Here is a 72,089-nt window from a genome sequence, read left to right as displayed (position 1 = left end):
GGCGAAAGGCGGGGTACACCCTGGACAGGTCGCCAGTCTGTCGCAGGGCTAACACATAGGGACAGACAACCATTCACACTCACATTCACACCTAGTGACAATTTGGATTAATCAATTAACCTATCCCCACAAGCTGCATGTCTTTGGACGGTGGGAGGAAGCCGGAGTACCCGGAGAGAACCCACGCAAACACGGGGAGAACATGCAAACTCCACACAGAAAGACCCCGGCCTGATGTTGGAATTGAACTCAGGACCTTCTTGCTGTGCGGCAACAGTGCTAACCACCGTGCCACCGTGTATGCACTCACTCCAAGAACTGTATAATTATAAATATGAGCGTGGTGAAGTTGGGCAGCACGCTAACGTCTTTTGTCCACTCTGTGTGCTCGTAAGGATCTAACACTTTCACTGGTTTGATTTTTTTCCTCGTATCTTTTCTTTGACTTTTCATTAACTCTGTCTTTGTACGGACCAGCATTGTTCTCCTTCGTTTTGTACATACCTTTTTGGGGGGCAAAGAAAAAGCAAGAATTTATTGGAACCGAAGAATGAACGTTTTGCGGTGCTGCAAATGCTTGCATTTGATGCAGGTACTTGGATTGTTTTGCCACGAGTTACCGGCATGCAATGCGCGAAAGTCACGTGGTCTGTCAATCTCTATTGGCCAGCACCACCGGCCCTGGTGTAATGTGAATGTCCTAAGCCAGTAGCACAGGCCCTTGGGTATTGTGGATGTCATCAGACAGCAACACAAGCCCTGGTGAAATGTGGATGGTATCATCGAGTAGCACAGGCCCTGGTGTAATGTGGATGGCCTTATCCAGCACCACATGCCCTGGTGTAATGTGAATGGCATGAGCCAGCAACGCAGGCCCTGGTGAAATGTAGCCGGCATCACAAACCGTGATGTAATGTGGATGGCCTCAGCCAACAACAGTGGCCCTGGTGAAATGTGGTTGATATTGGCCAGCACCACTGGCCCTGGTGTAATGTGAATGTCCTAAGCCAGTAGCACAGGCCCTTGCATATTGTGGATGTCATCAGCCAGCAACACAAGCCCTGGTGAAATGTGGATGGTATCATCGAATAGCACAGGCCCTGGTGTAATGTGGATGGCCTTATCCAGCACCACAGGCCCTGGTGTGGTGGTGATGGCCTCTTAGGAAGAACTGTCCCTGGTGTAATTTGGATGGCCTCATCCAACAGTACGGGCCTTTGTGTGGTGAAGATGGCCTCATCCAGCACCACATGCCCTGGTGTGGTGATGATGGCCTCACAGGAAGCATTGTCAGTGGTGTAATGTGGATGGCCTCATCCAACAACACTGGCCCTGGTGAAATGTGGATGGTATTGGCCAGCACCACAGGCCCTGGTGTAATGTGCATGGCATCAACGAGTAGCACAGGCCCTGGTCAAATTTAATTGGTCTAAGCCGGCAACACAAGCCCTTGTGTAATGTAGATGGCCTCAGAGAGCAGTACAGGCCCTGGTGTGGTGAAGACAGCCTCACAGGGAGCACTGGCCCTGGTGAAACATGGATGGCCTCAGCCAGCACTACAGGCCCTGGTGTGGTGATGATGGCCTCACAGGAAGCACTGGCAGTGGTGTAATGTGGATGGCCTCAGCCAACACCACTGGCCCTGGTGTAATGTCGATGGCATCAGCCATGACCACAGGCCCTGGTGAAATGTAGTTGGCCTCAGCCATGACCACAGGCCCTGGTGAAATGTAAATGTCCTCGGCCAGTAGCACAGGCCCTGTTGTAATGTGGATGGCCTCATCTAACAACACTGTCCCTGGTGAAATATGGATAGTATTGGTCATCACCACACACCCTGGTGTAATGTGAATGGCCTCATCTAACAACACTGTCCTTAAATGTGCATGATATCGGTCAGCAGCAGAGGGCCAGGTGGGGTGAAGATGGCCTCACAGGAAGCACTGTCCCTGGTGTAATGTGGATGGTAGAAGTCGGAGTCACAGGCCGTGATGTAATGTGGATGGCCTCAGCCAAAAGCACAGGCCCTGGTGTGGTGAAGATGGCCTCAAAGGAAGCACTGTCCCTGGTGTAATGTGAATGTCCTCAGCCAACTCCACTGGCCCTGGTGTAATGTGGATGGCATCAGCCATGACCACAGGCCCTGGTGAAATGTAGTTGGCCTCAGCCATGACCACAGGCCCTGGTGTAATGTGGATGGTATGACCCAGCAACGTAGGCCCTGGTGTGGTGAAGGTGGCCTCACAGGAAGCACTGTCCCTGGTGTAATGTGTATGGCCTCAGCCAACAACACTGTCCCTGGTGAAATGTGGATGGTATTGGTAAGCACCACACACCCTGGTGTAATGTGAATGGCCTAAGCCAGCAACACACACCCTGGTGTGGTGATTATGGCCTCACAGGAAGCACTGGCAGTGGTGTAATCTGGATGGTCTCATCCAAGAACACTGGACCTGGTGAAATGTGGTGGCATCAACAGAGCCAACATGAAGAAGGTTCTCCCCAAATACTATCAGCACATCTCCTTCCCCACAAGATGTGATCAAACATTGGACCACAGCCGTAATAATCACTGCTGTAAATTCCCTCGGTAGCCAGAATGGGAATTTACAGCAGTGATTATTACGGTTGTTTACATTCCCCCACAAGCCAACACTGACCGAGCACTCAGGGAACTGTACAGCGCGATCAGCAGCGAGGAAACCGCACACCCAGAGGCAGCGTTTATCATGACCGGGGACTTTAATAAGGGAAACCTGAAGAAAGTCTCACCCAAACTCCACCAACACATCCATTTTAACACTCGTGGAGACCGGCTACTCGACCACTGCTACACCTCTTTCCGGGATGCGTACAAAGCCCTCCCCGCGCCCCATTCGGCCAATCAGATCACCGCTCCATCCTGCTCCTGCCCGCCTACAGGCAGAAGCTGAAACAGGAAGCTCCAACCCGGAGGGCGGTGCACTGTTGGACGGACCAATCGGAGTCTGCGCTGTGGGACTGTTTTGATCACGCGGACTGGGAAATGTTTCACGTGGCTGCTAGGGACATTGACGAGTACACAGACTCAGTCTGCGGATTTATCAGGAAATGCGTGGAAGATGTCGTCCCATCCAGAACAGTTAAATCCTTCCCAAATCAAAAACCCTGGATTAACGGAGATGTTCGCGCGGCACTGGCGGCACGGAGCACTGCCTTTGCCTCCGCGAACACATCGGACTACAAACACGCACATTACCAACTCCGGAAGACGATCAAAGCAGCCAAACGTGAGTACAGGGACAGGGTGGAGCAACAGTTCAACAACCCTCGGAGTATGTGGCAGGGACTAAACACGATCACAGACTTTAGAGGGAAAACCAGCACACCGCAGACCACGGCCTCTCTGTGTGAGGATGTAAACGTATTCTACGCTAGATTCGACACAGCGAACACCATGAGACCGGACAATGTGCGCACTGCGGATGACGTCAGTGTGCACACTGTGTCTGAGGAGGATGTGCGGAAGTGCTTCAGGAAGGTGAACGCACGCAAAGCTACTGGTCCGGACGGGATTCCCGGCCGCGTCCTCAAGTCATGCGCGGCTCAGCTGGCTGGAGTGTTTACACACATCTTCAACCTTTCCCTCTCTCTGTCTGTAGTCCCAGCCTGCTTCAAAATGGCCACCATCGTCCCTGTACCCAAATCCTCCACCATCTCCTCATTGAATGACTGGCGACCTGTAGCCCTGACCCCCATCGTAAGCAAATGCTTCGAGAAGCTGGTCAGGGACTTCATCTGCTCTGCACTACCCGACTCACTGGACCCTCTACAGTTCGCATACCGCCACAACAGGTCCACTGATGATGGCATAGCCCTGACACTACATACTGCCCTGTCACACCTGGAGAAGAGAGACACGTATGTGAGAATGCTGTTTGTAGATTACAGCTCAGCATTCAATACCATCGTTCTCTCGAAGCTGGACAGGAAACTGCAGGATCTAGGACTGAGTAGCTCCCTCTCTAGCTGGATCCTTAGCTTCCTGTCTGACAGACGCCAAGTGGTCAGACTGGGCAGCATTACCTCATCCCCCATCACACTGAACACTGGTGCTCCACAGGGGTGTGTACTGAGCCCTCTCCTATACTCACTCTACACCTACGACTGCACAGCCACTAACAGCTCCAACATCATTGTGAAGTTTGCGGACGACACTACAGTGGTGGGTCTTATCACCAACGGTGATGAGACGGCTTACAGGGAGGAGGTCAGCGCCCTGATCCACTGGTGTCAAGACAACCATCTCACCCTCAACGTCGCAAAGACAAAGGAGTTGATAGTGGACTTCCGGAGGTGCAGAGAAGTACACACCCCCATCACCATCAACGGCGCTGCTGTGGAGAGAGTGAGCAGCTTCCGGTTCCTTGGTGTACATCTGGCTGAGGATCTTACATGGTCAGTACACACAAACAAAACAGTGAAGAAGGCGCAGCAGCGCCTCTTCTTTCTCAGGAGACTGAAAAGATTCGGCATGAGCCCCCGCATCCTCAGGACCTTCTATCGCTGTGCCATTGAGAGCATCCTCACTGGATGCATCACCACCTGGTATGGCAACAGCACCGCCTACAACTGCAAAGCTCTCCAGCGAGTAGTGCGGTGCTCTGAACGGATAATTGGAGGTGAGCTTCCCTCCCTCCAAGACATCTACAGGAAGCGGTGCCTGAGGAAAGCGGGGAGGATCATCAAGGACTCCAGTCACCCCAGCCATAAACTGTTCAGACTACTTCCATCAGGAAGGAGGTTCTGCAGCATCCGGTCCCGTACCAGCAGACTGAGAGACAGCTTCTTCCACCAGGCCATCAGACTGCTGAACACGTCATAGACACCTCAGCTTCACTACTGGAACTTTAACATTATGCACTCCATACTGTACAGTATACTGTACATGTCTCAACTCTGTATATTTTTATATATTTTATTTATTGTTTATTCTATTTAATTTGTAAAATATGTACACACACACACACACACACACACACACACACGTAGAAAAATATTTAGTATACACATCCAGAAATGCATATACTATTATATATTGTACATATATTTATTAGTTTCAGATGTAGCCATTCTTGTATTTTGCTTGTTTACATTATTGTATTTTGCACAACTCTGTTGCTTGTGAAGCTCGCACACAAGAATTTCACTCACATGTTCTGTACCAATGTACCTACCTGCACATGTGATGTGACAATAAAAGTGATTTGATTTGATTTGTTACACTCCATTCAAAGAGTGCTACAAACCCCTCCCCCGCCCAGCTTTTGGTAAGGCAGACCATTGTTCCATACTGCTGCTGCCTGCATACAGACAAAGACTGAAACAGGAAAAACCAGCTTCCAGGGTTATTTACAAATGGGACAGTGAGGCTGAGGAGGTCCTGCAGGACTGCTTTGACACAACTGACTGGCAGATATTTGTGGATGCAGCTGATGGCAACATCAATGAACTCACAGACTCTGTCATTGGATATATTGGAAAGTGCATGGATGATACCATCACAAAAACCACTGTCCGCATATATCCAAATCAGAAACCCTGGGTAAATAAAGACGTTCGCGCCAAGCTAAAAGTGCGGACCTCTGCCTTTAACTCCGGGGATGCTGATGCATATAAAGCAGCCAGGTACGACCTCCGAAAGTCCATAAAAAAAGGCCAGAAAGGACTACAGGGACAAAATGGAGTCTAGCTACCACAGCTTTGACACCAGGCGACTGTGGAATGGACTGCACTGCATCACTGATTACAAGAAGGTCAACACAGTCAGTGTTCAGCCCACTGCATCTCTTGCAGACGAGCTTAACAACTTCTATGCTCGTTTTGACGCAGACAACAGAGAGCAGATCCTCTACCCTCAGGAGGACAGTGAGGCTGCAACTCTAACTCTGAAAACAGAAGCTGTGAGATGGACCTTTAAAAAGGTAAATCCTCACAAAGCTCCAGGACCAGACGGCATCCCAGGCCGGCTACTCAGAGTGTGCGCAGTCGAGCTGTCAGAGGTGTTCACCAACATCTTCAACCTCTCCCTGAGGCAGTCAGTGGTCCCCACGTCCCTCAAAGCATCCACCATCATTCCCGTTCCCAAAAAATCAGTGGTTTCCTGTCTGAATGACTACCTTCCTGTTGCACTGACATCCGTCATCATGAAGTGCCTGGAGCGGCTGGTCAAAGGTCATATCTGCTCCTCCCTCCCTGACACACTGGACCCTCTTCAGTTTGCCTATCGGACAAACAGAGCCACAGAGGATGCCATCGCCCTGGCAACGCACACCACCCTCACTCACCTGGAGAAAGGGAATACATATGCAAGGATGCCCTTCATCGACTACTGCTCGGCATTTAACACCATCATCCCCTCAAAACTTGCCACGAAGCTCGTCGACCTTGGGCTGGGAGCACCGATCTGCAGATGGATTCTAAACTTCCTCACAAACAGGCCCCAGGTGGTGAGAGTTGGTAAGCACACCTCCTCATCACTCATCCTAAACACAGGTACGCCACAGGGTTGTGTGCTTAGCCCCCTCCTATATTCCCTGTTCACACACGACTGTGTTGCTAAACAAGAGTCCAACATCATCATCAAGTTTGCAGATGACACAACTGCACCACTTTCCTCAGCTGGGTAGCAACTGTGGTAGCAATAACCTGCACAACATCCACCACCATCTTGGCACCAGGCATCTCCCTCAGTCGCTCGTTCAGTGGACTCAGCTGTGCACACAGAAGTGATGTTAGGAACGACAAATTTATACTACTTGGTCTACTTGAACTACACCATTATTTCTCAGGGCCTTTTATAAGGTTTTCCATTTTTAACAAACCCAAAAAGTCAAGCTATGATTTAGAAAGCACAGCACAGCATTGTAGGCCTCTGTGATGAGGCCTACGATGGGTAGGCCTCATCACAGACAACGATGAGATGGCCTATAGAGAGGAGGTGATGGCGCTGAACGAGTCGTTCCTGGAAAATAACCTGAATCTCAACATCAGCAAAACTAGAGAGATGATAGTGGACTACTGGAAACGACCAGTCAGAGAACACCAGCCCAACCACATCAACGGTGTCAAGGTCGAAAGGGTCAGCAGCTTCAAGTTCCTTGGAGTCAACATCACTGAGGACTTCTCCTGGACCCTTCACACAGACACTGCTATCAGGCTCGCCAGCGGTTTTACTTCCTGAGGAGGCTGAGGAAGTTTAGCATGAAGCTGTTGTAATGTGGATGGCCTCATCTAACAACACTGTCCCTGGTGAAATATGGATGGTATCGGTCAGCACCACACACCCTGGTGTAATGTGAATGGCCTTAGCCAACACCACTGGCCCAGGTGAAATGTGCATGATATCGGTCAGCACCACAGGCCCAGGTGTAATCTAGATGGGATCAATGAGCCGTGATGTAATGTGGATGGCCTCAGCCAAAAGCACAGACCCTGGTGTGGTGAAGATCGCCTCACAGGAAGCACTGTCCCTGGTGTAATGTGTATGGCCTCAGCCAACAACAGTGGCCCTGGTGAAATGTGGATGATATTGGCCAGCACAGACCCTGGTGTAATGTCAAGGTCCTCAGCCAGTAGCACAGGCCCTTGTGTATTGTGTAACGCATCAGCCAGCAACACAAGCCCTGGTGAAATGTGGATGGTAGAAGCCAGTAGCACAGGCCCTGGTGTAATGTGGTTGGCCTCATCCAACAGTACAGGCCCTGGTGATGTGAAGATGGCCTCATAGGAACCACTGTCCTTGGTGTAAATTGTATAGCCTAAGCCAAATTTCCTAATGTTGTAAACCCGCTAAACCCGCTCAACATTTGGCAATAAAACCCTTTCTGATTCTGATTCTGATTCTGAAAGTGGCCCTGGCGAAATGTGGATGGTATTGGCCAGCACCACAGGCCCAGGTGAAATGTGAATTTTCTCGGCCAACACCACTGGCCCTGGTGTAATGTGGTGGCATCAGCCAGCAACACACACCCTGGTGTGGTGATGATGGCCTCACAGGAAGCACAGGCCCTGGTGTAATGTGAATTGCACCATCCAGTATCATAGGCCCTTGTGTTTTGTGGATGTCATCAGCCAGAAACACAAGCCCTGGTGAAATGTGGATGGTATTGGCCAGCACCACAAGCCTTGGTGTAATGTGGATGGCCTCAGCCAAAAACAGTGGCCCTGGTCAAATGTGGATGGCCTCAGCCAGCACCACAGGCCCTGGTGTAATGTGAATGTCCTCATCAAGCACCACAGGCCCTGGTGTGGTGATGATGGCATCACAGGAAGCACTGGCAGTGGTGTAATGTGGATGGCCTCAGCCAACAACACTGGCCCTGGTGAAATGTGGATGTATTTGCCAGCACCACAAGCCTTGGTGTAATGTGGATGGCATCAACGAGTGTTACAGGCCCTGGTGTAATGTGGATGGCCTCATCCAACAACACTGGCCCTGGTGAAATGTTGATGGTATTGGCCAGCACCAAAGGCCCTGGTGTAATGTGAATGTCCTCAGCAAGCACCACAGGCCCTGGTGTGGTGATGATGGCATCACAGGAAGCACTGGCAGTGGTGTAATGTGGATGGCCTCAGCCAACAACACTGGCCCTGGTGAAATGTGGATGTATTTGCCAGCACCACAAGCCTTGGTGTAATGTGGATGGCATCAACGAGTGTTACAGGCCCTGGTGTAATGTGGAAGGCCTCATCCAACAACACTGGCCCTGGTGAAATGTTGATGGTATGGGCCAGCACCAAAGGCCCTGGTGTAATGTGAATGTCCTCAGCAAGCACCACAGGCCCTGGTGTGGTGATGATGGCATCACAGGAAGCACTGGCAGTGGTGTAATGTGGTTGGCCTCAGCCAACAACACTGGCCCTGGTGAAATGTGGATGTATTTGCCAGCACCACAAGCCTTGGTGTAATGTGGATGGCATCAACGAGTGGTACAGGCCCTGGTGTAATGTGGATGGCCTCATCCAACAACACTGGCCCTGGTGAAATGTTGATGGTATTGGCCAGCACCAAAGGCCCTGGTGTAATGTGAATGTCCTCAGCCAGTAGCACAGGCCCTTGTGTATTGTGGATCGCATCAGCCATCAACACAAGCCCTGGTGAAATGTGGATGTTATTGGCACAGCAAAGGCCCTGGTGTAATGTGGATGGCCTTAGCCAGCACCACATGCCCTGGTGTGGTGACGATTGCCTAACAGGGAGCACTGGCCCTGGTGCAATGTGGATTGCATCAGCAAATAGCACAGGCTCTGGTAAAAATGTGGATAGTAACGGCCAAAACCACAGGCCCTTGTGTAATGTGCATGGCATCAATGAGTAGCACCACTGGCCCTGGTGAAATATAGTTGGCCTAAACCTGAAACACAGGGCCTGGTAAAATGTGGATGGTCTCAGGTATAAGCACAGGCCCTGGTGTTGTGAAGACGGCCTCACAGGAAGCACTGGCAGTGGTGTAATGTGGATGGCCACAGCAAACACCACTGGCCCTGGTGAAATGTGGATGGTATTGGCACAGCAAAGGCCCTGGTGCAATGTGGATTGCATCAGCCAGTGGTACAGGCTCTGGTAAAAATGTAAATGGTAACGACCAAAACCACAGGCCCTTGTGTAATGTGCATGGCATCAATGAGTAGCACCACTGGCCCTGGTGAAATATAGTTGGCCTAAACCTGAAACACAGGGCCTGGTGAAATGTGGATGGTCTCAGGTATAAGCACAGGCCCTGGTGTTGTGAAGATGTCCTCACAGAGAGCACTGGCCCTGATGAAATATGGATGGCCACAGCCAACAACACTGGCCCTGGTGAAATGTGGATGGTATTGGCACAGCAAACGCCCTGGTGTAATGTGGATGGCCTCAGCCAGTAGCACAGGATGGCCTCATCTAACAATACTGGCCCTGGTAAAATGTGCATGATATCGGCGCATGTAAGAGGAAACAGAAGAAACGTACTGTCTTGACGAAAGACAGCATTTTTGTACAACTTCATATAAATAGGTGTAACTTTTGGTAGAAGACTCAGAAATACATATGTATGCATTTATCTTATAGAATTCGATATCCCCGTGCTGGGCAAACAGGTTTTGCAGCTGTTTGAGCTAAGAATTTCACGTTATTCACATAATGAAAACCTATACTTTGTTTCGTGCGAGAACGCCATTCAAATGCATGTAACAGTGAGAAACGCACTGTCTTGGCGAAAGAAAGCGTTTTTGTACAACTTCATATAAATCGGTGTAACTTTTGATAGAAGACTCAGAAATACATATTTATGGCTTCATCTTATAGAATTCAATATCCCCGTGCTAGGCAAACAGGTTTTGCAGCTGTTTGAGCTAAGATTTCCAAGTTATTCACATAATGAAAACCTATACTTTGTTTCGGGTGAGTTCCCCATTCAAATGCATGTAATCGTCAGAAACGCACTGTCTTGGCGAAAGAAAGCGTTTTTGTACAACTTCATATAAATCGGTGTAACTTTTGATAGAAGACTCAGAAATACATATTTATGGCTTCATCTTATAGAATTCAATATCCCCGTGCTAGGCAAACAGGTTTTGCAGCTGTTTGAGCTAAGATTTCCAAGTTATTCACATAATGAAAACCTATACTTTGTTTCGGGTGAGTTCCCCATTCAAATGCATGTAATCGTCAGAAACGCACTGTCTTGGCGAAATAAAGCGTTTTTAATGGTCTTCATAAAGACAGCTGTAACTTTTGATAGAAGATTCAGATATACGTATTCATGGCTTTATCTTCAAGAATTCAATATCCCCGTGCTGGGCAAACAAGTTTTGCAGCTGTTTGAGCTAAGATGTTAAAGTTATTCACATAATGAAAACCTATACTTTGTTTCGGGCAAGTTCCCCATTCAAATGCATGTAATAGCGAGAAACGCACTAACGTGGTGAAATAAAGCGTTTTTCATGGTCTTCATAAAGACAGCTGTAACTTTTGATAGAAGACTCGGAAATACATATTTATGGCTTTATCTTACAGAATTCAATATCCCCGTGCTGGGCAAACAAGTTTTGCAGCTGTTTGAGCTAAGATGTTAAAGTTATTCACATAATGAAAACCTATACTTTGTTTCGTGCGAGTTCCTCATTCAAATGTATGTAATCGTCAGAAACGCACTGTCTTGACAAAAGAAAGCGTTTTTAATGGTCTTCATAAAGACAGGTGTAACTTTTGATAGACGACTCAGAAATACATATTTATGGCTTTATCTTACAGAATTCAATATCCCCGTGCTGGGCAAACAGGTTTTGCAGCTGTTTGAGCTAAGATTTTCAAGTTATTCACATAATGAAAATCTATACTTTGTGTCGGGCGAGAACGCCATTCAAATGCATGTAATAGCGAGAAACGCATTGTCTTGACAAAAGAAAGCGTTTTTGTACAACTTCATATAAATAGGTGTAACTTTTGGTAGAAGACTCAGAAATACATATGTATGCATTTATCTTATAGAATTCAATATCCCCGTGCTGGGCAAACAGGTTTTGCAGCTGTTTGAGCTAAGATTTCCAAGTTATTCACATAATGAAAACCTATACTTTGTTTCGGGCGAGTTCCCCATTCAAATGCATGTAATCGTCAGAAACGCACTGTCTTGGCGAAATAAAGCGTTTTTAATGGTCTTCATAAAGACAGCTGTAACTTTTGATAGAAGATTCAGATATACGTATTCATGGCTTTATCTTCAAGAATTCAATATCCCCGTGCTGGGCAAACAAGTTTTGCAGCTGTTTGAGCTAAGATGTTAAAGTTATTCACATAATGAAAACCTATACTTTGTTTCGTGCGAGTTCCTCATTCAAATGTATGTAATCGTCAGAAACGCACTGTCTTGACAAAAGAAAGCGTTTTTAATGGTCTTCATAAAGACAGGTGTAACTTTTGATAGACGACTCAGAAATACATATTTATGGCTTTATCTTACAGAATTCAATATCCCCGTGCTGGGCAAACAGGTTTTGCAGCTGTTTGAGCTAAGATTTTCAAGTTATTCACATAATGAAAACCTATACTTTGTTTCGTGCGAGAACTCCATTCAAATGCATGCGAGACGCACTAACTGGTGAAATAAAGCGTTTCAAATCAAATCAAATCAAATCACTTTTTATTGTCACATCACATGTGCAGGCACACTGGCACAGCACATGCGAGTGAAATTCTTGTGTGCGAGCCCCACAAGCAACAGAGATGTGCAAACACAACAACACAAACGAGCAAAATACAAGAATGGCCAACCTGAAACTAATAAATATATGTACAATATATAATAGTGTATGCATTTCTGGATGTGTATACTCAATATTTTCCTACGTGTGTGTGTGTGTGTGTGTGTGTGTGTGTGTGTGTGTGTGTGTGTGTGTATACACATTTTTACAAATTAAATAGTAAAAAAATAAAATAAAATAATAATAATAATAATAATAAAATATATAAAATATACAGAGTTGAATATGTGCAAAACAAGTGGCATTTATATGCAGTGTGGAGTGCATAATGTTGAAGTTCCAGTAGTGAAGCTGAGGTGTCTATGACGTGTTCAGCAGTCTGATGGCCTGATGGAAGAAGCTGTCTCTCAGTCTGCTGGTACGGGACCGGATGCTGCAGAACCTCCTTCCTGATGGAAGCAGTCTGAACAGTTTATGGCTGGGGTGACTGGAGTCCTTGATGATCCTCCCCGCTTTCCTCAGGCACCGCTTCCTGTAGATGTCTTGGAGGGAGGGAAGCTCACCTCCAATTATCCGTTCAGAGCACCGCACTACTCGCTGGAGAGCTTTGCAGTTGTAGGCGGTGCTGTTGCCATACCAGGTGGTGATGCATCCAGTGAGGATGCTCTCAATGGCACAGCGATAGAAGGTCCTGAGGATGCGGGGGCTCATGCCGAATCTTTTCAGTCTCCTGAGAAAGAAGAGGCGCTGCTGCGCCTTCTTCACTGTTTTGTTTGTGTGTACTGACCACGTAAGATCCTCAGCCAGATGTACGCCAAGGAACCGGAAGCTGCTCACTCTCTCCACAGCAGCGCCGTTGATGGTGATGGGGGTGTGTACTTCTCTGCACCTCCGGAAGTCCACTATCAACTCCTTTGTCTTTGCGACGTTGAGGGTGAGATGGTTGTCTTGACACCAGTGGGTCAGGGCGCTGACCTCCTCCCTGTAAGCCGTCTCATCACCGTTGGTGATAAGACCCACCACTGTAGTGTCGTCCGCAAACTTCACAATGATGTTGGAGCTGTTAGTGGCTGTGCAGTCGTAGGTGTAGAGTGAGTACAGGAGAGGGCTCAGTACACACCCCTGTGGAGCACCAGTGTTCAGTGTGATGGGGGATGAGGTGATGCTGCCCAGTCTGACCACCTGGCGTCTGTCAGACAGGAAGCTAAGGATCCAGCTGCAGAGGGAGCTGCTCAGTCCTAGATCCTGCAGTTTCCTGTCCAGCTTCGAGGGAACGATGGTATTGAATGCTGAGCTGTAATCTACAAACAGCATCCTCACATACGTGTCTCTCTTCTCCAGGTGTGACAGGGCAGTGTGTAGTGTCAGGGCTATGGCATCATCAGTGGACCTGTTGTGGCGGTATGCAAACTGTAGAGGGTCCAGTGAGTCGGGTAGTGCAGAGCAGATGAAGTCCCTGACCAGCTTCTCGAAGCATTTGCTTACGATGGGGGTCAGGGCTACAGGTCGCCAGTCGTTCAATGAGGAGATGGTGGAGGATTTGGGTACAGGGACGATGGTGGCCATTTTGAAGCAGGCTGGGACTACAGACAGAGAGAGGGAAAGGTTGAAGATGTGCGTGAACACTCCAGCCAGCTGAGCCGCGCATGACCTGAGGACGCGGCCGGGAATCCCGTCCGGACCAGTAGCTTTGCGTGCGTTCACCTTCCTGAAGCACTTCCGCACATCCTCCTCAGACACAGTGTGCGCACTGACGTCATCCGCGGTGCGCACATTGTCCGGTCTCATGGTGTTCGCTGTGTCGAATCTAGCGTAGAATACGTTTACATCCTCACACAGAGAGGCCGTGGTCTGCGGTGTGCTGGTTTTCCCTCTAAAGTCTGTGATCGTGTTTAGTCCCTGCCACATACTCCGAGGGTTGTCAAACTGTTGTTCCACCCTGTCCCTGTACTCACGTTTGGCTGCTTTGATCGTCTTCCGGAGTTGGTAATGTGCGTGTTTGTAGTCCGATGTGTTCGCGGAGGCAAAGGCGGTGCTCCGTGCCGCCAGTGCCGCGCGAACATCTCCGTTAATCCAGGGTTTTTGATTTGGGAAGGATTTGACTGTTCTGGATGGGACGACATCTTCCACGCATTTCCTGATAAATCCACAGACTGAGTCTGTGTATTCATCAACGTCTCTGGCGGCCACGTGAAACATTTCCCAGTCCGCGTGATCAAAACAGTCCCGCAGCGCAGACTCCGATTGGTCCGTCCAACAGTGCACCGCCCTCCGGGTTGGAGCTTCCTGTTTCAGCTTCTGCCTGTAGGCGGGCAGGAGCAGGATGGAGCAGTGATCTGATTGGCCGAATGGGGCGCGGGGGAGGGCTTTGTACGCATCCCGGAAAGAGGTGTAACAGTGGTCGAGTTGCCGGTTTCCACGTGTGTTGAAAAGGATGTGTTGATGGAGTTTTGGTGAGACTTTCTTCAGGTTTCCCTTATTAAAGTCTCCGGCTGTGATAAACGCTGCCTCTGGGTGTGCGGTTTCCTCGCTGCTGATCGCGCTGTACAGTTCCCTGAGTGCACGGTCAGTGTCGGCTTGTGGGGGAATGTAAACAGCCGTAATAATCACTGCTGTAAATTCCCTCGGTAGCCAGAATGGCCGGCACTTAATCATCAGGTACTCCAGGTCGGGTGAGCAGAAGGATTTGACCGGGTGCACGTTCGCATAATCACACCAGCTGTTGTTGATCATGAAACACACACCACCGCCTCTGCTTTTCCCAGTAAGATCCTGTGACCTGTCCGCGCGGTGCACAGAGAACCCCGGCAGTTGTATTGCGGAGTCCGGTACTTTGTCCGATAGCCAGGTTTCTGTGAGGCAGATCACGCAGCAGTCCCGCATCTCTCGCTGGAATGAGATCCGTGCCCGAAGCTCGCACAGCTTGTTCTCCAGAGACTGCATATTAGCCAGTAATAAACTGGGTAACGGTGGTCTGTAAGTGCGCCGTCTCAGTCGAACCAGAACGCCAGATCTTCTCCCTCTGCGTCGGCGTTTGCGGCCTCCAGGGCCAGAGAACAAAGGCGTCTCAGGTGAGATGAATGGGGGGTCTGCAAACGGAGCGTCCGTGTTGCAAAACTTGAACTCCGGAAAGTTATAAGAAAGACCGTCTTTTATGTCCAGTAAGGTTTGTCGGTTGTACACAAGGAGACAAGTGCTGCTCGTGAAAAAATAAAGGAAAAGTAAAATTAAACACAGAAGAAAGCCGTTGCTTGGGGGAGCTCGCGACGAGGCTGCCATACTCGGCGCCATCTTGATCACTTGATCACGCGTTTTTAATGGTCTTCATAAAGACAGCTGTAACTTTTGATAGAAGACTCAGAAATACATATTTATGGCTTTATCTTATAGAATTCAATATCCCCGTGCTGGGCAAACAGGTTTTGCAGCTGTTTGAGCTAAGATTTTCAAGTTATTCACATAATGAAAACCTATACTTTGTTTCGTGCGAGTTCCTCATTCAAATGCATGTAATCGTCAGAAACGCACTGTCTTGACAAAAGAAAGCGTTTTTAATGGTCTTCATAAAGACAGGTGTAACTTTTGATAGACGAGTCAGAAATACATATTTATGGCTTTATCTTACAGAATTCAATATCCCCGTGCTGGGCAAACAGGTTTTGCAGCTGTTTGAGCTAAGATTTTCAAGTTATTCACATAATGAAAACCTATACTTTGTGTCGGGCGAGAACGCCATTCAAATGCATGTAATAGCGAGAAACGCACTAACGTGGTGAAATAAAGCGTTTTTCATGGTCTTCATAAAGACAGCTGTAACTTTTGGTAGAAGACTCAGAAATACATATTTATGGCTTTATCTTATAAAATTCGATATCCCCGTGCTGGGCAAACAGGTTTTGCAGCTGTTTGAGCTAAGATTTTCAAGTTATTCACATAATGAAAACCTATACTTTGTTTCGTGCGAGAACTCCATTCAAATGCATGTAATAGCGAGACGCACTAACTGGTGAAATAAAGCGTTTTTAATGGTCTTCATAAAGACAGCTGTAACTTTTGATAGAAGACTCAGAAATACATATTTATGGCTTTATCTTATAGAATTCAATATCCCCGTGCTGGGCAAACAGGTTTTGCAGCTGTTTGAGCTAAGATTTTCAAGTTATTCACATAATGAAAACCTATACTTTGTTTCGTGCGAGAACTCCATTCAAATGCATGTAATAGCGAGAAACGCATTAACTGGTGAAATAAAGCGTTTTAATGGTCTTCATAAAGACAGCTGTAACTTTTGATAGAAGACTCAGAAATACATATTTATGGCTTTATCTTATAGAATTCAATATCCCCGTGCTGGGCAAACAGGTTTTGCAGCTGTTTGAGCTAAGATTTTCAAGTTATTCACAAAATGAATACCTATACTTTGTTTCGTGCGAGTTCCCCATTCAAATGTATGTAATCGTCAGAAACGCACTGTCTTGACAAAAGAAAGCGTTTTTAATGGTCTTCATAAAGACAGGTGTAACTTTTGATAGACGACTCAGAAATACATATTTATGGCTTTATCTTACAGAATTCAATATCCCCGTGCTGGGCAAACAGGTTTTGCAGCTGTTTGAGCTAAGATTTTCAAGTTATTCACATAATGAAAATCTATACTTTGTGTCGGGCGAGAACGCCATTCAAATGCATGTAATAGCGAGAAACGCATTGTCTTGACAAAAGAAAGCGTTTTTGTACAACTTCATATAAATAGGTGTAACTTTTGGTAGAAGACTCAGAAATACATATGTATGCATTTATCTTATAGAATTCAATATCCCCGTGCTGGGCAAACAGATTTTGCAGCTGTTTGAGCTAAGATTTTCAAGTTATTCACATAATGAAAACCTATACTTTGTTTCGTGCGAGAACTCCATTCAAATGCATGCGAGACGCACTAACTGGTGAAATAAAGCGTTTCAAATCAAATCAAATCAAATCACTTTTTATTGTCACATCACATGTGCAGGCACACTGGCACAGCACATGCGAGTGAAATTCTTGTGTGCGAGCCCCACAAGCAACAGAGATGTGCAAACACAACAACACAAACGAGCAAAATACAAGAATGGCCAACCTGAAACTAATAAATATATGTACAATATATAATAGTGTATGCATTTCTGGATGTGTATACTCAATATTTTCCTACGTGTGTGTGTGTGTGTGTGTGTGTGTGTGTGTGTGTGTGTGTGTGTGTGTGTGTGTGTGTGTGTGTGTGTGTGTGTGTATACACATTTTTACAAATTAAATAGTAAAAAAATAAAATAAAATAATAATAATAATAATAATAAAATATATAAAATATACAGAGTTGAATATGTGCAAAACAAGTGGCATTTATATGCAGTGTGGAGTGCATAATGTTGAAGTTCCAGTAGTGAAGCTGAGGTGTCTATGACGTGTTCAGCAGTCTGATGGCCTGATGGAAGAAGCTGTCTCTCAGTCTGCTGGTACGGGACCGGATGCTGCAGAACCTCCTTCCTGATGGAAGCAGTCTGAACAGTTTATGGCTGGGGTGACTGGAGTCCTTGATGATCCTCCCCGCTTTCCTCAGGCACCGCTTCCTGTAGATGTCTTGGAGGGAGGGAAGCTCACCTCCAATTATCCGTTCAGAGCACCGCACTACTCGCTGGAGAGCTTTGCAGTTGTAGGCGGTGCTGTTGCCATACCAGGTGGTGATGCATCCAGTGAGGATGCTCTCAATGGCACAGCGATAGAAGGTCCTGAGGATGCGGGGGCTCATGCCGAATCTTTTCAGTCTCCTGAGAAAGAAGAGGCGCTGCTGCGCCTTCTTCACTGTTTTGTTTGTGTGTACTGACCACGTAAGATCCTCAGCCAGATGTACGCCAAGGAACCGGAAGCTGCTCACTCTCTCCACAGCAGCGCCGTTGATGGTGATGGGGGTGTGTACTTCTCTGCACCTCCGGAAGTCCACTATCAACTCCTTTGTCTTTGCGACGTTGAGGGTGAGATGGTTGTCTTGACACCAGTGGGTCAGGGCGCTGACCTCCTCCCTGTAAGCCGTCTCATCACCGTTGGTGATAAGACCCACCACTGTAGTGTCGTCCGCAAACTTCACAATGATGTTGGAGCTGTTAGTGGCTGTGCAGTCGTAGGTGTAGAGTGAGTACAGGAGAGGGCTCAGTACACACCCCTGTGGAGCACCAGTGTTCAGTGTGATGGGGGATGAGGTGATGCTGCCCAGTCTGACCACCTGGCGTCTGTCAGACAGGAAGCTAAGGATCCAGCTGCAGAGGGAGCTGCTCAGTCCTAGATCCTGCAGTTTCCTGTCCAGCTTCGAGGGAACGATGGTATTGAATGCTGAGCTGTAATCTACAAACAGCATCCTCACATACGTGTCTCTCTTCTCCAGGTGTGACAGGGCAGTGTGTAGTGTCAGGGCTATGGCATCATCAGTGGACCTGTTGTGGCGGTATGCAAACTGTAGAGGGTCCAGTGAGTCGGGTAGTGCAGAGCAGATGAAGTCCCTGACCAGCTTCTCGAAGCATTTGCTTACGATGGGGGTCAGGGCTACAGGTCGCCAGTCGTTCAATGAGGAGATGGTGGAGGATTTGGGTACAGGGACGATGGTGGCCATTTTGAAGCAGGCTGGGACTACAGACAGAGAGAGGGAAAGGTTGAAGATGTGCGTGAACACTCCAGCCAGCTGAGCCGCGCATGACCTGAGGACGCGGCCGGGAATCCCGTCCGGACCAGTAGCTTTGCGTGCGTTCACCTTCCTGAAGCACTTCCGCACATCCTCCTCAGACACAGTGTGCGCACTGACGTCATCCGCGGTGCGCACATTGTCCGGTCTCATGGTGTTCGCTGTGTCGAATCTAGCGTAGAATACGTTTACATCCTCACACAGAGAGGCCGTGGTCTGCGGTGTGCTGGTTTTCCCTCTAAAGTCTGTGATCGTGTTTAGTCCCTGCCACATACTCCGAGGGTTGTCAAACTGTTGTTCCACCCTGTCCCTGTACTCACGTTTGGCTGCTTTGATCGTCTTCCGGAGTTGGTAATGTGCGTGTTTGTAGTCCGATGTGTTCGCGGAGGCAAAGGCGGTGCTCCGTGCCGCCAGTGCCGCGCGAACATCTCCGTTAATCCAGGGTTTTTGATTTGGGAAGGATTTGACTGTTCTGGATGGGACGACATCTTCCACGCATTTCCTGATAAATCCACAGACTGAGTCTGTGTATTCATCAACGTCTCTGGCGGCCACGTGAAACATTTCCCAGTCCGCGTGATCAAAACAGTCCCGCAGCGCAGACTCCGATTGGTCCGTCCAACAGTGCACCGCCCTCCGGGTTGGAGCTTCCTGTTTCAGCTTCTGCCTGTAGGCGGGCAGGAGCAGGATGGAGCAGTGATCTGATTGGCCGAATGGGGCGCGGGGGAGGGCTTTGTACGCATCCCGGAAAGAGGTGTAACAGTGGTCGAGTTGCCGGTTTCCACGTGTGTTGAAAAGGATGTGTTGATGGAGTTTTGGTGAGACTTTCTTCAGGTTTCCCTTATTAAAGTCTCCGGCTGTGATAAACGCTGCCTCTGGGTGTGCGGTTTCCTCGCTGCTGATCGCGCTGTACAGTTCCCTGAGTGCACGGTCAGTGTCGGCTTGTGGGGGAATGTAAACAGCCGTAATAATCACTGCTGTAAATTCCCTCGGTAGCCAGAATGGCCGGCACTTAATCATCAGGTACTCCAGGTCGGGTGAGCAGAAGGATTTGACCGGGTGCACGTTCGCATAATCACACCAGCTGTTGTTGATCATGAAACACACACCACCGCCTCTGCTTTTCCCAGTAAGATCCTGTGACCTGTCCGCGCGGTGCACAGAGAACCCCGGCAGTTGTATTGCGGAGTCCGGTACTTTGTCCGATAGCCAGGTTTCTGTGAGGCAGATCACGCAGCAGTCCCGCATCTCTCGCTGGAATGAGATCCGTGCCCGAAGCTCGCACAGCTTGTTCTCCAGAGACTGCATATTAGCCAGTAATAAACTGGGTAACGGTGGTCTGTAAGTGCGCCGTCTCAGTCGAACCAGAACGCCAGATCTTCTCCCTCTGCGTCGGCGTTTGCGGCCTCCAGGGCCAGAGAACAAAGGCGTCTCAGGTGAGATGAATGGGGGGTCTGCAAACGGAGCGTCCGTGTTGCAAAACTTGAACTCCGGAAAGTTATAAGAAAGACCGTCTTTTATGTCCAGTAAGGTTTGTCGGTTGTACACAAGGAGACAAGTGCTGCTCGTGAAAAAATAAAGGAAAAGTAAAATTAAACACAGAAGAAAGCCGTTGCTTGGGGGAGCTCGCGACGAGGCTGCCATACTCGGCGCCATCTTGATCACTTGATCACGCGTTTTTAATGGTCTTCATAAAGACAGCTGTAACTTTTGATAGAAGACTCAGAAATACATATTTATGGCTTTATCTTATAGAATTCAATATCCCCGTGCTGGGCAAACAGGTTTTGCAGCTGTTTGAGCTAAGATTTTCAAGTTATTCACAAAATGAATACCTATACTTTGTTTCGTGCGAGTTCCCCATTCAAATGCATGTAATAGCGAGAAACGCACTGTCTTGGCGAAATAAAGCGTTTTTGCACAACTTCGTATAGATAGGTGTAACTTATGATAGAAGTTTCAGATATACGTATTCATGGCTTTATCTTATAGAATTCAATATCGCCGTGCTGGGCAAACAGGTTTTGCAGCTGTTTGAGCTAAGATTTTCAAGTTATTCACATAATGAAAACCTATACTTTGTTTCGGGCGAGTTCCCCATCGAAATGCATGTAATAGCCAGAAACGCACTGTCTTGACGAAAGAAAGCGTTTTTGTACAACTTCATATAAATAGCTGTAACTTTTGATAGAAGACTCGGATACACATGTTTATGGCTTTATCTTATAGAACTCAAGGTTCCCGTGCTGGGAAAACAGGTTTTGCAGCTGTTTGAGCTAAGATTTCCAAGTTATTCACATAATGAAAACCTATACTTTGTTTCGGGCGAGTTCCCCATTCAAATGCATGTAATCGTCAGAAACGCACTGTCTTGGCGAAATAAAGCGTTTTTAATGTTCTTCATAAAGACAGCTGTAACTTTTGATAGAAGATTCAGATATACGTATTCATGGCTTTATCTTCAAGAATTCAATATCCCCGTGCTGGGCAAACAAGTTTTGCAGCTGTTTGAGCTAAGATGTTAAAGTTATTCACATAATGAAAACCTATACTTTGTTTCGTGCGAGTTCCTCATTCAAATGTATGTAATCGTCAGAAACGCACTGTCTTGACAAAAGAAAGCGTTTTTAATGGTCTTCATAAAGACAGGTGTAACTTTTGATAGACGACTCAGAAATACATATTTATGGCTTTATCTTACAGAATTCAATATCCCCGTGCTGGGCAAACAGGTTTTGCAGCTGTTTGAGCTAAGATTTTCAAGTTATTCACATAATGAAAATCTATACTTTGTGTCGGGCGAGAACGCCATTCAAATGCATGTAATAGCGAGAAACGCATTGTCTTGACAAAAGAAAGCGTTTTTGTACAACTTCATATAAATAGGTGTAACTTTTGGTAGAAGACTCAGAAATACATATGTATGCATTTATCTTATAGAATTCAATATCCCCGTGCTGGGCAAACAGATTTTGCAGCTGTTTGAGCTAAGATTTTCAAGTTATTCACATAATGAAAACCTATACTTTGTTTCGTGCGAGAACTCCATTCAAATGCATGCGAGACGCACTAACTGGTGAAATAAAGCGTTTCAAATCAAATCAAATCAAATCACTTTTTATTGTCACATCACATGTGCAGGCACACTGGCACAGCACATGCGAGTGAAATTCTTGTGTGCGAGCCCCACAAGCAACAGAGATGTGCAAACACAACAACACAAACGAGCAAAATACAAGAATGGCCAACCTGAAACTAATAAATATATGTACAATATATAATAGTGTATGCATTTCTGGATGTGTATACTCAATATTTTCCTACGTGTGTGTGTGTGTGTGTGTGTGTGTGTGTGTGTGTGTGTGTGTGTGTGTGTGTGTGTGTGTGTATACACATTTTTACAAATTAAATAGTAAAAAAATAAAATAAAATAATAATAATAATAATAATAAAATATATAAAATATACAGAGTTGAATATGTGCAAAACAAGTGGCATTTATATGCAGTGTGGAGTGCATAATGTTGAAGTTCCAGTAGTGAAGCTGAGGTGTCTATGACGTGTTCAGCAGTCTGATGGCCTGATGGAAGAAGCTGTCTCTCAGTCTGCTGGTACGGGACCGGATGCTGCAGAACCTCCTTCCTGATGGAAGCAGTCTGAACAGTTTATGGCTGGGGTGACTGGAGTCCTTGATGATCCTCCCCGCTTTCCTCAGGCACCGCTTCCTGTAGATGTCTTGGAGGGAGGGAAGCTCACCTCCAATTATCCGTTCAGAGCACCGCACTACTCGCTGGAGAGCTTTGCAGTTGTAGGCGGTGCTGTTGCCATACCAGGTGGTGATGCATCCAGTGAGGATGCTCTCAATGGCACAGCGATAGAAGGTCCTGAGGATGCGGGGGCTCATGCCGAATCTTTTCAGTCTCCTGAGAAAGAAGAGGCGCTGCTGCGCCTTCTTCACTGTTTTGTTTGTGTGTACTGACCACGTAAGATCCTCAGCCAGATGTACGCCAAGGAACCGGAAGCTGCTCACTCTCTCCACAGCAGCGCCGTTGATGGTGATGGGGGTGTGTACTTCTCTGCACCTCCGGAAGTCCACTATCAACTCCTTTGTCTTTGCGACGTTGAGGGTGAGATGGTTGTCTTGACACCAGTGGGTCAGGGCGCTGACCTCCTCCCTGTAAGCCGTCTCATCACCGTTGGTGATAAGACCCACCACTGTAGTGTCGTCCGCAAACTTCACAATGATGTTGGAGCTGTTAGTGGCTGTGCAGTCGTAGGTGTAGAGTGAGTACAGGAGAGGGCTCAGTACACACCCCTGTGGAGCACCAGTGTTCAGTGTGATGGGGGATGAGGTGATGCTGCCCAGTCTGACCACCTGGCGTCTGTCAGACAGGAAGCTAAGGATCCAGCTGCAGAGGGAGCTGCTCAGTCCTAGATCCTGCAGTTTCCTGTCCAGCTTCGAGGGAACGATGGTATTGAATGCTGAGCTGTAATCTACAAACAGCATCCTCACATACGTGTCTCTCTTCTCCAGGTGTGACAGGGCAGTGTGTAGTGTCAGGGCTATGGCATCATCAGTGGACCTGTTGTGGCGGTATGCAAACTGTAGAGGGTCCAGTGAGTCGGGTAGTGCAGAGCAGATGAAGTCCCTGACCAGCTTCTCGAAGCATTTGCTTACGATGGGGGTCAGGGCTACAGGTCGCCAGTCGTTCAATGAGGAGATGGTGGAGGATTTGGGTACAGGGACGATGGTGGCCATTTTGAAGCAGGCTGGGACTACAGACAGAGAGAGGGAAAGGTTGAAGATGTGCGTGAACACTCCAGCCAGCTGAGCCGCGCATGACCTGAGGACGCGGCCGGGAATCCCGTCCGGACCAGTAGCTTTGCGTGCGTTCACCTTCCTGAAGCACTTCCGCACATCCTCCTCAGACACAGTGTGCGCACTGACGTCATCCGCGGTGCGCACATTGTCCGGTCTCATGGTGTTCGCTGTGTCGAATCTAGCGTAGAATACGTTTACATCCTCACACAGAGAGGCCGTGGTCTGCGGTGTGCTGGTTTTCCCTCTAAAGTCTGTGATCGTGTTTAGTCCCTGCCACATACTCCGAGGGTTGTCAAACTGTTGTTCCACCCTGTCCCTGTACTCACGTTTGGCTGCTTTGATCGTCTTCCGGAGTTGGTAATGTGCGTGTTTGTAGTCCGATGTGTTCGCGGAGGCAAAGGCGGTGCTCCGTGCCGCCAGTGCCGCGCGAACATCTCCGTTAATCCAGGGTTTTTGATTTGGGAAGGATTTGACTGTTCTGGATGGGACGACATCTTCCACGCATTTCCTGATAAATCCACAGACTGAGTCTGTGTATTCATCAACGTCTCTGGCGGCCACGTGAAACATTTCCCAGTCCGCGTGATCAAAACAGTCCCGCAGCGCAGACTCCGATTGGTCCGTCCAACAGTGCACCGCCCTCCGGGTTGGAGCTTCCTGTTTCAGCTTCTGCCTGTAGGCGGGCAGGAGCAGGATGGAGCAGTGATCTGATTGGCCGAATGGGGCGCGGGGGAGGGCTTTGTACGCATCCCGGAAAGAGGTGTAACAGTGGTCGAGTTGCCGGTTTCCACGTGTGTTGAAAAGGATGTGTTGATGGAGTTTTGGTGAGACTTTCTTCAGGTTTCCCTTATTAAAGTCTCCGGCTGTGATAAACGCTGCCTCTGGGTGTGCGGTTTCCTCGCTGCTGATCGCGCTGTACAGTTCCCTGAGTGCACGGTCAGTGTCGGCTTGTGGGGGAATGTAAACAGCCGTAATAATCACTGCTGTAAATTCCCTCGGTAGCCAGAATGGCCGGCACTTAATCATCAGGTACTCCAGGTCGGGTGAGCAGAAGGATTTGACCGGGTGCACGTTCGCATAATCACACCAGCTGTTGTTGATCATGAAACACACACCACCGCCTCTGCTTTTCCCAGTAAGATCCTGTGACCTGTCCGCGCGGTGCACAGAGAACCCCGGCAGTTGTATTGCGGAGTCCGGTACTTTGTCCGATAGCCAGGTTTCTGTGAGGCAGATCACGCAGCAGTCCCGCATCTCTCGCTGGAATGAGATCCGTGCCCGAAGCTCGCACAGCTTGTTCTCCAGAGACTGCATATTAGCCAGTAATAAACTGGGTAACGGTGGTCTGTAAGTGCGCCGTCTCAGTCGAACCAGAACGCCAGATCTTCTCCCTCTGCGTCGGCGTTTGCGGCCTCCAGGGCCAGAGAACAAAGGCGTCTCAGGTGAGATGAATGGGGGGTCTGCAAACGGAGCGTCCGTGTTGCAAAACTTGAACTCCGGAAAGTTATAAGAAAGACCGTCTTTTATGTCCAGTAAGGTTTGTCGGTTGTACACAAGGAGACAAGTGCTGCTCGTGAAAAAATAAAGGAAAAGTAAAATTAAACACAGAAGAAAGCCGTTGCTTGGGGGAGCTCGCGACGAGGCTGCCATACTCGGCGCCATCTTGATCACTTGATCACGCGTTTTTAATGGTCTTCATAAAGACAGCTGTAACTTTTGATAGAAGACTCAGAAATACATATTTATGGCTTTATCTTATAGAATTCAATATCCCCGTGCTGGGCAAACAGGTTTTGCAGCTGTTTGAGCTAAGATTTTCAAGTTATTCACAAAATGAAAACCTATACTTTGTTTCGTGCGAGTTCCTCATTCAAATGCATGTAATCGTCAGAAACGCACTGTCTTGACAAAAGAAAGCGTTTTTAATGGTCTTCATAAAGACAGGTGTAACTTTTGATAGACGAGTCAGAAATACATATTTATGGCTTTATCTTACAGAATTCAATATCCCCGTGCTGGGCAAACAGGTTTTGCAGCTGTTTGAGCTAAGATTTTCAAGTTATTCACATAATGAAAACCTATACTTTGTGTCGGGCGAGAACGCCATTCAAATGCATGTAATAGCGAGAAACGCACTAACGTGGTGAAATAAAGCGTTTTTCATGGTCTTCATAAAGACAGCTGTAACTTTTGGTAGAAGACTCAGAAATACATATTTATGGCTTTATCTTATAAAATTCGATATCCCCGTGCTGGGCAAACAGGTTTTGCAGCTGTTTGAGCTAAGATTTTCAAGTTATTCACATAATGAAAACCTATACTTTGTTTCGTGCGAGAACTCCATTCAAATGCATGTAATAGCGAGACGCACTAACTGGTGAAATAAAGCGTTTTTAATGGTCTTCATAAAGACAGCTGTAACTTTTGATAGAAGACTCAGAAATACATATTTATGGCTTTATCTTATAGAATTCAATATCCCCGTGCTGGGCAAACAGGTTTTGCAGCTGTTTGAGCTAAGATTTTCAAGTTATTCACATAATGAAAACCTATACTTTGTTTCGTGCGAGAACTCCATTCAAATGCATGTAATAGCGAGAAACGCATTAACTGGTGAAATAAAGCGTTTTAATGGTCTTCATAAAGACAGCTGTAACTTTTGATAGAAGACTCAGAAATACATATTTATGGCTTTATCTTATAGAATTCAATATCCCCGTGCTGGGCAAACAGGTTTTGCAGCTGTTTGAGCTAAGATTTTCAAGTTATTCACAAAATGAATACCTATACTTTGTTTCGTGCGAGTTCCCCATTCAAATGCATGTAATAGCGAGAAACGCACTGTCTTGGCGAAATAAAGCGTTTTTGCACAACTTCGTATAGATAGGTGTAACTTATGATAGAAGTTTCAGATATACGTATTCATGGCTTTATCTTATAGAATTCAATATCGCCGTGCTGGGCAAACAGGTTTTGCAGCTGTTTGAGCTAAGATTTTCAAGTTATTCACATAATGAAAACCTATACTTTGTTTCGGGCGAGTTCCCCATCGAAATGCATGTAATAGCCAGAAACGCACTGTCTTGACGAAAGAAAGCGTTTTTGTACAACTTCATATAAATAGCTGTAACTTTTGATAGAAGACTCGGATACACATGTTTATGGCTTTATCTTATAGAACTCAAGGTTCCCGTGCTGGGAAAACAGGTTTTGCAGCTGTTTGAGCTAAGATTTCCAAGTTATTCACATAATGAAAACTTATACTTTGTTTCGGTCGAGTTCCCCATTCAAATGCATGTAACAGTGAGAAACGCACTGTCTTGGTGAAAGAAAGCGTTTTTGTACAACTTCATATAAATAGCTGTAACTTTTGATAGAAGACTCGGATACACATGTTTATGGCTTTATCTTATAGAACTCAAGGTCCCCGTGTTCTTTTGATAGAAGACTCGGATACACATGTTTATAGCTTTATCTTATAGAACTCAAGGTCTCCGTGCTGGGAAAACAGGTTTTGCAGCTGTTTGAGCTAGGATTTTCAAGTTATTCACATAATGAAAACCTATACTTTGTTTCGTGCGAGAACTCCATTCAAATGCATGTAATAGCGAGAAACGCACTAACTGGTGAAATAAAGCGTTTTTGTACAACTTCATATGAATGTAATATCAGTTCTGTTTTCTACTTTGATCACTTAGACCAAAAAGTGTTGTTTTCAGATTCTTTTTTTTAAATCTATAAAGCACCTGCTCATTTTTTATTACAATTAGTTTCACATAAATATTAGTGTTTCCTTTAAAATCTTTTAATGCTTACACTACACTGTACACATTAGAGACATTTCTGTTACCTGTTTCTGTTGACTCAGAGTTGTGAAATGTTCTTTTATTTGATAAACAATATGAAGTTCATAATTTTCTTACAAATAAAACTATAATGACAAACATGAACAGCTGTGCTTATTTCTGAGACATGAGTTTTTGAATGTGTTTAGACAGTGTGCATTTGTATGCTGAAACTGTAATGGTGAACCTGAGGTGATGGTCAACAGAAGGCAAATATATATCACAATATAAAACAATATTGAAGTAATGTCTTTACCCCCTGCAGCGTGTGGACGCGGTGCACACAATCACCTTATTCACTGTAGTAAACATGCACCGCTAGCTCACGTGACTGACTGTCTCCATAGTTACATCGTATATTATTAGCTATGTAAACAGCTTCCATAGATACCGCCATAGCTCTCTGCAGCTGTAACACTTTCACACTTTGAAAATCATTTCACGTGTTTGATAGTTATGAAGACAGAATATGTTTTTAAGGTCATGCTAGGCGGTTGCTATGGTGGTTGCTGTGGACTTGGCTGGACCTCATCCGATTCCTGTTATTAGCTGTCCGCCGTAGGAAGGCTGCGTTCCATTTACAAGTAGTGACATTCTGCCGCAACTCGAACTCAAACCCCGCTTTGTTCTTTAATTATAGGCCTTTTATAGCCGTTCATGACACACACACACACACACACACGCACACACACACACACACACACACACACACACACACACACACACACACACACACACACAAAACACTTTGCCTCACAATGACAGTGTAACTTTACCTAACCTAACCTTTAAAGTATCTGATATAGTATAGAAAAATGAAGCAACCAGAGATTTAATGATGAAGACTCTGGGTTTTGTAGTTCACGTTTTACACACCTGAATGACTCTTTGCATATAATTTATTGAAGAGGAGTTTAGAATGCACTTTATATTTAGACTGTTGCTGTTTAATTTTTTAGATTGTTGCCGTGTTATGTCATGAATAAGGTTCACCTGCTGGGGGTTTGATGGATCAGCTGGACAATACAGTCAAAGTCAGACTTCATTCATCATATGCAAGAATCCTAGTTGGATTTTTGTTGTCACTCATGTTTTTGAACCAAATATTGAAAATAATTCTGACAGACTGGATACCTCATCAGGGTGTACATTACCTTTCACTCAAGCATCCCAGGACAGAGCCTTGCCCCACCATGAGCCTGGGTGGATCCGTGGTTATAATATAAAAGGACCAATGCTGAATATGAATATTTCATGAAAATTGAATTATAATACGAATTAGTAATAAGGGTTTCTCTGCGCCCTTCTCCACCCCATACTCAAAGAGCTGCGGGCAGAGAGGGTGACAGGAGAGGATGGCACTGAAGAGAAGATGCTCGGTTTCTGGAGTCTCCTGGTCCTGTCAGTATTAGTAGGATGCATCTGCTGTGTCTTCTCGTGGATGCTCACCTACCTTGACTCATTCCAGCCTGGTATGGATTTCCCAACACTGCGGACAGTGGCCCACGTCAGAGACGTTTAATATTTATTACATATGTCTGAATTGCTAACCCTAACCCTAGCTCAACAGACCACAATGCCCTGGACTGTCAGTATTATTACATGCTGTGAACATAAGTAGCTTTGATCACAGTTTATGTTGTAAAAGAGAAGGAATATTGAAAAAAAGATCAACATTGTGATATTATTTGTTCCAAACTGACCAGAAACATGCTTGTCATACTCTCACAGCAGGCCCGGCCCTAACCAATCTGGCGCCCTAGGCAAGATTTTAGGTGGCGCCCCCCTACATCGGCAGTGTAGTGTATGTACTCACAAGAAACCGAATAGCTTTGTCTTTGACCTTTTTTTTTACTTAAAGAAAGCAAATTCACAATCAGAATAATTAACAAGATAAAAAAAATATATGAATAAATAAATGAATACAAAAAATTAAAAAATGAATATATGAAATACAATAACACCGCTTGATGCTGCTGCTGCTGCAAAACTGGTGGGTTGTGCTGCTGAGGTGGAGGCAACAGGAAGACCGCTTGATGCTGCTGCATCATGGCTGGGTTGTGCTGCTAAAGCTGCATCACTGGTGGGTTGTGCTGCTGAAGTGGAGGCAGCAGCAGTAGATGTGGTAGATGGCCCAGGGGTGGGATTTAGAAACTTCAACAGTGCATCTGAAGAGAGGAGTATGTGACACCACTGAGTATTAAAGTCTAATAATAAAAACATATGATTCCAGGAATAAAATGAAATTATATAATATAAATGAAAAACCAAAGAGATATATGTATGATGTTAACTGATATGCAAATTAGATTAGATTCAATTTATTGTCATCATTACAGTGAAATGCTGAATAGCAGAATGCAAAGTAACAGTATAATATCATATGAGAATGTTATGTTATGACAACCCGTTCTCACTCCCAAAGCGTAACATTTTACGCTAGGTGACAAATCGTCACCATATTATGTTTTCGGCTACCCACCACGTTCCTAAATGACGACCTCGGAAAAAGAGGAAATATGAGAACCGTCTGGACTGAACCTACACATGTTCGCTCTTTTTCTTCAAATCGCTTAGAAACACACTATTTAACATCATTAAAGTCCTGGTTAAGGTCAGGAATACGGTTATGGTCAGGGCTAGGGATAAGGTTAGGTTTAGGGCTGGAATACAGGGCTGGAACGTCTACTACCGCGGGAGCGTCATTGCACTGGATTCCAGCAATAACCCGCCGCGTACCATAAGAACGCCGAAGGTCTCCTTTCGCGTTCCTCAGGAACGCCGCGGGACGTGACAAAACGTCGACATGTTACGCCTCGGGAGTGAGAACGCTATGATTATCTTTGACCGAATCACAGCAGTGCTCATATTAAAAAACAGCATTCCCTCTCATGTGATATTGCTTAATTAACATTAATGATGTGCACTTTAACAACTAGGCTTACAACTATAATATATACAGGGGTGGAAAAGTGACTATTACCTGCAGGGTAAACGTTAGCTAACCAGAAGGCAATAACAATGTAAACAAAAAACACCTGCTTAAAAGATGAATACAAATGAGGAATGGTGGGAAAGGTGGGAGTACTGTAATTACCTAACGTTACATTATTATTTTCCATAACAATTTAGCCCCCTCCACAATATTAACTGACGTTAAAACAGTTAACTAGCTATTTATTGATTAGCAATTAGCGAATCATGTAACATTAGCTTAATGCTAAAAATTTAGGTTACTATCACATTCAGACAAATAATTTCATGTAGGCTAACGTTACCTACCTCTGTCTTTTTCTCGTTTCTCCTCCTCTTCTTTTCTCTTTTTTCTTCCCTGGGCACCTGACAGTTTTGGCCGTTTTGACATCTTGTGTTGACTTTTTGATGTGGTGACGTCCAAAAGGAACCATGATACGGGAAGGGAGGGGGCGCACCGTGCGGGGAGGGGGGGGGGGGGGGGGGGGGGGGGGGGCGTAATGTTGTAACAAATAATATTTCTATTAAATAAGCTTTACATTGCATTTTAATTAACGTGGGATTATTTTTTGTATTTAGAAATAATAGTACCAACTTTTTTTTTTTTTTTCAACATTTGTGGCACTGGCGTGGCGCCCCCTGATGGACGGCGCCCTTAGCATTTGCCTATACGGCCTATGCCACGGGCCGGCCCTGTCTCACAGCAAAGGATCAGACTCACTGTGCATGACGGCTCAGGCCAATGATGTCTGTTAGATTGTCAGTTGTTGTGCTTCTGTACAGTTAGGGTCACCGTCTCTATTTCAGAATAATTAATATGCGGAAAACACTAAAAGTTGATTGTCTTCCAATATTCTAGCATAATTAAAAAACTTTGACTTTGTAAGTACATATTATTAGTCCTAATGCCAGTATGATTCTTCATAACTCCTGCTTTGAAATACTGAACTTTAAAATTTACTTGATGAAAGATAATTTACAGTGGCACTCTGTCAGGATAATTCTGACTATAAGATCACTCTATTAATCTGAATCCTTCTGAAATGTGCTGTGAATGAATGCTGATGCAACTCACTGTGGGAAAGCTGTTAATAAAATGAATCTCACATGCAACACATTCACAGAGGAAGAGGACACAAAGGGAGGACATGCAGAGGCTGTGTTAAAGTCAGAAATCCAAATCTTTAGTCAAAAACAGGCGGCGGTTACAAACAGGAAGACAAGCAGTCCATCAAACAGTCTACAGGGTCAAACATACAGAGAATTCAAACAGCAGTAAAAAAATAACTGGACACTGAAAAACTTAAAGCAATGTGAGACACAATAAAAGGAAGAAGCGCAGTATATTCACTGAATTATCATCAATTACAAAAGAGAAAAAGAGAAAAGGAGAAAAACAATGATTTCTACGAAAATAAACCTTGATGGAAACATACAGAATGTAAACTGTGTGAGTTTGGTGAACTTTGTTAGTAACAAATGAGAAAAAAAAAAGAGAGACAAAAACTCAGTATTCATTACATTGCATTACATTAGAAAGCATCTAAACATTATGGTCGTGGATTTTAACAGTCTTAGTTCCGCTCACTGTCATCATTATAATCATCATGATCAATGGCGAGGTCCTGAGGTGGGTGGGGCTGTCTCTGGTGCTGTCACCATGAAGGAACAGCATCTGGCACATGTTGCTGAAACATCCCAGTACACTGGTGTAGTTTCCTCTCCAGCTGTTTGACATTTGACACTTCAACATTAAGGGGAAGAAGAAGAAATAGTGTTAGGTCAGGTGACCATATGGTTTCTAAAGTAACTGACAGGGAGTAACCAGGCCGTTAGAAATGGATGGCAGAAGTGGCGCAGCTGCCCCTCTGTTGGTCTTCCTTGGTCTCTTGTGTTCTGGGGGCCTCTGGATGTCTGCAGTTTTGATCTCCTCCATACCTGCTTCATGCCCTGGTGGACGGGGCTGTGGCCCCCCACACCCTCTAGCACATAGGTGTCAAACTCTGGCCCGCAGCCTAATTACATTTGGCCCGCGAAGCCATACCAAATTACTATTAGAGCTGACCTCTAATAGCTAATATATATAGTTTAGTATTAAGCTTTGCTTGTTCCATATTCAGTTTTTCAGCAAAACTTGTTTGAGTCTATAAGAAAAGATTCATTCTCATGAATGGAGGAAGATTTTTTTTTTTATATTAATGTTAGCCTGCGACTTTGTTCCAGTTTTGAATTTTGGCCCACTGTGTATTTGAGTTTGACACCCCTGCTCTAGCAGATCATTACATGAAGGAACCTTTTAAAAAGCACGTCCATGCTCACAGGTGTACACACGGGTGCTCACACACACAAACTACACCCTTTTTGGCTCCTACCTCAAAGTACACTGTGCGCTGTCGATATTATGTGCTGCACAATAATGTTTAATATTTAGTATTTACTGTTATATTCACATATATCATCGTGATGTTGTTTATTGTATTGCTCTCCTTTTCTTCTGCTGTTTTTCTTTTTTCTTTCTCAACAGGTGATCTAGGTTATTGTATTGTATGTATTTTTTTTTGTCTGCTTATTTAGTTGTTTTTTGTTTTTTTGCTCTTTATTCCCGTCCCTCTTCTCTGCTGTTTTTCCCCCTCTTCCTTTCTCCCTTTTCTTTTCCTCATTCAAGTCTGTCCCGTATCTAGCAAGTGAAAGTAAAAAATAAATAAAATAAACAATAAAAGGTATATCAAATAGACCATTACGGCAAGGCTGGGATGGTCAATTTGGTAAAGTAAATCCGTTGGGCATCTTTCTTCGCCTTTAGACAATAATTCTGATGGCAAAAGAACCAAACGGGACAGGCAGGAAAAAAGAAAGAAAAGAAATGGATGGCATGTGTTTAGAGGTACTGTAGCTGTACTTACCAAAAGCAGAAGCACACAGATGACAGATCAGATGCTGAATGTTGCAGGAACATGCTCACGTGCGGTGGTCATTCAGTGCTGCTCCGGCAGGTTAGACAGTCCAAGACTGATATCCTGCCCATCTGAGAGTTTGAAAACACAGATGCAAAGATTTATTTTGTATTACACTCAAAGTTGGATGTTCATTTCTGTCCTTTAAAAATGTTTGTGTATTTGAAAGCACTAACATTTAAGGATGACTTGGATCGTCTCCTTTAAAGGGGAGACAAGTGTATCCACTGATCCACGTCACTTTACCTGGATGATGACTCCTCTCCCCCTCACTCAGAAACACTCCTAATATAACCAAGCAAATAAATAATATTGAAGATTTACTTACATCATTACAAAAACATCAAAAACATCTCCCTTTGATTCTATTTCTCCATTCCTGCTGAACATCAGGCAACAAATATCTCAATAAATCACAGTAAAATGTAAAGCACATGTTTTCTCTGCTTTGTCTAACCTCTGCAGAGCCTCTGTCAAGAAAAACATATCTGTAAGCATAAAACAAATATACATTTCATAACACGTCACTGGACAAACCTCGGTCAGTTGATTTCCTCTGTGCAGTGTAGACGAGCATCAGTCAGCAAGTCAAGGTGGTGAGATGGACTGGTGTCCCTTGTGACTCAGCTGGTGCTTCTGAGGAAACACCACCGTCTCTCCACACCGTCACCATCTGTGAGCACAAACTGCTGCTCTGCCAGCATGTAGGAAATCACATATCACACACACAGGGGTGAAGAAACATTAGAGCTCAACTTTGGATACTTTAGATCTAAACAGATAAAACTAGCTCTTAGCTTCAACAATCAGTGAACAGACAAACAATGATACCAAACTGATTCTGTATGAATACAATATGGTATTTTCAATACAGGTGTCAAATTAATTGATTAAAACTAATACAGATATATGTATATCTTTTTTTTTTAATAAATTCGTTTGCTAAATTATAAGAATATATATATATTTTTTTCATTTAACAATTGCAACTGAAATAAATTAAATATTGAACAAAAATATATTGTCACATTCTGAGCATGCTCAGCATGCTGAAAAACTTGAAGTTGCTACAGATTTTAAGAAGTGATAATTATAGGAAAAAAACTTCTCTTTTTCATCCGTTTAATCAAACATTTGATGCCTTAGATGTCTCAGTCTATAACGTTCTGCAACTACAACTAAGCTGAAGCTTGGATTTGGCTGCAGGTGCCCCTGTACATCCTTCTCAGCAGCACACATGTGGGTACCATTTAATCACACTTCTTCCTGAGCTTTGCTTCATCACAAGACCAAAGGTGGCATCCCGTGTCACGGTCATATCATCATCCAGAAGAAACATTTGAAGAAACATCATGGAGAAGAAACATTTACGCGCCTCCTGGTTTTGTTTTCTGATCCTGCAAAAAGACTGAGGACAACAAAGCCCAGAGAACACGAGATACACAACATCCAACATTCAGACTCAACAGCCTCCATAAATGAAGAGCACCAGGTTGGTTCAGTTATAGTAGATATGAGCATACTTCACATTACTGGGTATGAATAATAATCAAGAGACAAACTTTAAAGATGCAGAGCATGATGTCCCACCATCAGACTGTAAACAAACATCCACCAGGCTTCTTTGCTGGCAAAATTGATGATTCTCCTATCAGGGATCAGTAGAGTGTATTAACCTGTGGTATAAGCAGCAGTCACTTAAATATTACTGTTTCAGATAAGAAATCTAGCACATAAAAGCCAGGGTGGGAGGGATCTCTGCAAACTGACTTACCTCTGCAAGTGTGAAGCTCAACAAAAATCTGACTCTCCAGTCACAGACAAACAAAAAACTCCAGCTGGGAGATAGAAAACGCTGTCTGGGTCTTGCTGGATCTTGCTGGTCAGAGTCCACACATTAGCAGAGTGCTTCTTGGTCCCACTGGCCCATATGGACAGTGACTGTGGAGAACTGTTCTGGAAAACAGAAAAGAGAATTAAAATAACAAAAAGCCAAAGAGGATTTCCACAAAGACTCTCTTGGAATCAGCAATCAAAAAATCACTGGTTCATATTTCAATTAAATATGAACAGGTTCCTTAAATGTTCAGATCTGATTTAATTTAACTTCCTTCACACAGCACATTCGTCCAGGCTGACAGGTAAACATAGAATTAATCTCAGGTAACATGACTCATAGTAGAGATTCAGTAAGAAAGATTGCAGGCTCTAATATTATTACCACACAATCCAAGGACACACCAACAGCTCAGATTTCTAGAACTATTTAAACAAATGTCTTCTGAATATTCAATTCAGGTTCACAGTGGGAGGGTGGGGGGTGTCGTGGAATTTTTAAAATAAAGTCTGCAACACAGAAAGAGCTGTGATCAAGCTATTTATTACTGCGCACAGGAGAGCAAACACACATCAAACATCACAGTTCAGTCATGTCAGCTCTGCCACTTCATGTGTCTCGCTATGAAACCTAACGGATCAATGGTTATGCTGTTTTGTGCCCTTGCCGTTATCAGCACCTGTAAAGGGAGTTGTTTTCTCAAACTGCTGAAGTAAGTTCATCTAGTTTTAGAAACTTTCATTGAACAGTCTATAACAGTGTCACAACTAAGCATATTAAGCACTTAAATGCTTTAAATGAGAATAACATAAAATTTCTATTACAGGAGCTAGAGCCTGTCCCAGTAGTCATAGGTAGAGCACACCTGGACAGGTCACCAGTCTGTCACAGGATTAACACAGATGCAGCCTGACTCAATCCTAAATGTTCAGCACACAGAGACACGGAGGTGCCGTTTAAAGCTTAGTGTTAACTTGAGTCACTGATCATTTGCAGTATTACAGAATCTGGCAGTCTTTGCATGATGTCCACGTCACTGTACGTTTCTAGCTGACTCTCAGGTGTGACAGGTGTGACAGCAGGAAAGAGTAATAATAGCCTGCATCCTGAGGTTTTTCATGCAGGATTAAAGGAGCCAGGCTTTGTTCACACAGCTAGGATTGTATTTTACACTGACCCTGGGTCAGTATAAGTTTAAACGAAGCACTGAAACTTGCACATATTTATTACAGATGCACTGAAGCTAATCGAGATATTTGCTGTCAGTCTGTGGCTGCGATTAAACACTTTACTGGAAACTTATTAACTCGTAACTTCGTCAGTCATGACAGAGGCTAATATTTCTGTGCTAACATCGTTTAAACAGTAACAGCTTTACTCCAATATAAGCTAACGTTTACACCGTAACTTTAAGCTAGCACCATAAAGACGGTAAAACACCTAATAACATCTACAAATGCATCTTAAAGCTGTTATATTAGCACTCGGTATATTACTAACATAACCACATTAACATTATTGACACTCGCTGACTTTTAATAGTCATTCTATAAATGCTGTCCGTTTAAACGGTCTTACCTGTAAACACTGCTGTATCCACCGGATTGCAGCCAGAGTGGATTCTGGAGTCTTCCCACGCTCCTGTTAGTGATCTTCCATCTGGATGGATGATAACAACCTTCTGAACAATCTAGCAGGAGATGGTCCATATCTATGGGACTGATTTGTGCTAATAACGCCCATTGTATGGACTGATAACAGCCGAAGCGGGTGAATAAAGTCACCCAGTCGCTAGCTGTGCCATTACCCAGCATACACCAGCACAATATTAGGCACAGCACCACCATAGACATTTTCAGTGGTTTTGAATGCAGGACATGGTTATCTTACCTTGTAAAATGCATGACAATAAAACAGCTAACCACCACAAAATGGTATTGTGTGTGTATGTATGTGCATGTGTGTGCGTGTGTGTGTGTGTGTGTGTGTGTGTGTGTGTGTGTGAGAGAGAAAGACAGAGAGAGGGAGGGGCGGGGGGGGGGGGGGAGAGAGAGAGAGATCAAAGGCGTGCGTTTATGTTAGAGTGTGCCTCCTCTCTCTTATTGGATGTATGGTATAACATGTTTATTCAGGTGCACCTTTGAAGTCTATGAGAATACTTTGCAGCCTGGTCTGAGTGGTCATTTCTGCACAGACACAATGAAGCGTGCACTCAGTTTAGAGGAGGCTGTTGCTGCAGTTTTGCACTCTCCACAAGCAGTGGAGATACTTCTGACAGCGAAGAAGAATTTTTGCCAGGCACCGAGGAGCTTTGCAGCTCATGTGAGGAGGAGGAGAAGGAGAAGGAGGAAGAAGAGCAGGAGGAAGAGACAAGACTGGAGGATGGCCAGTGGAGATCTAAAAATGGAGAAATCATGTGGCAACCCACACACGAAGAGGTCCTGCCATTTTTTCCTCCCCCCATTTTAACCCCAGGACCAACCCATTATGCAATTCGTATAGGATCAGCAGCCCTGTGAGCACTTTCCATCTTTTTTTTTGCAGAGGACATTATGCAGCTAATCCTGCATTTCACCAACCTGCAGGGGCAACAGGTCAGTAAAAGACTGGAAGGACATAGATGAGGAGGAGTTGCAGGCTTACATGGGGCTTGTGATGCTGGCTGGCCTGTACAGGTCTCAACATGAAACGACAACAAGCCTGTGAAATGGGGAGACAGGGCTCTTCTGTTTCCTGCTACCATGTCAAAAAAAAAAGATTTGAGCAAATTAATCGGTCAGTAAGATTGTCTCTCTAGGTCGCTACAGGGGGGACAAGGCTGTGGTTTCCTACATCCCCAAGCAAAGAAAAAAGGTTGTCTTATTGAGCACCAGGCACAGTGAGCTACAAGTCCAGGACTCTGGGAAGAGAAAGCCCCACATCATCCTGGATTATAACAAATGCAAAGGGGCTGTGGATCATCTGGACCAGGTAAGCACAATTATAAGTCATTTATTTGCCAAATTGTTTACCATTTCTCATTGTTATAACTGATAAAGTGAGATAATGTGACTATAATAGTTTTGATATGAGATGATAGTTTTAGACTATGATAGTTTTGATAGTTACAGTAAGGAGGGGGGGGGGTCCAGTTTGACGCCCACAGGCAGGAAGAATCTCTTGCTTATGGCTGTATAAATCTGTTCATGTCACCTGATCATTTCTTTTTGTTTTGCAGGTTTGTGGCAACTACTCCTGCCGTAGGAGGACACGTAGGTGGCCCATGTGTCTGTTCTACCACATGATCGAGGTAAGCTGCTATAATGCTTTCATTCAAGACAGATGTAATTTTTGATAGAAGACGCATATACACATATTTATGGATTTATCTTATAAAGTTCGATATCCCCGTGTTGAGCAAACAGGTTTTGCAGCTGTTTGATCTAAGATTTTCAAGTTATTCACAAAATGAATACCTATACTTTGTTTCGTGCGAGAACTCCATTCAAATGCATGTAATAGTCAGAAACGCACTGTCTCGTTAAAATAAAGCCTTTTTGTACAACTTCATGAAGCTAGCTGTAACATTTGATAGGAGACTCAGATATGCGTATTTATGGCTTTATCTTATAGAATTCAATATCCCCGTGTTGAGCAAACAGTTTTAAAGATATATGTGAGCTAAGATTTTCAAGTTATTCACATAATGAAAACCTATACTTTGTTTCGGTCGAGTTCCCCATTCAAATGCATGTAACAGTGACAAACGCACTGTCTCGTTAAAATAAAGCCTTTTTGTACAACTTCATGAAGCTAGCTGTAACATTTGATAGGAGACTCAGATATGCGTATTTATGGCTTTATCTTATAGAAATCAATATCCCCGTGTTGAGCAAACAGTTTTAAAGATATATGTGAGCTAAGATTTTCAAGTTATTCACATAATGAAAACCTATACTTTGTTTCGGTCGAGTTCTCCATTCAAATGCATGTAACAGTAAGAAACGCACTGTCTTGGCGAAAGAAAGCGTTTTTGTACAACTTCATATAAATAGCTGTAACCTTTGATAGAAGACTCAGACAAACATGTTTATGGCTTTATCTTATAGACCTCAATGTCCCCATAATGGGAAAACAGGTTTTGCAGCTGTTTGAGCTAAGATTTCCAAGTTAGTCACATAATGAAAACCTATACTTTGTTTCGGTCGAGTTCCCCATTCAAATGCATGTAACAATGAGAAACGCACTGTCTTGGAGAAAGAAAGCGTTTTTGTACAACTTCATATAAATAGCTGTAACTTTTGATAGAAGACTCAGATATGCGTATTTATGGCTTTATCTTATAGAAATCAATATCCCCGTGTTGAGCAAACAGTTTTAAAGATATATGTGAGCTAAGATTTTCAAGTTATTCACATAATGAAAACCTATACTTTGTTTCGGTCGAGTTCTCATTCAAATGCATGTAACAGTAAGAAACGCACTGTCTTGGCGAAAGAAAGCGTTTTTGTACAACTTCATATAAATAGCTGTAACTTTTGATAGAAGACTCGGATACACATGTTTATGGCTTTATCTTATAGAACTCAAGGTCCCCGTGCTGGGAAAACAGGTTTTGCAGCTGTTTGAGCTAAGATTTCCAAGTTATTCACAAAATGAAAACCTATACTTCGTTTCGGTCGAGTTCCCCATTCAAATGCATGTAACAGTGAGAAACGCACTGTCTTGGCAAAAGAAAGCGTTTTTGTACAACTTCATATAAATAGCTGTAACTTTTGATAGAAGACTCGGATACACATGTTTATGGCTTTATCTTATAGAACTCAAGGTCCCCGTGCTGGGAAAACAGGTTTTGCAGCTGTTTGAGCTAAGATTTCCAAGTTATTCACATAATGAAATCATATACTTCGTTTCGGTCGAGTTCCCCATTCAAATGCATGTAACAGTGAGAAATGCACTGTCTTGGCGAAAGAAAGCGTTTTTGTACAACTTCATATAAATAGCTGTAACTTTTGATAGAAGACTCGGATACACATGTTTATGGCTTTATCTTATAGAACTCAAGGTCCCAGTGTTCTTTTGATAGAAGACTCGGATACACATGTTTATGGCTTTATCTTATAGAACTCAAGGTCTCCGTGCTGGGAAAACAGGTTTTGCAGCTGTTTGAACTAAGATTTCCAAGTTAGTCACATAATGAGAACCTATACTTTGTTTCGGTCGAGTTCCCCATTCAAATGCATGTAATAGCGAGAAACGCACTGTCTTGGCGAAAGAAAGCGTTTTTGTACAACTTCATATAAATAGCTGTAACTTTTGATAGAAGACTCAGACAAACATGTTTATGGCTTTATCTTATAGAACTCAAGGTCTCCGTGCTGGGAAAACAGGTTTTGCAGCTGTTTGAACTAAGATTTCCAAGTTATTCACATAATGAAAACCTATACTTTGTTTCGGTCGAGTTCCCCATTCAAATGCATGTAACAGTGAGAAACGCACTGTCTTGGCGAAAGAAAGCTATTTTGTACAACTTCATATAAATAGCTGTAACTTTTGATAGAAGACTCGGATACACATGTTTATGGCTTTATCTTATAGAACTCAAGGTCTCCGTGCTGGGAAAACAGGTTTTGCAGCTGTTTGAGCTAAGATTTCCAAGTTATTCACATAATGAAAACTTATACTTTGTTTCGGTGGAGTTCCCCATTCAAATGCATGTAACAGTGAGAAACGCACTGTCTTGGCGAAAGAAAGCGTTTTTGTACAACTTCATATAAATAGTTGTAACCTTTGAAAGAAGACTCAGACAAACATGTTTATGGCTTTATCTTATAGACCTCAATGTCCCCATAATGGGAAAACAGGTTTTGCAGCTGTTTGAGCTAAGATTTCCAAGTTAGTCACATAATGAAAACCTATACTTCGTTTCGGTCGAGTTCACCATTCAAATGCATGTAACAGTGAGAAACGCACTGTCTTGGCGAAAGAAAGCGTTTTTGTACAACTTCATATAAATAGCTGTAACTTTTGATAGAAGACTCGAATACACATGTTTATGGCTTTATCTTATAGAACTCAAGGTCCCCGTGCTGGGAAAACAGGTTTTGCAGCTGTTTGAGCTAAGATTTCCAAGTTATTCACAAAATGAATACCTATACTTTGTTTCGGTCGAGTTCCCCATTCAAATGCATGTAACAGTGAGAAACGCACTGTCTTGGCGAAAGAAAGCGTTTTTGTACAACTTCATATAAATAGCTGTAACTTTTGATAGAAGACTCGGATACACATGTTTATGGCTTTATCTTATAGAACTCAAGGTCTCCGTGCTGGGAAAACAGGTTTTGCAGCTGTTTGAGCTAAGATTTCCAAGTTATTCACATAATGAAAACCTATACTTTGTTTCGGTGGAGTTCCCCATTCAAATGCATGTAACAGTGAGAAACGCACTGTCTTGGCGAAAGAAAGCGTTTTTGTACAACTTCATATAAATAGCTGTAACTTTTGATAGAAGACTCGGATACACATGTTTATGGCTTGATCTTATAGAACTCAAGGTCTCCGTGCTGGGAAAACAGGTTTTGCATCTGTTTGAGCTAAGATTTCCAAGTTATTCACATAATGAAAACCTATACTTTGTTTCGGTGGAGTTCCCCATTCAAATGCATGTAACAGTGAGTAACGCACTGTCTTGGCGAAAGAAAGCGTTTTTGTACAACTTCATATAAATAGCTGTAACTTTTGATAGAAGACTCGGATACACATGTTTATGGCTTTATCTTATAGAACTCAAGGTCCCCGTGTTCTTTTGATAGAAGACTCGGATACACATGTTTATGGCTTTATCTTATAGAACTCAAGGTCTCCGTGCTGGGAAAACAGGTTTTGCAGCTGTTTGAACTAAGATTTCCAAGTTATTCACATAATGAAAACTTATACTTTGTTTCGGTGGAGTTCCCCATTCAAATGCATGTAACAGTGAGAAACGCACTGTCTTGGCGAAAGAAAGCGTTTTTGTACAACTTCATATAAATAGCTGTAACTTTTGATAGAAGACTCAGACAAACATGTTTATGGCTTTATCTTATAGAACTCAAGGTCTCCGTGCTGGGAAAACAGGTTTTGCAGCTGTTTGAGCTAAGATTTCCAAGTTATTCACATAATGAAAACTTATACTTTGTTTCGGTGGAGTTCCCCATTCAAATGCATGTAACAGTGAGAAAAGCACTGTCTTGGCGAAAGAAAGCGTTTTTGTACAACTTCATATAAATAGCTGTAACTTTTGATAGAAGACTCGGATACACATGTTTATGGCTTTATCTTTTTAGAACTCAAGGTCCCCGTGTTCTTTTGATAGAAGACTCGGATACACATGTTTATGGCTTTATCTTATAGAACTCAAGGTTCCCGTGCTGGGCAAACAGGTTTTGCAGCTGTTTGAGCTAAGATTTCCAAGTTATTCACATAATGAAAACCTATACTTTGTTTCGGTCGAGTTCCCCATTCAAATGCATGTAACAGTGAGAAACGCACTGTCTTGGCGAAAGAAAGCGTTTTTGTACAACTTCATATAAATAGCTGTAACTTTTGATAGAAGACTCGGATACACATGTTTATGGCTTTATCTTATAGAACTCAAGGTCTCCGTGCTGGGAAAACAGGTTTTGCAGCTGTTTGAGCTAAGATTTCCAAGTTATTCACATAATGAAAACCTATACTTTGTTTCGGTGGAGTTCCCCATTCAAATGCATGTAACAGTGAGTAACGCACTGTCTTGGCGAAAGAAAGCGTTTTTGTACAACTTCATATAAATAGCTGTAACTTTTGATAGAAGACTCGGATACACATGTTTATGGCTTTATCTTATAGAACTCAAGGTCCCCGTGTTCTTTTGATAGAAGACTCGGATACACATGTTTATGGCTTTATCTTATAGAACTCAAGGTCTCCGTGCTGGGAAAACAGGTTTTGCAGCTGTTTGAACTAAGATTTCCAAGTTATTCACATAATGAAAACCTATACTTTGTTTCGGTCGAGTTCCCCATTCAAATGCATGTAACAGTGAGAAACGCACTGTCTTGGCGAAAGAAAGCGTTTTTGTACAACTTCATATAAATAGCTGTAACTTTTGATAGAAGACTCGGATACACATGTTTATGGCTTTATCTTTTTAGAACTCAAGGTCCCCGTGTTCTTTTGATAGAAGACTCGGATACACATGTTTATGGCTTTATCTTATAGAACTCAAGGTTCCCGTGCTGGGCAAACAGGTTTTGCAGCTGTTTGTGCTAAGATTTCCAAGTTATTCACATAATGAAAACCTATACTTTGTTTCGGTCGAGTTCCCCATTCAAATGCATGTAACAGTGAGAAACGCACTGTCTTGGCGAAAGAAAGCGTTTTTGTACAACTTCATATAAATAGCTGTAACTTTTGATAGAAGACTTAGACAAACATGTTTATGGCTTTATCTTATAGAACTCAAGGTCTCCGTGCTGGGAAAACAGGTTTTGCAGCTGTTTGAGCTAAGATTTCCAAGTTATTCACATAATGAAAACCTATACTTTGTTTCGGTCGAGTTCCCCATTCAAATGCATGTAACAGTGAGAAACGCACTGTCTTGGCGAAAGAAAGCGTTTTTGTACAACTTCATATAAATAGCTGTAACTTTTGATAGAAGACTCGGATACACATGTTTATGGCTTTATCTTATAGAACTCAAGGTCTCCGTGCTGGGAAAACAGGTTTTGCAGCTGTTTGAGCTAAGATTTCCAAGTTATTCACATAATGAAAACCTATACTTTGTTTCGGTCGAGTTCCCCATTCAAATGCATGTAACAGTGAGAAACGCACTGTCTTGGCGAAAGAAAGCGTTTTTGTACAACTTCATATAAATAGCTGTAACTTTTGATAGAAGACTCAGACAAACATGTTTATGGCTTTATCTTATAGAACCCAAGGTCTCCGTGCTGGGAAAACAGGTTTTGCAGCTGTTTGAGCTAAGATTTCCAAGTTATTCACATAATGAAAACCTATACTTTGTTTCGGTCGAGTTCGCATTCAAATGCATGTAACAGTGAGAAACGCACTGTCTTGGTGAAAGAAAGCGTTTTTGTAGAACTTCATATAAATAGCTGTAACTTTTGATAGAAGACTCGGATACACATGTTTATGGCTTTATCTTATAGAACTCAAGGTTCCCGTGCTGGGCAAAAAGGTTTTGCAGCTGTTTGAGCTAAGATTTCCAAGTTATTCACATAATGAAAACTTATACTTTGTTTCAGTCGAGTTTCCATTCAAATGCATGTAACAGTGAGAAAAGCACTGTCTTGGCGAAAGAAAGCGTTTTTGTACAACTTCATATAAATAGCTGTAACTTTTGATAGAAGACTCGGATACACATGTTTATGGCTTTATCTTATAGAACTCAAGGTCTCCGTGCTGGGAAAACAGGTTTTGCAGCTGTTTGAGCTAAGATTTCCAAGTTATTCACATAATGAAAACCTATACTTTGTTTCGGTCGAGTTCCCCATTCAAATGCATGTAACAGTGAGAAATGCACTGTCTTGGCGAAAGAAAGCGTTTTTGTACAACTTCATATAAATAGCTGTAACTTTTGATAGAAGACTCAGACAAACATGTTTATGGCTTTATCTTATAGAACTCAAGGTCTCCGTGCTGGGAAAACAGGTTTTGCAGCTGTTTGAGCTAAGATTTCCAAGTTATTCACATAATGAAAACTTATACTTTGTTTCGGTCGAGTTCCCCTTCAAATGCATGTAACAGTGAGAATCGCACTGTCTTGGCGAAAGAAAGCGTTTTTGTACAACTTCATATAAATAGCTGTAACTTTTGATAGAATACTCGGATACACATGTTTATGGCTTTATCTTATAGAACTCAAGGTCTCCGTGCTGGGAAAACAGGTTTTGCAGCTGTTTGAGCTAAGATTTCCAAGTTATTCACATAATGAAAACTTATACTTTGTTTCGGTCGAGTTCCCCATTCAAATGCATGTAACAGTGAGAAACGCACTGTCTTGGCGAAAGAAAGCGTTTTTGTACAACTTCATATAAATAGCTGTAACTTTTGATAGAAGACTCGGATACACATGTTTATGGCTTTATCTTATAGAACTCAAGGTCCCCGTGTTCTTTTGATAGAAGACTCGGATACACATGTTTATGGCTTTATCTTATAGAACTCAAGGTCTCCGTGCTGGGAAAACAGGTTTTGCAGCTGTTTGAACTAAGATTTCCAAGTTATTCACATAATGAAAACCTATACTTTGTTTCGGTCGAGTTCCCCATTCAAATGCATGTAACAGTGAGAAACGCACTGTCTTGGCGAAAGAAAGCGTTTTTGTACAACTTCATATAAATAGCTGTAACTTTTGATAGAAGACTCGGATACACATGTTTATGGCTTTATCTTATAGAACTCAAGGTCTCCGTGCTGGGAAAACAGGTTTTGCAGCTGTTTGAGCTAAGATTTCCAAGTTATTCACATAATGAAAACCTATACTTTGTTTCGGTCGAGTTCCCCATTCAAATGCATGTAACAGTGAGAAATGCACTGTCTTGGCGAAAGAAAGCGTTTTTGTACAACTTCATATAAATAGCTGTAACTTTTGATAGAAGACTCAGACAAACATGTTTATGGCTTTATCTTATAGAACTCAAGGTCTCCGTGCTGGGAAAACAGGTTTTGCAGCTGTTTGAGCTAAGATTTCCAAGTTATTCACATAATGAAAACTTATACTTTGTTTCGGTCGAGTTCCCATTCAAATGCATGTAACAGTGAGAATCGCACTGTCTTGGCGAAAGAAAGCGTTTTTGTACAACTTCATATAAATAGCTGTAACTTTTGATAGAAGACTCAGACAAACATGTTTATGGCTTTATCTTATAGAACTCAAGGTCTCCGTGCTGGGAAAACAGGTTTTGCAGCTGTTTGAGCTAAGATTTCCAAGTTATTCACATAATGAAAACTTATACTTTGTTTCGGTCGAGTTCCCCATTCAAATGCATGTAACAGTGAGAAACGCACTGTCTTGGCGAAAGAAAGCGTTTTTGTACAACTTCATATAAATAGCTGTAACTTTTGATAGAAGACTCGGATACACATGTTTATGGCTTTATCTTATAGAACTCAAGGTCCCCGTGTTCTTTTGATAGAAGACTCGGATACACATGTTTATGGCTTTATCTTATAGAACTCAAGGTCTCCGTGCTGGGAAAACAGGTTTTGCAGCTGTTTGAGCTAAGATTTCCAAGTTATTCACATAATGAAAACTTATACTTTGTTTCGGTCGAGTTCCCCATTCAAATGCATGTAACAGTGAGAAAAGCACTGTCTTGGCGAAAGAAAGCCTTTTTGTACAACTTCATATAAATAGCTGTAACTTTTGATAGAAGACTCGGATACACATGTTTATGGCTTTATCTCTTTAGAACTCAAGGTCCCCGTGTTCTTTTGATAGAAGACTCGGATACACATGTTTATGGCTTTATCTTATAGAACTCAAGGTTCCCGTGCTGGGCAAACAGGTTTTGCAGCTGTTTGAGCTAAGATTTCCAAGTTATTCACATAATGAAAACCTATACTTGGTTTCGGTCGAGTTCCCCATTCAAATGCATGTAACAGTGAGAAAAGCACTGTCTTGGCGAAAGAAAGCGTTTTTGTACAACTTCATATAAATAGCTGTAACTTTTGATAGAAGACTCGGATACACATGTTTATGGCTTTATCTCTTTAGAACTCAAGGTCCCCGTGTTCTTTTGATAGAAGACTCGGATACACATGTTTATGGCTTTATCTTATAGAACTCAAGGTTCCCGTGCTGGGCAAACAGGTTTTGCAGCTGTTTGAGCTAAGATTTCCAAGTTATTCACATAATGAAAACCTATACTTTGTTTCGGTCGAGTTCCCCATTCAAATGCATGTAACAGTGAGAAACGCACTGTCTTGGCGAAAGAAAGCGTTTTTGTACAACTTCATATAAATAGCTGTAACTTTTGATAGAAGACTCAGACAAACATGTTTATGGCTTTATCTTATAGAACTCAAGGTCTCCGTGCTGGGAAAACAGGTTTTGCAGCTGTTTGAGCTAAGATTTCCAAGTTATTCACATAATGAAAACCTATACTTTGTTTCGGTGGAGTTCCCCATTCAAATGCATGTAACAGTGAGTAACGCACTGTCTTGGCGAAAGAAAGCGTTTTTGTACAACTTCATATAAATAGCTGTAACTTTTGATAGAAGACTCGGATACACATGTTTATGGCTTTATCTTATAGAACTCAAGGTCCCCGTGTTCTTTTGATAGAAGACTTGGATACACATGTTTATGGCTTTATCTTATAGAACTCAAGGTCTCCGTGCTGGGAAAACAGGTTTTGCAGCTGTTTGAACTAAGATTTCCAAGTTATTCACATAATGAAAACCTATACTTTGTTTCGGTCGAGTTCCCCATTCAAATGCATGTAACAGTGAGAAACGCACTGTCTTGGCGAAAGAAAGCGTTTTTGTACAACTTCATATAAATAGCTGTAACTTTTGATAGAAGACTCAGACAAACATGTTTATGGCTTTATCTTATAGAACTCAAGGTCTCCGTGCTGGGAAAACAGGTTTTGCAGCTGTTTGAGCTAAGATTTCCAAGTTATTCACATAATGAAAACTTATACTTTGTTTCGGTCGAGTTCCCCATTCAAATGCATGTAACAGTGAGAAACGCACTGTCTTGGCGAAAGAAAGCGTTTTTGTACAACTTCATATAAATAGCTGTAACTTTTGATAGAAGACTCAGACAAACATGTTTATGGCTTTATCTTATAGAACTCAAGGTCTCCGTGCTGGGAAAACAGGTTTTGCAGCTGTTTGAGCTAAGATTTCCAAGTTATTCACATAATGAAAACCTATACTTTGTTTCGGTCGAGTTCCCCATTCAAATGCATGTAACAGTGAGTAACGCACTGTCTTGGCGAAAGAAAGCGTTTTTGTACAACTTCATATAAATAGCTGTAACTTTTGATAGAAGACTCGGATACACATGTTTATGGCTTTATCTTATAGAACTCAAGGTCTCCGTGCTGGGAAAACAGGTTTTGCAGCTGTTTGAGCTAAGATTTCCAAGTTATTCACATAATGAAAACCTATACTTTGTTTCGGTCGAGTTCCCCATTCAAATGCATGTAACAGTGAGAAACGCACTGTCTTGGCGAAAGAAAGTGTTTTTGTACAACTTCATATAAATAGCTGTAACTTTTGATAGAAGACTCAGACAAACATGTTTATGGCTTTATCTTATAGAACTCAAGGTTCCCGTGCTGGGCAAAAAGGTTTTGCAGCTGTTTGAGCTAAGATTTCCAAGTTATTCACATAATGAAAACTTATACTTTGTTTCGGTCGAGTTTCCATTCAAATGCATGTAACAGTGAGAAAAGCACTGTCTTGGCGAAAGAAAGCGTTTTTGTACAACTTCATATAAATAGCTGTAACTTTTGATAGAAGACTCGGATACACATGTTTATGGCTTTATCTTATAGAACTCAATGTCCCCGTGTTCTTTTGATAGAAGACTCGGATACACATGTTTATGGCTTTATCTTATAGAACTCAAGGTTCCCGTGCTGGGAAAACAGGTTTTGCAGCTGTTTGAGCTAAGATTTCCAAGTTATTCACATAATGAAAACTTATACTTTGTTTCGTTCAAGTTCTCATTCAAATGCATGTAACAGTGAGAAACGCACTGTCTTGGCGAAAGAAAGCGTTTTTTTACAACTTCATATAAATAGCTGTAACTTTTGATAGAAGACTCGGATACACATGTTTATGGCTTTATCTTATAGAACTCAAGGTCCCCGTGTTCTTTTGATAGAAGACTCGGATACACATGTTAATGGCTTCATCTTTATAGAACTCAAGGTCTCCGTGCTGGGAAAACAGGTTTTGCAGCTTTTTGAGCTAAGATTTCCAGGTTATTCACATAATGAAAACCTATACTTTGTTTCGGTCGAGTTCCCCATTCAAATGCATGTAACAGTGAGAAACGCACTGTCTTGGCGAAAGAAAGCGTTTTTGTACAACTTCATATAAATAGCTGTAACTTTTGATAGAAGACTCGGATACACATGTTTATGGCTTTATCTTATAGAACTCAAGGTCCCCGTGTTCTTTTGATAGAAGACTCGGATACACATGTTTATGGCTTTATCTTATAGAACTCAAGGTCTCCGTGCTGGGAAAACAGGTTTTGCAGCTGTTTGAGCTAAGATTTCCAAGTTATTCACATAATGAAAACTTATACTTTGTTTCGGTCGAGTTCCCCATTCAAATGCATGTAACAGTGAGAAAAGCACTGTCTTGGCGAAAGAAAGCGTTTTTGTACAACTTCATATAAATAGCTGTAACTTTTGATAGAAGACTCGGATACACATGTTTATGGCTTTATCTTTTTAGAACTCAAGGTCCCCGTGTTCTTTTGATAGAAGACTCGGATACACATGTTTATGGCTTTATCTTATAGAACTCAAGGTTCCCGTGCTGGGCAAACAGGTTTTGCAGTTGTTTGAGCTAAGATTTCCAAGTTATTCACATAATGAAAACTTATACTTTGTTTCGGTCGAGTTCCCCATTCAAATGCATGTAACAGTGAGAAACGCACTGTCTTGGCGAAAGAAAGCTATTTTGTACAACTTCATATAAATAGCTGTAACTTTTGATAGAAGACTCAGACAAACATGTTTATGGCTTTATCTTATAGAACTCAAGGTCTCCGTGCTGGGAAAACAGGTTTTGCAGCTGTTTGAGCTAAGATTTCCAAGTTATTCACATAATGAAAACCTATACTTTGTTTCGGTGGAGTTCCCCATTCAAATGCATGTAACAGTGAGAAACGCACTGTCTTGGCGAAAGAAAGCGTTTTTGTACAACTTCATATAAATAGCTGTAACTTTTGATAGAAGACTCAGACAAACATGTTTATGGCTTTATCTTATAGAACTCAAGGTCTCCGTGCTGGGAAAACAGGTTTTGCAGCTGTTTGAGCTAAGATTTCCAAGTTATTCACATAATGAAAACTTATACTTTGTTTCGGTCGAGTTCCCCATTCAAATGCATGTAACAGTGAGAAACGCACTGTCTTGGCGAAAGAAAGCGTTTTTGTACAACTTCATATGAATAGCTGTAACTTTTGATAGAAGACTCAGACAAACATGTTTATGGCTTTATCTTATAGAACTCAAGGTCTCCGTGCTGGGAAAACAGGTTTTGCAGCTGTTTGAGCTAAGATTTCCAAGTTATTCACATAATGAAAACTTATACTTTGTTTCGGTCGAGTTCCCCATTCAAATGCATGTAACAGTGAGAAACGCACTGTCTTGGCGAAAGAAAGCGTTTTTGTACAACTTCATATGAATAGCTGTAACTTTTGATAGAAGACTCGGATACACATGTTTATGGCTTTATCTTATAGAACTCACGTTCCCAGTGCTGGGCAAACAGGTCCTGCAGCTGTTTGAGCTAAGATTTCCAAGTTATTCACATAATGAAAACTTATACTTTGTTTCGGTCGAGTTCCCCATTCAAATGCATGTAACAGTGAGAAACGCACTGTCTTGGCGAAAGAAAGCTATTTTGTACAACTTCATATAAATAGCTGTAACTTTTGATAGAAGACTCAGACAAACATGTTTATGGCTTTATCTTATAGAACTCAAGGTCTCCGTGCTGGGAAAACAGGTTTTGCAGCTGTTTGAGCTAAGATTTCCAAGTTATTCACATAATGAAAACCTATACTTTGTTTCGGTGGAGTTCCCCATTCAAATGCATGTAACAGTGAGAAACGCACTGTCTTGGCGAAAGAAAGCGTTTTTGTACAACTTCATATAAATAGCTGTAACTTTTGATAGAAGACTCGGATACACATGTTTATGGCTTTATCTTATAGAACTCAAGGTCTCCGTGCTGGGAAAACAGGTTTTGCAGCTGTTTGAGCTAAGATTTCCAAGTTATTCACATAATGAAAACCTATACTTTGTTTCGGTGGAGTTCCCCATTCAAATGCATGTAACAGTGAGAAACGCACTGTCTTGGCGAAAGAAAGCGTTTTTGTACAACTTCATATAAATAGCTGTAACTTTTGATAGAAGACTCAGACAAACATGTTTATGGCTTTATCTTATAGAACTCAAGGTCCCCGTGTTCTTTTGATAGAAGACTCGGATACACATGTTTATGGCTTTATCTTATAGAACTCACGTTCCCTGTGCTGGGCAAACAGGTTCTGCAGCTGTTTGAGCTAAGATTTCCAAGTTATTCACATAATGAAAACTTATACTTTGTTTCGGTCGAGTTCCCCATTCAAATGCATGTAACAGTGAGAAACGCACTGTCTTGGCGAAAGAACGCGTTTTTGTACAACTTCATATAAATAGCTGTAACTTTTGATAGAAGACTCGGATACACATGTTTATGGCTTTATCTTATAGAACTCAATGTCCCCGTGTTCTTTTGATAGAAGACTCGGATACACATGTTTATGGCTTTATCTTATAGAACTCAAGGTCTCCATGCTGGGAAAACAGGTTTTGCAGCTGTTTGAACTAAGATTTTCAAGTTATTCACATAATGAAAACCTATACTTTGTTTCGGTCGAGTTCCTCATTCAAATGCATGTAACAGTGAGAAACGCACTTTCTTGGCGAAAGAAAGCTATGTTGTACAACTTCATATAAATAGCTGTAACTTTTGATAGAAGACTCAGACAAACATGTTTATGGCTTTATCTTATAGAACTCAAGGTCTCCGTGCTGGGAAAACAGGATTTGCAGCTGTTTGAGCTAAGATTTCCAAGTTATTCACATAATGAAAACTTATACTTTGTTTCGGTCGAGTTCCCCATTCAAATGCATGTAACAGTGAGAAAAGCACTGTCTTGGCGAAAGAAAGCGTTTTTGTACAACTTCATATAAATAGCTGTAACTTTTGATAGAAGACTTGGATACACATGTTTATGGCTTTATCTTATAGAACTCAAGGTCCACGTGTTCTTTTGATAGAAGACTCGGATACACATGTTTATGGCTTTATCTTATAGAACTCAAGGTTCCCGTGCTGGGCAAACAGGTTTTGCAGCTGTTTGAGCTAAGATTTCCAAGTTATTCACATAATGAAAACCTATACTTTGTTTCGGTCGAGTTCCCCATTCAAATGCATGTAACAGTGAGAAACGCACTGTCTTGGCGAAAGAAAGCGTTTTTGTACAACTTCATATAAATAGCTGTAACTTTTGATAGAAGACTCGGATACACATGTTTATGGCTTTATCTTATAGAACTCACGTTCCCTGTGCTGGGCAAACAGGTTCTGCAGCTGTTTGAGCTAAGATTTCCAAGTTATTCACATAATGAAAACTTATACTTTGTTTCGGTCGAGTTCCCCATTCAAATGCATGTAACAGTGAGAAACGCACTGTCTTGGCGAAAGAACGCGTTTTTGTACAACTTCATATAAATAGCTGTAACTTTTGATAGAAGACTCGGATACACATGTTTATGGCTTTATCTTATAGAACTCAATGTCCCCGTGTTCTTTTGATAGAAGACTCGGATACACATGTTTATGGCTTTATCTTATAGAACTCAAGGTCTCCATGCTGGGAAAACAGGTTTTGCAGCTGTTTGAACTAAGATTTTCAAGTTATTCACATAATGAAAACCTATACTTTGTTTCGGTCGAGTTCCCCATTCAAATGCATGTAACAGTGAGAAACGCACTTTCTTGGCGAAAGAAAGCTATGTTGTACAACTTCATATAAATAGCTGTAACTTTTGATAGAAGACTCAGACAAACATGTTTATGGCTTTATCTTATAGAACTCAAGGTCTCCGTGCTGGGAAAACAGGTTTTGCAGCTGTTTGAGCTAAGATTTCCAAGTTATTCACATAATGAAAACTTATACTTTGTTTCGGTCGAGTTCCCCATTCAAATGCATGTAACAGTGAGAAAAGCACTGTCTTGGCGAAAGAAAGCGTTTTTGTACAACTTCATATAAATAGCTGTAACTTTTGATAGAAGACTTGGATACACATGTTTATGGCTTTATCTTATAGAACTCAAGGTCCACGTGTTCTTTTGATAGAAGACTCGGATACACATGTTTATGGCTTTATCTTATAGAACTCAAGGTTCCCGTGCTGGGCAAACAGGTTTTGCAGCTGTTTGACCTAAGATTTCCAAGTTATTCACATAATGAAAACCTATACTTTGTTTCGGTCGAGTTCCCCATTCAAATGCATGTAACAGTGAGAAACGCACTGTCTTGGCGAAAGAAAGCGTTTTTGTACAACTTCATATAAATAGCTGTAACTTTTGATAGAAGACTCAGACAAACATGTTTATGGCTTTATCTTATAGAACTCAAGGTCTCCGTGCTGGGAAAACAGGTTTTGCAGCTGTTTGAGCTAAGATTTCCAAGTTATTCACATAATGAAAACCTATACTTTGTTTCGGTGGAGTTCCCCATTCAAATGCATGTAACAGTGAGAAACGCACTGTCTTGGCGAAAGAAAGCGTTTTTGTACAACTTCATATAAATAGCTGTAACTTTTGATAGAAGACTCAGACAAACATGTTTATGGCTTTATCTTATAGAACTCAAGGTCTCCGTGCTGGGAAAACAGGTTTTGCAGCTGTTTGAGCTAAGATTTCCAAGTTATTCACATAATGAAAACTTATACTTTGTTTCGGTCGAGTTCCCCATTCAAATGCATGTAACAGTGAGAAACGCACTGTCTTGGCGAAAGAAAGCGTTTTTGTACAACTTCATATGAATAGCTGTAACTTTTGATAGAAGACTCGGATACACATGTTTATGGCTTTATCTTATAGAACTCACGTTCCCAGTGCTGGGCAAACAGGTCCTGCAGCTGTTTGAGCTAAGATTTCCAAGTTATTCACATAATGAAAACTTATACTTTGTTTCGGTCGAGTTCCCCATTCAAATGCATGTAACAGTGAGAAACGCACTGTCTTGGCGAAAGAAAGCTATTTTGTACAACTTCATATAAATAGCTGTAACTTTTGATAGAAGACTCAGACAAACATGTTTATGGCTTTATCTTATAGAACTCAAGGTCTCCGTGCTGGGAAAACAGGTTTTGCAGCTGTTTGAGCTAAGATTTCCAGGTTATTCACATAATGAAAACTTATACTTTGTTTCGGTCGAGTTCCCCATTCAAATGCATGTAACAGTGAGAAACGCACTGTCTTGAGGAAAGAAAGCTATTTTGTACAACTTCATATAAATAGCTGTAACTTTTGATAGAAGACTCGGATACACATGTTTATGGCTTTATCTTATAGAACTCAAGGTCCCCGTGTTCTTTTGATAGAAGACTCGGATACACATGTTTATGGCTTTATCTTATAGAACTCAAGGTCTCCATGCTGGGAAAACAGGTTTTGCAGCTGTTTGAACTAAGATTTTCAAGTTATTCACATAATGAAAACCTATACTTTGTTTCGGTCGAGTTCCCCATTCAAATGCATGTAACAGTGAGAAACGCACTTTCTTGGCGAAAGAAAGCTATGTTGTACAACTTCATATAAATAGCTGTAACTTTTGATAGAAGACTCAGACAAACATGTTTATGGCTTTATCTTATAGAATTCAAGGTCTCCGTGCTGGGAAAACAGGTTTTGCAGCTGTTTGAGCTAAGATTTCCAAGTTATTCACATAATGAAAACTTATACTTTGTTTCGGTCGAGTTCCCCATTCAAATGCATGTAACAGTGAGAAAAGCACTGTCTTGGCGAAAGAAAGCGTTTTTGTACAACTTCATATAAATAGCTGTAACTTTTGATAGAAGACTCGGATACACATGTTTATGGCTTTATCTTATAGAACTCAAGGTCCACGTGTTCTTTTGATAGAAGACTCGGATACACATGTTTATGGCTTTATCTTATAGAACTCAAGGTTCCCGTGCTGGGCAAACAGGTTTTGCAGCTGTTTGAGCTAAGATTTCCAAGTTATTCACATAATGAAAACCTATACTTTGTTTCGGTCGAGTTCCCCATTCAAATGCATGTAACAGTGAGAAACGCACTGTCTTGGCGAAAGAAAGCGTTTTTGTACAACTTCATATAAATAGCTGTAACTTTTGATAGAAGACTCAGACAAACATGTTTATGGCTTTATCTTATAGAACTCAAGGTCTCCGTGCTGGGAAAACAGGTTTTGCAGCTGTTTGAGCTAAGATTTCCAAGTTATTCACATAATGAAAACCTATACTTTGTTTCGGTGGAGTTCCCCATTCAAATGCATGTAACAGTGAGAAACGCACTGTCTTGGCGAAAGAAAGCGTTTTTGTACAACTTCATATAAATAGCTGTAACTTTTGATAGAAGACTCAGACAAACATGTTTATGGCTTTATCTTATAGAACTCAAGGTCTCCGTGCTGGGAGAACAGGTTTTGCAGCTGTTTGAGCTAAGATTTCCAAGTTATTCACATAATGAAAACTTATACTTTGTTTCGGTCGAGTTCCCCATTCAAATGCATGTAACAGTGAGAAACGCACTGTCTTGGCGAAAGAAAGCGTTTTTGTACAACTTCACATAAATAGCTGTAACTTTTGATAGAAGACTCGGATACACATGTTTATGGCTTTATCTTATAGAACTCAAGGTCTCCGTGCTGGGAAAACAGGTTTTGCAGCTGTTTGAACTAAGATTTCCAAGTTATTCACATAAGGAAAACCTATACTTTGTTTCGGTCGAGTTCCCCATTCAAATGCATGTAACAGTGAGAAACGCACTGTCTTGGTGAAAGAAAGCGTTTTTGTACAACTTCATATAAATAGCTGTAACTTTTGATAGAAGACTCGGATACACATGTTTATGGCTTTATCTTATAGAACTCAAGGTCCCCGTGTTCTTTTGATAGAAGACTCGGATACACATGTTTATGGCTTTATCTTATAGAACTCAAGGTCTCCGTGCTGGGAAAACAGGTTTTGCAGCTGTTTGAACTAAGATTTCCAAGTTATTCACATAATGAAAACCTATACTTTGTTTCGGTCGAGTTCCCCATTCAAATGCATGTAACAGTGAGAAACGCACTGTCTTGGCGAAAGAAAGCGTTTTTGTACAACTTCATATAAATAGCTGTAACTTTTGATAGAAGACTCAGACAAACATGTTTATGGCTTTATCTTATAGAACTCAAGGTCTCCGTGCTGGGAAAACAGGTTTTGCAGCTGTTTGAGCTAAGATTTCCAAGTTATTCACATAATGAAAACCTATACTTTGTTTCGGTCGAGTCCCCCATTCAAATGCATGTAACAGTGAGAAACGCACTGTCTTGGCGAAAGAAAGCGTTTTTGTACAACTTCATATAAATAGCTGTAACTTTTGATAGAAGACTCAGACAAACATGTTTATGGCTTTATCTTATAGAACTCAAGGTCTCCGTGCTGGGAAAACAGGTTTTGCAGCTGTTTGAGCTAAGATTTCCAAGTTATTCACATAATGAAAACGTATACTTTGTTTCGGTCGAGTTCCCCATTCAAATGCATGTAACAGTGAGAAAAGCACTGTCTTGGCGAAAGAAAGCGTTTTTGTACAACTTCATATAAATAGCTGTAACTTTTGATAGAAGACTCGGATACACATGTTTATGGCTTTATCTTATAGAACTCAAGGTCCACGTGTTCTTTTGATAGAAGACTCGGATACACATGTTTATGGCTTTATCTTATAGAACTCAAGGTTCCCGTGCTGGGCAAACAGGTTTTGCAGCTGTTTGAGCTAAGATTTCCAAGTTATTCACATAATGAAAACCTATACTTTGTTTCGGTCGAGTTCCCCATTCAAATGCATGTAACAGTGAGAAACGCACTGTCTTGGCGAAAGAAAGCGTTTTTGTACAACTTCATATAAATAGCTGTAACTTTTGATAGAAGACTCAGACAAACATGTTTATGGCTTTATCTTATAGAACTCAAGGTCTCCGTGCTGGGAAAACAGGTTTTGCAGCTGTTTGAGCTAAGATTTCCAAGTTATTCACATAATGAAAACCTATACTTTGTTTCGGTCGAGTTCCCCATTCGAATGCATGTAACAGTGAGAAACGCACTGTCTTGGCGAAAGAAAGCGTTTTTGTACAACTTCATATAAATAGCTGTAACTTTTGATAGAAGACTCAGACAAACATGTTTATGGCTTTATCTTATAGAACTCAAGGTCTCCGTGCTGGGAGAACAGGTTTTGCAGCTGTTTGAGCTAAGATTTCCAAGTTATTCACATAATGAAAACTTATACTTTGTTTCGGTCGAGTTCCCCATTCAAATGCATGTAACAGTGAGAAACGCACTGTCTTGGCGAAAGAAAGCGTTTTTGTACAACTTCACATAAATAGCTGTAACTTTTGATAGAAGACTCGGATACACATGTTTATGGCTTTATCTTATAGAACTCAAGGTCTCCGTGCAGGGAAAACAGGTTTTGCAGCTGTTTGAACTAAGATTTCCAAGTTATTCACATAATGAAAACCTATACTTTGTTTCGGTCGAGTTCCCCATGCAAATGCATGTAACAGTGAGAAACGCACTGTCTTGGCGAAAGAAAGCGTTTTTGTACAACTTCATATAAATAGCTGTAACTTTTGATAGAAGACTCGGATACACATGTTTATGGCTTTATCTTATAGAACTCAAGGTCTCCGTGCTGGGAAAACAGGTTTTGCAGCTGTTTGAACTAAGATTTCCAAGTTATTCACATAAGGAAAACCTATACTTTGTTTCGGTCGAGTTCCCCATTCAAATGCATGTAACAGTGAGAAACGCACTGTCTTGGTGAAAGAAAGCGTTTTTGTACAACTTCATATAAATAGCTGTAACTTTTGATAGAAGACTCGGATACACATGTTTATGGCTTTATCTTATAGAACTCAAGGTCCCCGTGTTCTTTTGATAGAAGACTCGGATACACATGTTTATGGCTTTATCTTATAGAACTCAAGGTCTCCGTGCTGGGAAAACAGGTTTTGCAGCTGTTTGAACTAAGATTTCCAAGTTATTCACATAATGAAAACCTATACTTTGTTTCGGTCGAGTTCCCCATTCAAATGCATGTAACAGTGAGAAACGCACTGTCTTGGCGAAAGAAAGCGTTTTTGTACAACTTCATATAAATAGCTGTAACTTTTGATAGAAGACTCAGACAAACATGTTTATGGCTTTATCTTATAGAACTCAAGGTCTCCGTGCTGGGAAAACAGGTTTTGCAGCTGTTTAAGCTAAGATTTCCAAGTTATTCACATAATGAAAACCTATACTTTGTTTCGGTCGAGTTCCCCATTCAAATGCATGTAACAGTGAGAAACGCACTGTCTTGGCGAAAGAAAGCGTTTTTGTACAACTTCATATAAATAGCTGTAACTTTTGATAGAAGACTCAGACAAACATGTTTATGGCTTTATCTTATAGAACTCAAGGTCTCCGTGCTGGGAAAACAGGTTTTGCAGCTGTTTGAGCTAAGATTTCCAAGTTATTCACATAATGAAAACTTATACTTTGTTTCGGTCGAGTTCCCCATTCAAATGCATGTAACAGTGAGAAACGCACTATCTTGGCGAAAGAAAGCGTTTTTGTACAACTTCATATGAATAGCTGTAACTTTTGATAGAAGACTCGGATACACATGTTTATGGCTTTATCTTATAGAACTCACGTTCCCAGTGCTGGGCAAACAGGTCCTGCAGCTGTTTGAGCTAAGATTTCCAAGTTATTCACATAATGAAAACTTATACTTTGTTTCGGTCGAGTTCCCCATTCAAATGCATGTAACAGTGAGAAACGCACTGTCTTGGCGAAAGAAAGCTATTTTGTACAACTTCATATAAATAGCTGTAACTTTTGATAGAAGACTCGGATACACATGTTTATGGCTTTATCTTATAGAACTCAAGGTCTCCGTGCTGGGAAAACAGGTTTTGCAGCTGTTTGAGCTAAGATTTCCAAGTTATTCACATAATGAAAACTTATACTTTGTTTCGGTCGAGTTCCCCATTCAAATGCATGTAACAGTGAGAAACGCACTGTCTTGGCGAAAGAAAGCGTTTTTGTACAACTTCATATAAATAGCTGTAACTTTTGATAGAAGACTCGGATACACATGTTTATGGCTTTATCTTATAGAACTCAAGGTCCCCGTGTTCTTTTGATAGAAGACTCGGATACACATGTTTATGGCTTTATCTTATAGAACTCACGTTCCCTGTGCTGGGCAAACAGGTTCTGCAGCTGTTTGAGCTAAGATTTCCAAGTTATTCACATAATGAAAACTTATACTTTGTTTCGGTCGAGTTCCCCATTCAAATGCATGTAACAGTGAGAAACGCACTGTCTTGGCGAAAGAAAGCGTTTTTGTACAACTTCATATAAATAGCTGTAACTTTTGATAGAAGACTCGGATACACATGTTTATGGCTTTATCTTATAGAACTCAAGGTCTCCGTGCTGGGAAAACAGGTTTTGCAGCTGTTTGAGCTAAGATTTCCAAGTTATTCACATAATGAAAACTTATACTTTGTTTCGGTCGAGTTCCCCATTCAAATGCATGTAACAGTGAGAAAAGCACTGTCTTGGCGAAAGAAAGCGTTTTTGTACAACTTCATATAAATAGCTGTAACTTTTGATAGAAGACTCGGATACACATGTTTATGGCTTTATCTTATAGAACTCAAGGTCCACGTGTTCTTTTGATAGAAGACTCGGATACACATGTTTATGGCTTTATCTTATAGAACTCAAGGTTCCCGTGCTGGGCAAACAGGTTTTGCAGCTGTTTGAGCTAAGATTTCCAAGTTATTCACATAATGAAAACCTATACTTTGTTTCGGTCGAGTTCCCCATTCAAATGCATGTAACAGTGAGAAACGCACTGTCTTGGCGAAAGAAAGCGTTTTTGTACAACTTCATATAAATAGCTGTAACTTTTGATAGAAGACTCAGACAAACATGTTTATGGCTTTATCTTATAGAACTCAAGGTCTCCGTGCTGGGAAAACAGGTTTTGCAGCTGTTTGAGCTAAGATTTCCAAGTTATTCACATAATGAAAACCTATACTTTGTTTCGGTCGAGTTCCCCATTCAAATGCATGTAACAGTGAGAAACGCACTGTCTTGGCGAAAGAAAGCGTTTTTGTACAACTTCATATAAATAGCTGTAACTTTTGATAGAAGACTCAGACAAACATGTTTATGGCTTTATCTTATAGAACTCAAGGTCTCCGTGCTGGGAGAACAGGTTTTGCAGCTGTTTGAGCTAAGATTTCCAAGTTATTCACATAATGAAAACTTATACTTTGTTTCGGTCGAGTTCCCCATTCAAATGCATGTAACAGTGAGAAACGCACTGTCTTGGCGAAAGAAAGCGTTTTTGTACAACTTCACATAAATAGCTGTAACTTTTGATAGAAGACTCGGATACACATGTTTATGGCTTTATCTTATAGAACTCAAGGTCTCCGTGCTGGGAAAACAGGTTTTGCAGCTGTTTGAACTAAGATTTCCAAGTTATTCACATAATGAAAACCTATACTTTGTTTCGGTCGAGTTCCCCATGCAAATGCATGTAACAGTGAGAAACGCACTGTCTTGGCGAAAGAAAGCGTTTTTGTACAACTTCATATAAATAGCTGTAACTTTTGATAGAAGACTCGGATACACATGTTTATGGCTTTATCTTATAGAACTCAAGGTCTCCGTGCTGGGAAAACAGGTTTTGCAGCTGTTTGAACTAAGATTTCCAAGTTATTCACATAAGGAAAACCTATACTTTGTTTCGGTCGAGTTCCCCATTCAAATGCATGTAACAGTGAGAAACGCACTGTCTTGGCGAAAGAAAGCGTTTTTGTACAACTTCATATAAATAGCTGTAACTTTTGATAGAAGACTCGGATACACATGTTTATGGCTTTATCTTATAGAACTCAAGGTCCCCGTGTTCTTTTGATAGAAGACTCGGATACACATGTTTATGGCTTTATCTTATAGAACTCAAGGTCTCCGTGCTGGGAAAACAGGTTTTGCAGCTGTTTGAACTAAGATTTCCAAGTTATTCACATAATGAAAACCTATACTTTGTTTCGGTCGAGTTCCCCATTCAAATGCATGTAACAGTGAGAAACGCACTGTCTTGGCGAAAGAAAGCGTTTTTGTACAACTTCATATAAATAGCTGTAACTTTTGATAGAAGACTCAGACAAACATGTTTATGGCTTTATCTTATAGAACTCAAGGTCTCCGTGCTGGGAAAACAGGTTTTGCAGCTGTTTAAGCTAAGATTTCCAAGTTATTCACATAATGAAAACCTATACTTTGTTTCGGTCGAGTTCCCCATTCAAATGCATGTAACAGTGAGAAACGCACTGTCTTGGCGAAAGAAAGCGTTTTTGTACAACTTCATATAAATAGCTGTAACTTTTGATAGAAGACTCAGACAAACATGTTTATGGCTTTATCTTATAGAACTCAAGGTCTCCGTGCTGGGAAAACAGGTTTTGCAGCTGTTTGAGCTAAGATTTCCAAGTTATTCACATAATGAAAACTTATACTTTGTTTCGGTCGAGTTCCCCATTCAAATGCATGTAACAGTGAGAAACGCACTGTCTTGGCGAAAGAAAGCTATTTTGTACAACTTCATATAAATAGCTGTAACTTTTGATAGAAGACTCGGATACACATGTTTATGGCTTTATCTTATAGAACTCAAGGTCTCCGTGCTGGGAAAACAGGTTTTGCAGCTGTTTGAGCTAAGATTTCCAGGTTATTCACATAATGAAAACTTATACTTTGTTTCGGTCGAGTTCCCCATTCAAATGCATGTAACAGTGAGAAACGCACTGTCTTGAGGAAAGAAAGCTATTTTGTACAACTTCATATAAATAGCTGTAACTTTTGATAGAAGACTCGGATACACATGTTTATGGCTTTATCTTATAGAACTCACGTTCCCTGTGCTGGGCAAACAGGTTCTGCAGCTGTTTGAGCTAAGATTTCCAAGTTATTCACATAATGAAAACTTATACTTTGTTTCGGTCGAGTTCCCCATTCAAATGCATGTAACAGTGAGAAACGCACTGTCTTGGCGAAAGAAAGCGTTTTTGTACAACTTCATATAAATAGCTGTAACTTTTGATAGAAGACTCGGATACACATGTTTATGGCTTTATCTTATAGAACTCAAGGTCCCCGTGTTCTTTTGATAGAAGACTCGGATACACATGTTTATGGCTTTATCTTATAGAACTCACGTTCCCTGTGCTGGGCAAACAGGTTCTGCAGCTGTTTGAGCTAAGATTTCCAAGTTATTCACATAATGAAAACCTATACTTTGTTTCGGTCGAGTTCCCCATTCAAATGCATGTAACAGTGAGAAACGCACTGTCTTGGCGAAAGAAAGCGTTTTTGTACAACTTCATATAAATAGCTGTAACTTTTGATAGAAGACTCGGATACACATGTTTATGGCTTTATCTTATAGAACTCAATGTCCCCGTGTTCTTTTGATAGAAGACTCGGATACACATGTTTATGGCTTTATCTTATAGAACTCAAGGTCTCCGTGCTGGGAAAACAGGTTTTGCAGCTGTTTGAACTAAGATTTCCAAGTTATTCACATAAGGAAAATCTATACTTTGTTTCGGTCGAGTTCCCCATTCAAATGCATGTAACAGTGAGAAACGCACTGTCTTGGCGAAAGAAAGCGTTTTTGTACAACTTCATATAAATAGCTGTAACTTTTGATAGAAGACTCGGATACACATGTTTATGGCTTTATCTTATAGAACTCAAGGTCCCCGTGTTCTTTTGATAGAAGACTCGGATACACATGTTTATGGCTTTATCTTATAGAACTCAAGGTCCACGTGTTCTTTTGATAGAAGACTCGGATACACATGTTTATGGCTTTATCTTATAGAACTCAAGGTCCCCGTGTTCTTTTGATAGAAGACTCGGATACACATGTTTATGGCTTTATCTTATAGAACTCACGTTCCCTGTGCTGGGCAAACAGGTTCTGCAGCTGTTTGAGCTAAGATTTCCAAGTTATTCACATAATGAAAACCTATACTTTGTTTCGGTCGAGTTCCCCATTCAAATGCATGTAACAGTGAGAAACGCACTGTCTTGGCGAAAGAAAGCGTTTTTGTACAACTTCATATAAATAGCTGTAACTTTTGATAGAAGACTCGGATACACATGTTTATGGCTTTATCTTATAGAACTCAAGGTCTCCATGCTGGGAAAACAGGTTTTGCAGCTGTTTGAACTAAGATTTTCAAGTTATTCACATAATGAAAACCTATACTTTGTTTCGGTCGAGTTCCCCATTCAAATGCATGTAACAGTGAGAAACGCACTGTCTTGGCGAAAGAAAGCTATTTTGTACAACTTCATATAAATAGCTGTAACTTTTGATAGAAGACTCAGACAAACATGTTTATGGCTTTATCTTATAGAACTCAAGGTCTCCGTGCTGGGAAAACAGGTTTTGCAGCTGTTTGAGCTAAGATTTCCAAGTTATTCACATAATGAAAACTTATACTTTGTTTCGGTCGAGTTCCCCATTCAAATGCATGTAACAGTGAGAAACGCACTGTCTTGGCGAAAGAAAGCGTTTTTGTACAACTTCATATAAATAGCTGTAACTTTTGATAGAAGACTTGGATACACATGTTTATGGCTTTATCTTATAGAACTCAAGGTCCACGTGTTCTTTTGATAGAAGACTCGGATACACATGTTTATGGCTTTATCTTATAGAACTCAAGGTTCCCGTGCTGGGCAAACAGGTTTTGCAGCTGTTTGAGCTAAGATTTCCAAGTTATTCACATAATGAAAACCTATACTTTGTTTCGGTCGAGTTCCCCATTCAAATGCATGTAACAGTGAGAAACGCACTGTCTTGGCGAAAGAAAGCGTTTTTGTACAACTTCATATAAATAGCTGTAACTTTTGATAGAAGACTCAGACAAACATGTTTATGGCTTTATCTTATAGAACTCAAGGTCTCCGTGCTGGGAAAACAGGTTTTGCAGCTGTTTGAGCTAAGATTTCCAAGTTATTCACATAATGAAAACCTATACTTTGTTTCGGTCGAGTTCCCCATTCAAATGCATGTAACAGTGAGAAACGCACTGTCTTGGCGAAAGAAAGCGTTTTTGTACAACTTCATATAAATAGCTGTAACTTTTGATAGAAGACTCAGACAAACATGTTTATGGCTTTATCTTATAGAACTCAAGGTCTCCGTGCTGGGAGAACAGGTTTTGCAGCTGTTTGAGCTAAGATTTCCAAGTTATTCACATAATGAAAACTTATACTTTGTTTCGGTCGAGTTCCCCATTCAAATGCATGTAACAGTGAGAAACGCACTGTCTTGGCGAAAGAAAGCGTTTTTGTACAACTTCACATAAATAGCTGTAACTTTTGATAGAAGACTCGGATACACATGTTTATGGCTTTATCTTATAGAACTCAAGGTCTCCGTGCTGGGAAAACAGGTTTTGCAGCTGTTTGAACTAAGATTTCCAAGTTATTCACATAATGAAAACCTATACTTTGTTTCGGTCGAGTTCCCCATGCAAATGCATGTAACAGTGAGAAACGCACTGTCTTGGCGAAAGAAAGCGTTTTTGTACAACTTCATATAAATAGCTGTAACTTTTGATAGAAGACTCGGATACACATGTTTATGGCTTTATCTTATAGAACTCAAGGTCTCCGTGCTGGGAAAACAGGTTTTGCAGCTGTTTGAACTAAGATTTCCAAGTTATTCACATAAGGAAAACCTATACTTTGTTTCGGTCGAGTTCCCCATTCAAATGCATGTAACAGTGAGAAACGCACTGTCTTGGCGAAAGAAAGCGTTTTTGTACAACTTCATATAAATAGCTGTAACTTTTGATAGAAGACTCGGATACACATGTTTATGGCTTTATCTTATAGAACTCAAGGTCCCCGTGTTCTTTTGATAGAAGACTCGGATACACATGTTTATGGCTTTATCTTATAGAACTCAAGGTCTCCGTGCTGGGAAAACAGGTTTTGCAGCTGTTTGAACTAAGATTTCCAAGTTATTCACATAATGAAAACCTATACTTTGTTTCGGTCGAGTTCCCCATTCAAATGCATGTAACAGTGAGAAACGCACTGTCTTGGCGAAAGAAAGCGTTTTTGTACAACTTCATATGAATAGCTGTAACTTTTGATAGAAGACTCGGATACACATGTTTATGGCTTTATCTTATAGAACTCACGTTCCCAGTGCTGGGCAAACAGGTCCTGCAGCTGTTTGAGCTAAGATTTCCAAGTTATTCACATAATGAAAACTTATACTTTGTTTCGGTCGAGTTCCCCATTCAAATGCATGTAACAGTGAGAAACGCACTGTCTTGGCGAAAGAAAGCTATTTTGTACAACTTCATATAAATAGCTGTAACTTTTGATAGAAGACTCGGATACACATGTTTATGGCTTTATCTTATAGAACTCAAGGTCTCCGTGCTGGGAAAACAGGTTTTGCAGCTGTTTGAGCTAAGATTTCCAGGTTATTCACATAATGAAAACTTATACTTTGTTTCGGTCGAGTTCCCCATTCAAATGCATGTAACAGTGAGAAACGCACTGTCTTGGCGAAAGAAAGCGTTTTTGTACAACTTCATATAAATAGCTGTAACTTTTGATAGAAGACTCGGATACACATGTTTATGGCTTTATCTTATAGAACTCAAGGTCCCCGTGTTCTTTTGATAGAAGACTCGGATACACATGTTTATGGCTTTATCTTATAGAACTCACGTTCCCTGTGCTGGGCAAACAGGTTCTGCAGCTGTTTGAGCTAAGATTTCCAAGTTATTCACATAATGAAAACTTATACTTTGTTTCGGTCGAGTTCCCCATTCAAATGCATGTAACAGTGAGAAACGCACTGTCTTGGCGAAAGAAAGCGTTTTTGTACAACTTCATATAAATAGCTGTAACTTTTGATAGAAGACTCAGACAAACATGTTTATGGCTTTATCTTATAGAACTCAAGGTCTCCGTGCTGGGAAAACAGGTTTTGCAGCTGTTTGAGCTAAGATTTCCAAGTTATTCACATAATGAAAACTTATACTTTGTTTCGGTCGAGTTCCCCATTCAAATGCATGTAACAGTGAGAAAAGCACTGTCTTGGCGAAAGAAAGCGTTTTTGTACAACTTCATATAAATAGCTGTAACTTTTGATAGAAGACTCGGATACACATGTTTATGGCTTTATCTTATAGAACTCAAGGTCCACGTGTTCTTTTGATAGAAGACTCGGATACACATGTTTATGGCTTTATCTTATAGAACTCAAGGTTCCCGTGCTGGGCAAACAGGTTTTGCAGCTGTTTGAGCTAAGATTTCCAAGTTATTCACATAATGAAAACCTATACTTTGTTTCGGTCGAGTTCCCCATTCAAATGCATGTAACAGTGAGAAACGCACTGTCTTGGCGAAAGAAAGCGTTTTTGTACAACTTCATATAAATAGCTGTAACTTTTGATAGAAGACTCAGACAAACATGTTTATGGCTTTATCTTATAGAACTCAAGGTCTCCGTGCTGGGAAAACAGGTTTTGCAGCTGTTTGAGCTAAGATTTCCAAGTTATTCACATAATGAAAACCTATACTTTGTTTCGGTCGAGTTCCCCATTCAAATGCATGTAACAGTGAGAAACGCACTGTCTTGGCGAAAGAAAGCGTTTTTGTACAACTTCATATAAATAGCTGTAACTTTTGATAGAAGACTCAGACAAACATGTTTATGGCTTTATCTTATAGAACTCAAGGTCTCCGTGCTGGGAGAACAGGTTTTGCAGCTGTTTGAGCTAAGATTTCCAAGTTATTCACATAATGAAAACTTATACTTTGTTTCGGTCGAGTTCCCCATTCAAATGCATGTAACAGTGAGAAACGCACTGTCTTGGCGAAAGAAAGCGTTTTTGTACAACTTCACATAAATAGCTGTAACTTTTGATAGAAGACTCGGATACACATGTTTATGGCTTTATCTTATAGAACTCAAGGTCTCCGTGCTGGGAAAACAGGTTTTGCAGCTGTTTGAACTAAGATTTCCAAGTTATTCACATAATGAAAACCTATACTTTGTTTCGGTCGAGTTCCCCATGCAAATGCATGTAACAGTGAGAAACGCACTGTCTTGGCGAAAGAAAGCGTTTTTGTACAACTTCATATAAATAGCTGTAACTTTTGATAGAAGACTCGGATACACATGTTTATGGCTTTATCTTATAGAACTCAAGGTCTCCGTGCTGGGAAAACAGGTTTTGCAGCTGTTTGAACTAAGATTTCCAAGTTATTCACATAATGAAAACCTATACTTTGTTTCGGTCGAGTTCCCCATTCAAATGCATGTAACAGTGAGAAACGCACTGTCTTGGCGAAAGAAAGCGTTTTTGTACAACTTCATATAAATAGCTGTAACTTTTGATAGAAGACTCGGATACACATGTTTATGGCTTTATCTTATAGAACTCAAGGTCCCCGTGTTCTTTTGATAGAAGACTCGGATACACATGTTTATGGCTTTATCTTATAGAACTCAAGGTCTCCGTGCTGGGAAAACAGGTTTTGCAGCTGTTTGAACTAAGATTTCCAAGTTATTCACATAATGAAAACCTATACTTTGTTTCGGTCGAGTTCCCCATTCAAATGCATGTAACAGTGAGAAACGCACTGTCTTGGCGAAAGAAAGCGTTTTTGTACAACTTCATATAAATAGCTGTAACTTTTGATAGAAGACTCAGACAAACATGTTTATGGCTTTATCTTATAGAACTCAAGGTCTCCGTGCTGGGAAAACAGGTTTTGCAGCTGTTTGAGCTAAGATTTCCAAGTTATTCACATAATGAAAACTTATACTTTGTTTCGGTGGAGTTCCCCATTCAAATGCATGTAACAGTGAGAAACGCACTGTCTTGGCGAAAGAAAGCGTTTTTGTACAACTTCATATAAATAGCTGTAACTTTTGATAGAAGACTCGGATACACATGTTTATGGCTTTATCTCTTTAGAACTCAAGGTCCCCGTGTTCTTTTGATAGAAGACTCGGATACACATGTTTATGGCTTTATCTTATAGAACTCAAGGTTCCCGTGCTGGGCAAACAGGTTTTGCAGCTGTTTGAGCAAAGATTTCCAAGTTATTCACATAATGAAAACCTATACTTTGTTTCGGTCGAGTTCCCCATTCAAATGCATGTAACAGTGAGAAACGCACTGTCTTGGCGAAAGAAAGCGTTTTTGTACAACTTCATATAAATAGCTGTAACTTTTGATAGAAGACTCAGACAAACATGTTTATGGCTTTATCTTATAGAACTCAAGGTCTCCGTGCTGGGAAAACAGGTTTTGCAGCTGTTTGAGCTAAGATTTCCAAGTTATTCACATAATGAAAACCTATACTTTGTTTCGGTCGAGTTCCCCATTCAAATGCATGTAACAGTGAGAAACGCACTGTCTTGGAGAAAGAAAGCGTTTTTGTACAACTTCATATAAATAGCTGTAACTTTTGATAGAAGACTCAGACAAACATGTTTATGGCTTTATCTTATAGAACTCAAGGTCTCCGTGCTGGGAAAACAGGTTTTGCAGCTGTTTGAGCTAAGATTTCCAAGTTATTCACATAATGAAAACCTATACTTTGTTTCGGTCGAGTTCCCCATTCAAATGCATGTAACAGTGAGAAACGCACTGTCTTGGCGAAAGAAAGCGTTTTTGTACAACTTCATATAAATAGCTGTAACCTTTGATAGAAGACTCGGATACACATGTTTATGGCTTTATCTTATAGAACTCAAGGTCTCCGTGCTGGGAAAACAGGTTTTGCAGCTGTTTGAGCTAAGATTTCCAAGTTATTCACATAATGAAAACCTATACTTTGTTTCGGTCGAGTTCCCCATTCAAATGCATGTAACAGTGAGAAACGCACTGTCTTGGCGAAAGAAAGTGTTTTTGTACAACTTCATATAAATAGCTGTAACTTTTGATAGAAGACTCAGACAAACATGTTTATGGCTTTATCTTATAGAACTCAAGGTCTCCGTGCTGGGAAAACAGGTTTTGCAGCTGTTTGAGCTAAGATTTCCAAGTTATTCACATAATGAAAACTTATACTTTGTTTCGGTCGAGTTCCCCATTCAAATGCATGTAACAGTGAGAAACGCACTGTCTTGGCGAAAGAAAGCGTTTTTGTACAACTTCATATAAATAGCTGTAACTTTTGATAGAAGACTCGGATACACATGTTTATGGCTTTATCTTATAGAACTCAAGGTCTCCGTGCTGGGAAAACAGGTTTTGCAGCTGTTTGAGCTAAGATTTCCAAGTTATTCACATAATGAAAACCTATACTTTGTTTCGGTCGAGTTCCCCATTCAAATGCATGTAACAGTGAGAAACGCACTGTCTTGGCGAAAGAAAGTTTTTTTGTACAACTTCATATAAATAGCTGTAACTTTTGATAGAAGACTCAGACAAACATGTTTATGGCTTTATCTTATAGAACTCAAGGTCTCCGTGCTGGGAAAACAGGTTTTGCAGCTGTTTGAGCTAAGATTTCCAAGTTATTCACATAATGAAAACTTATACTTTGTTTCGGTCGAGTTTCCATTCAAATGCATGTAACAGTGAGAAACGCACTGTCTTGGCGAAAGAAAGCGTTTTTGTACAACTTCATATAAATAGCTGTAACTTTTGATAGAATACTCGGATACACATGTTTATGGCTTTATCTTATAGAACTCAAGGTCTCCGTGCTGGGAAAACAGGTTTTGCAGCTGTTTGAGCTAAGATTTCCAAGTTATTCACATAATGAAAACTTATACTTTGTTTCGGTCGAGTTCCCCATTCAAATGCATGTAACAGTGAGAAACGCACTGTCTTGGCGAAAGAAAGCGTTTTTGTACAACTTCATATAAATAGCTGTAACTTTTGATAGAAGACTCGGATACACATGTTTATGGCTTTATCTTATAGAACTCAAGGTCTCCGTGCTGGGAAAAGAGGTTTTGCAGCTGTTTGAGCTAAGATTTCCAAGTTATTCACATAATGAAAACTTATACTTTGTTTCGGTCGAGTTCCCCATTCAAATGCATGTAACAGTGAGAAACGCACTGTCTTGGCGAAAGAAAGCGTTTTTGTACAACTTCATATAAATAGCTGTAACTTTTGATAGAAGACTCGGATACACATGTTTATGGCTTTATCTTATAGAACTCAAGGTCCCCGTGTTCTTTTGATAGAAGACTCGGATACACATGTTTATGGCTTTATCTTATAGAACTCAAGGTCTCCGTGCTGGGAAAACAGGTTTTGCAGCTGTTTGAACTAAGATTTCCAAGTTATTCACATAATGAAAACCTATACTTTGTTTCGGTGGAGTTCCCCATTCAAATGCATGTAACAGTGAGAAACGCACTGTCTTGGCGAAAGAAAGCGTTTTTGTACAACTTCATATAAATAGTTGTAACTTTTGATAGAAGACTCGGATACACATGTTTATGGCTTTATCTTATAGAACTCAAGGTCTCCGTGCTGGGAAAACAGGTTTTGCAGCTGTTTGAACTAAGATTTCCAAGTTATTCACATAATGAAAACCTATACTTTGTTTCGGTCGAGTTCCCCATGCAAATGCATATAACAGTGAGAAACGCACTGTCTTGGCGAAAGAAAGCGTTTTTGTACAACTTCATATAAATAGCTGTAACTTTTGATAGAAGACTCGGATACACATGTTTATGGCTTTATCTTATAGAACTCAAGGTCTCCGTGCTGGGAAAACAGGTTTTGCAGCTGTTTGAACTAAGATTTCCAAGTTATTCACATAATGAAAACCTATACTTTGTTTCGGTCGAGTTCCCCATTCAAATGCATGTAACAGTGAGAAACGCACTGTCTTGGCGAAAGAAAGCGTTTTTGTACAACTTCATATAAATAGCTGTAACTTTTGATAGAAGACTCGGATACACATGTTTATGGCTTTATCTTATAGAACTCAAGGTCCCCGTGTTCTTTTGATAGAAGACTCGGATACACATGTTTATGGCTTTATCTTATAGAACTCAAGGTCTCCGTGCTGGGAAAACAGGTTTTGCAGCTGTTTGAACTAAGATTTCCAAGTTATTCACATAATGAAAACCTATACTTTGTTTCGGTCGAGTTCCCCATTCAAATGCATGTAACAGTGAGAAACGCACTGTCTTGGCGAAAGAAAGCGTTTTTATACAACTTCATATAAATAGCTGTAACTTTTGATAGAAGACTCAGACAAACATGTTTATGGCTATATCTTATAGAACTCAAGGTCTCCGTGCCGGGAAAACAGGTTTTGCAGCTGTTTGAGCTAAGATTTCCAAGTTATTCACATAATGAAAACTTATACTTTGTTTCGGTCGAGTTCCCCATTCAAATGCATGTAACAGTGAGAAAAGCACTGTCTTGGCGAAAGAAAGCGTTTTTGTACAACTTCATATAAATAGCTGTAACTTTTGATAGAAGACTCGGATACACATGTTTATGGCTTTATCTCTTTAGAACTCAAGGTCCCCGTGTTCTTTTGATAGAAGACTCGGATACACATGTTTATGGCTTTATCTTATAGAACTCAAGGTTCCCGTGCTGGGCAAA

At 41.6% G+C, this 72,089-nt stretch overlaps 1 long non-coding RNA gene across 5 annotated transcripts; it reads right to left on the bottom strand.

Moving 5' to 3' along the window:
• Positions 1-31,747: 31,747 nt before the first annotated feature.
• Positions 31,748-37,360, bottom strand: LOC143413701 (uncharacterized). 5 transcript variants are annotated; one of them, XR_013094312.1, is made up of 8 exons: positions 37,256-37,360; positions 36,944-37,024; positions 35,303-35,484; positions 34,776-35,176; positions 34,066-34,222; positions 33,705-33,813; positions 33,478-33,599; positions 31,748-32,318 (listed from the first exon to the last, which is right to left on the bottom strand). It is a non-coding gene; the product is annotated as an uncharacterized LOC143413701 (long non-coding RNA). The 5 variants fall into 5 exon arrangements; XR_013094311.1 differs by lacking the exon at positions 37,256-37,360 and having other exon boundaries at positions 34,776-35,204; positions 36,944-37,188; XR_013094309.1 differs by lacking the exon at positions 37,256-37,360 and having other exon boundaries at positions 36,944-37,187.
• Positions 37,361-72,089: the final 34,729 nt, after the last annotated feature.

This window comes from Maylandia zebra, linkage group LG18 (assembly GCF_041146795.1).
Source record: "Maylandia zebra isolate NMK-2024a linkage group LG18, Mzebra_GT3a, whole genome shotgun sequence".
Taxonomy (NCBI): domain Eukaryota; kingdom Metazoa; phylum Chordata; class Actinopteri; order Cichliformes; family Cichlidae; genus Maylandia; species Maylandia zebra.
The sequence above is the reverse complement of the archived record's forward strand: the minus strand, read 5'-3'. Positions and strand labels throughout refer to the sequence as shown.